The sequence below is a fragment of the Quercus robur genome, chromosome 2 (genome assembly GCF_932294415.1).
Source record: "Quercus robur chromosome 2, dhQueRobu3.1, whole genome shotgun sequence".
NCBI lineage: Eukaryota > Viridiplantae > Streptophyta > Magnoliopsida > Fagales > Fagaceae > Quercus > Quercus robur.
In genome coordinates this window covers 31,485,376-31,557,464 of record NC_065535.1, presented here as the reverse complement: position 1 = coordinate 31,557,464, position 72,089 = coordinate 31,485,376, and the positions used below count along the sequence as shown (strand labels likewise).

At 35.3% G+C, this 72,089-nt stretch overlaps 5 protein-coding genes and 1 long non-coding RNA gene across 7 annotated transcripts; 4 read left to right on the top strand and 2 right to left on the bottom strand.

Annotated features, from left to right (window-relative positions):
- The first annotated feature begins 13,073 nt into the window (after positions 1–13,073).
- Positions 13,074–14,143, top strand: LOC126713336 (uncharacterized). The gene is made up of 2 exons (XM_050413072.1): positions 13,074–13,573; positions 13,959–14,143. The coding sequence occupies exons 1-2, from the start codon at positions 13,139–13,141 to the stop codon at positions 13,962–13,964; spliced, it is 441 nt and encodes a 146-aa protein (XP_050269029.1). The 5' UTR covers positions 13,074–13,138; the 3' UTR covers positions 13,965–14,143.
- Positions 14,144–17,405: 3,262 nt separating this feature from the next.
- Positions 17,406–18,656, top strand: LOC126713335 (uncharacterized). Its single transcript, XM_050413071.1, has 2 exons — positions 17,406–18,108; positions 18,466–18,656. Exon 1 carries the CDS (start codon positions 17,476–17,478, stop codon positions 18,082–18,084), a length of 609 nt encoding a protein of 202 aa, XP_050269028.1. The 5' UTR covers positions 17,406–17,475; the 3' UTR covers positions 18,085–18,108; positions 18,466–18,656.
- Positions 18,657–40,328: 21,672 nt separating this feature from the next.
- LOC126713334 (uncharacterized) lies at positions 40,329–42,078 on the bottom strand. Its single transcript, XR_007651322.1, has 3 exons — positions 41,905–42,078; positions 41,231–41,282; positions 40,329–40,772 (listed from the first exon to the last, which is right to left on the bottom strand). It is a non-coding gene; the product is annotated as an uncharacterized LOC126713334 (long non-coding RNA).
- A 2,161-nt stretch (positions 42,079–44,239) lies between these two features.
- On the top strand, positions 44,240–44,840 carry LOC126697526 (L10-interacting MYB domain-containing protein-like). The gene is made up of 2 exons (XM_050394558.1): positions 44,240–44,575; positions 44,658–44,840. Exons 1-2 carry the CDS (start codon positions 44,240–44,242, stop codon positions 44,838–44,840), a joined length of 519 nt encoding a protein of 172 aa, XP_050250515.1.
- A 14,748-nt stretch (positions 44,841–59,588) lies between these two features.
- LOC126713333 (uncharacterized) lies at positions 59,589–60,824 on the top strand. Its single transcript, XM_050413070.1, has 2 exons — positions 59,589–60,280; positions 60,607–60,824. Exon 1 carries the CDS (start codon positions 59,656–59,658, stop codon positions 60,262–60,264), a length of 609 nt encoding a protein of 202 aa, XP_050269027.1. The 5' UTR covers positions 59,589–59,655; the 3' UTR covers positions 60,265–60,280; positions 60,607–60,824.
- Positions 60,825–67,074: 6,250 nt separating this feature from the next.
- On the bottom strand, positions 67,075–70,514 carry LOC126713332 (uncharacterized). 2 transcript variants are annotated; one of them, XM_050413068.1, is made up of 6 exons: positions 70,338–70,513; positions 69,706–69,767; positions 69,317–69,452; positions 68,639–68,711; positions 67,785–67,850; positions 67,075–67,430 (listed from the first exon to the last, which is right to left on the bottom strand). In XM_050413068.1, exons 1-6 carry the CDS (start codon positions 70,454–70,456, stop codon positions 67,215–67,217), a joined length of 672 nt encoding a protein of 223 aa, XP_050269025.1. In that variant the 5' UTR covers positions 70,457–70,513; the 3' UTR covers positions 67,075–67,214. The 2 variants fall into 2 exon arrangements, with proteins under 2 accessions (XP_050269025.1, XP_050269026.1); XM_050413069.1 differs by lacking the exon at positions 67,785–67,850 and having other exon boundaries at positions 70,338–70,514.
- Positions 70,515–72,089: the final 1,575 nt, after the last annotated feature.

Here is a 72,089-nt window from a genome sequence, read left to right as displayed (position 1 = left end):
TTGTTGGGCCTGTGATACATTATTCCTGCCGCTTGGGTCTAATGGTTTTTTGCTATCTATTTTGTTAATTCCTTGTTGCCCTTATTATTGGGCTTTCTTTCTGTCTGCCTGGGCTCTCACAAATGGCCCTCAACAGGAAGTTATATATATATATATATATATATAATGGCCCTCAACAGGAAGTTATATATATATATATATATATATTTATATATATATATATATATATATTTATATATATATATATAATTAATCATTTTATTTTTTTAATCGCCCTATGACAAATTCCTAACTCCACCACTACTGACCCCCTCTAGAAAAAAATTCTGGAACCACCACTGATAGGACCTAGCTAAGGTCTAATCGAACGCATCAACTAGCTAGCAAGTTAATGTAATTTAGCTACAACTCAAAGGCTTATAACTCTGCTAGTAATTCTAAGACCACAACCTATTTCATATATTTTGCAACAATTATTTTATGTAGCATAATATAATTGATTGTATGTCACTTTTTCATGAACCATAACTTTTTTTTTTTCCATCACTTACACTTAACTACATAGGAGAATTGCGGCAAAAATATATAGAATAAATTGTAATTCTAAATGTTTGCCTACACTTCATCAGTTTAAGGTTGCCTAATCTGCTAAGCTGCATAGAAGTTATGCATATCATTTATTATATATGACATAATGACAAAGAAGTTATTGTTGACTTCAAATTTAAGTGTATAGATGCTAGATAATCTTGGATTGTGTTTGAGAAGAGTGATTCCAAGGAGAGTATCTTATTAGCATTTTAGCTATATATTGTGCTTTTGATGCCATTCTTGCTATGGTTGAATAATAAGTATCTATAGTATTTGTTATTTTTATCATGTTAGGCAGTTAGACTCCGCAATAATTTTTTATTAAAAATGTATATATCTACTTAATTTTAATCGTTCATTTATTATTATTATTATTATTATTATTATTATTATTATTATTATTATTATTATTATTATAAGATAAAGTAATAACCTATATTAACAGTTAAGATTAGGTAAGTATGGTACATACCAAAAGAGATAAGAATAATGATGTTGCTATTACACAATTTACTACATAAATCTTATAAATTTATGTGTCGATTTTTAAAATACAAAATAAAAAAATTATTAAGAAATGTATTTATTATGTTGCTAATGTGTCACCAACTACAATTGTCACATTTGTTTATATATATATATATATATATATCTATTGTAATTTATAATTGGTAGTAGCTTTAAAATTATTAAATTGATACTAGTTTTAGCATTTTAGAATAGAGAAGGTATATGGTGTACCTGGCATATATGTCGGGTACAGCATATAATTTTCGTTTAGAATAGATGTTCAATGTGACCTAATTACAAATACGTACAATTACTTGAAACACATGGTGTGAGTTTACTTGTATTTTGTCTCTTATGCTTTGTTTGTTCCTATGAAAAATGTCATTTGGAAAATAAGGCGCTGTTTGGATGAAAAAAAAAAAAAAAAAGGATCACTCATCATTTATCACTCAAATATCATCACTCATCACTCAATATCTCATCACTTATCACTGAAAATACCCAACTTCCTAAGGTGGCATGTTTGACACTTGTTTCCAACTTCTGATAACTCAAAAAATTTTACTTTTTATAGGACCCACGGATTGACTTGGTGCAGCTTTTACTTATTATTATTATTATTATTATTATTATTATTATTATTATTATTATTATTATTATTATTTTCCTTCTTCAACCCCCAATACCCAAACTCACCGAACCTAGGAGCTTCTTATTTCTTTCTTTTTTTTTCTTTTTCTTTTCCCTTCAACCCCCAATACCCACAACAACCACTCACCGAACCTAGGAGCTTCTCATTTCTTTTTTCTTTTCTTTTTTTCCTTCAGCCCCCAATACCCACAACGACCAATTTGGTTCTGAGCATAAAGCACAAACCCAGAAAATTCATTAGCATCCTTGACAGACCCATCTCCGATTTGAAACAAATACTATTTGGTGCTCACTTTAGACAACTACTATTTTTTCCATTGATCAGAAGAAAGCTTTGTGATTGAGAATGACTAAAACCAATGACTGAAACAAATACCAGAAACAACTTTGGTTGCGGTGACCGAGGACTTGGTGAATTCAATGGAAGATGATGTTTAAGCTAAAGAAGCAATAGATGTGAAGAAAAAAAAAAAATCCAAATGTGAACCTACAACAGGTGGAAAGAAAGGAGGAGGAGCAAATGCGATAAAAGAAAGAAAGAGAAGTGAAAAGCTTTTGGTGTTTGATGTGACAACACAAAGCATTGGGTCCCACAAATTCCATTTAATTACCAAATTGTCATGTAACTCGTAACTCAAGTATCTGAAAACACCTCAAACTTATTTCTAGTTTCCATAACTCATTACTCACTTTGGTGAGAATTGAGTGATGAAAACAAAATCTGAAAACACATCCAAACAAGTTATTGCTCCGTGGGACCCACCATTTTTGAGTGATAGGTGATGGAAACACCAAAATCCAAACAACTCCTAAATCATTTATCAAAAAATACTTTTTGAAAAATCTAATCATTTTTTTGAGTTTGGTTGCAACCCGGAAAAAAAACCAAAAACATATTATGTTGTTTGGTTCGCATAAAAATCTATTAATATTTCTTATAATTTCAAATAACTATATGAACAAAAAAACTTTCATTCAAAAAAAAAAAAAAACCCTAAATGAAAAATTAATTTCTATTTTTTTGGACCAAATGGGAAAAGAGGCCTCAAATTCCGAATATGTATATATATATATATATATATATATATAAGGGGGGTGGGATTTAATTAAAAGTGATTGATTTGAGTTAAAATAAAAATGTCTCAATGATCTATCTATGCCAATCAAGGATAGTCAATTATCAGTGTATGAAGAGAGGAAGGGACGAAAAGAAAAAAAAGATACTATATCATTATAGGTTTTATTTATTTATTTATTTATTTTAATAATTGAGAATTAATGTTGTATTCTGGAAAAACTGTTGTGGAAAACATTATTTTTTAGAAAAACATTATTTTTTAGAAAGACATTATTTTTCTGTTTTTTGAAAAACAAACACACACAAGGATGAGAGAATAAAATTCTAACACAAAGGCACAATACAAATTTCTAGCTTTTTTTATTTTTTTTATATATATGTATATATACCAGTAATTTTGAAGACATAGGTGTATATATATATATATATATATATAATAAAAAAAGAAAAAAAAAATCTGTTAATTATTGATCCGAATTCCTAGGTTTAAATATATACAGATCGAAGATAACGTGATGGATCTTATTCCATCCTTTAATGAAAAGATAAGATGTTAGAAAGGTCTCGATGTTCCTATTTTATTTATTTTTTCTTATTAAATTGATCCACCAACTATATATCCAATTGAAAAACACACTTTTAATTTATACCAGTACCCTAAAAATCAAACAAAAGTTTTCACAAACCCAAGCATCTGAGTGCTCTCTCTTGCGTTGGCATGTAGGGGCAGTAGCAGTCTTGCGCTCTCCCCTGTTGCAAGAGTTTTAGTGGTCTCCTGAGTACGGTGAGACCAATTTAGGTAACCCCTCTCGACTGTTTTCTGAGGGTGGGTGTTTTGACTGAAGGATGGCTGACGAGTTGGAAGCACTGTGGAGTAAGTTAACTTTTACAGAAGAAGAGGGAGAGGATATAGAATTGGGAAGTGAGAGCACAAGGGCAGCGAGAGAGATTGGGAAAAATTGTTTGGTGATGAAGATCCTCACGCAGAGGATTATTGTTTTGGATGCACTGCGCAAACATCTGAAAATGTTATGGAAACCAAATAGGGGTATATGGATATCTGAGATTGATGAGGAGCTGTACTTGGTAGAGTTTGGAGATGGCAGGGACAAAAAACGAATTCTGGAGATGTGTCCCTGGAGTTATGAAAAACAACTAGTACTTCTACAGGAGTTTGAGGGTGAAAGAGTCCCAAAGGATATTACCATAAAATGGACTCCGTTTTGGGTACAGATATATAACCTTCCTTTGATGAGCATGACCCGAGAATCTGGTGTGGAGATAGGTGGAAAAATTGGAAGGGTGCTCGATGTGGATGTGCCGGAGAAGGGAGTGCAATGGGGTAAGTATTTGAGGGTAAGAGTCCGGTTTGATGCCACAAAAAAGTTGGTTAGGGGGAAGAGGGTAACCATTGAAGGAGGAGAATCTAGATGGGTATTTTTCAAGTACGAATGGTTACCTAATTTCTGCTACCAGTGTGGGCGACTGGATCATGGCGTGAAAGAATGCAAAGAAATTGCAGGGACGGAAAACAGAGCAGGTGGAGAGGAGCTGCAATATGGAGCGTGGCTTAGAGGGGAGCCAGGAAGAAAGGGCGGAAGGGATCAAGGAAACATGGGAGAAGAGAATGTCAGGGAGGGTAGACCGTATAATGGAGCTCCGATAGGGAAGAAGCACGGCGGAGACACGGTTCGAAAACAGGGAGTAGAGGAAATGGGTGATAATCACGTGACTGGTCTGAACCATTGTTAGGGGGATGCCCCTAGCGTGAATTCAGGGAAGTTACAGGCGACGGGTCAGAGCGAAAGGAGCTTGCACGATGGAGGTATGGTCAACCTGACAACAGAAAAGGTGAAGTGTAACCTTACTCCAAAAGGGAAGGATGGCGTGCGTCCCTTACTGTCTGAAGCAGACCGAGTGGGTGAGATGTCATGGGAAACATCGAAGAAAGAGGATGGGGATAAGAAGACTGAAGAAGAAGAATCAGTAATGCAGGATACACGTAAGGGGGTGAGTAACGAGCTGGGCTTAGAGTCAAGGGCAGAGGAGGAATGGGCCAATAATAACTCAAGCCCACTTGCCATGACTTATAACCGGGAGAGGGGCTGGGTTACAGAGACTTTGGGCCCAACGAGTGGCCACTGGAAGCGTCTGGCCAGGAAAGTGAACACTCCAAGCCCAAAAAAATTATCTGGCCCAAGCAAAACCAAGCGTAAAGGTCAGGTCCCTTTACAAGAGTTAGACCCGAATGTTTTAAGTTCAAAACGCAGAAAGGGGAAAGTTCAGGAAATTGAGATTACAAACGAGCATGAGGTTATGGATGGCGGAGAGGCGGTGGCTGCGGCGCAGCACCGCCGAGCCACATGAGTGTGTTAGCTTGGAATTGCCGGGGGTTGGGGACTCCTCCGGCAATCCGTACACTCACTGAAGAAGTGAGGAAAGCGAACCTCGTGGTGGTGTTTCTGGCGGAAACAAAGGCGAACACCAATAGGATGAAGGGCTTTCAACAGAAGTTAGGCTTTACGCAGGGGATCATAGTTCTGAGTGACGGTTTAAGTGGTGGGTTGGCGATGCTCTGGAGAGAAGGGACTGATGTTCGGTTTAAGAGTTGTTCACACTCACACATTGACGTCGTAGTTCACGGGGAGAGTAAGAATGGCCCGTGGAGAATTTCCGGTTTCTACGGGCATCCGGATACAAGTAAGAGGCAGAGTTCGTGGCAATTGATTGAAGCCCTCTTTGCTCAATGCTGTATGCCGTGGGTGGTGTGTGGAGATTTTAACGAAATTCTGCATCCAAATGAGAAGTTAGGCTGGAGGGAAAGGGATGCAAATCAGATGGGGGACTTTCGCGAGGTTCTTAGCAGGTGCGGTCTGGTTGATTTAGGATTTGTGGGGCAGAAGTTTACATGGTGCAACGGGCGACATGGGGAGCAACGTACGCTTCTTCGGCTTGATAGAATGGTGGCCAATGAAGCTTGGCTCCAGCTCTTTCCCGAAGCCACAGTGTTTCACATTTCGATGTCGGCCTCGGACCATTGTTTGTTGGCCTTATCCCTGAATAAGAATCAGCATCAGAAGAAAAGGAAAAAGAGATTCATGTTTGAAGCAATGTGGGTGAGAGAGGCAGAGTGCAAAGAAGTTGTGGATATGGCTTGGAATTTGAATACAGGGGAGGCTGCTATGTCCGTCCAAGATAGGCTCAAAAGGTGCCAAAGTAATCTTATAGGGTGGAATCAAAATAAATTTGGGAATGTGATCAAGAAGTTAAAACAGAAACAAGAGCGCCTCCAGCAGCTTGAATCCCTTAACTTGCTTCATGATACAGCAGAGGAGATTAGTGTAGTCCGTAGAGAATTAAATGAGCTTCATATCAAGGAAGAAATCATGTGGAACCAGCGATCTCGGGTACTCTGGCTACAGAACGGAGACAGGAACACAAAGTTTTTCCACGCCTCCGCCAGCCAGAGACAGCGGAGAAATAGGATTGGAGGATTGTTGGATGAGGATGGCTGTTGGCAAGAGGAACAGGGAGCAACGGAGAAGATCATCCTGAATTATTTCTCTTCGATTTTTAGTTCCGACCACCCTGCTTGTTTCGAAGCAAGTTTGGAGGCTGTGGGCGAAAGGGTGACACCTGAGATGAATGATGCACTGTTGGGAAATTTTAAAGCGGACGAGGTCTGGCATGCGCTCCAACAAATGCACCCCACGAAATCCCCCGGACCTGATGGTATGTCTCCCATCTTTTACCAAAAATATTGGAATATTGTTGGTGTTTGTGTTTCAAATTGTGTGCTGCAAGCTTTGAATACAGGGGTAATGCCTAAGGACCTTAATAACACATATATTTGTCTGATCCCGAAAATCAAAAATCCACAAAAAATTACGGATTATCGACCAATCAGCCTATGTAATGTGATTTATAAGTTGATTTCGAAGGTCTTAGCGAATAGATTGAAAAAGATTCTTGATATGGTAATTACCGATGCTCAGAGTGCCTTTGTGCCGGGGCGTCTTATTTCGGATAATGTAGTGGTGGCGTTTGAAACTATGCACACAATTGGTAAAAGAAAGAAAGGGAAAGAAGGCTTAATGGCCATTAAATTGGACATGAGCAAAGCCTACGACCGGGTAGAGTAGGGCTATCTTGAGGCCATTATGAGGAAATTGGGATTTTGCGAGAGATGGATATCCCTTATCATGATGTGTGTTACTACGGTGTCCTATGAGATTCTTATCAATGGTGAACCAAGAGGGAAAATCACACCCTCTAGGGGACTTCGCCAAGGCGATCCCATCTCCCCTTACTTGTTCCTTTTGTGTGCGGAAGGGTTGTCAGCGTTGATTAGAAAGAAGGAGACTATGGGGCTGCTTAGGGGTGTGGGGGTAAGTAAACAAGCTCCGTCGGTCTCGCATCTCTTCTTTGCGGACGATAGTATAATATTTTGTAGAGCTACATTGGAGGAATGCAAGCAGGTGGCTGAGGTTCTGGATACCTATGAGAAGGTGTCGGGGCAGAAAATTAACAAGGATAAAACGTCCTTGTTTTTCAGTAAGAACACGAGGGGGGATATCCAAGATGGGGTGAAGAATATGTTTGGTGCGCAGATTGTTCAACAACATGAGAAATATTTGGGGTTGCCTCCGATGGTGGGTCGGGGTAAGAAGAAGGCTTTCAACCGCATCAAAGACCAAGTAAGCAGAAAAATAGCGGGCTGGAAGGGGAAGTTACTGTCCAATGCCGGTAGAGAAGTTCTGATAAAGGCCGTTGCACAATCCACCCCTACTTACACCATGAACTGCTTCAAACTCCCGGATTCTTTATGCTCGGAGATTAATTCTTTGGTTAGGGGTTTCTGGTGGGGGAAGAAGGATAGTGCTCGGAAGATTGCTTGGGTTTCGTGGGAAAACTTGTGCAAACCAAAGAAGGATGGGGGCATGGGCTTTCGTGACTTGAGAGCGTTTAATCTTGCGCTTCTGGCCAAACATGGTTGGAGGATTCAGCAGCGACCTGATTCTCTAATCCACAGAGTTCTCAAAGCGAAATATTTCGCTAGAACCTCCTTTTTGGATGCTCAGGTGGGGAAAAATCCCTCCTACATTTGGAGAAGCTTGATGGCAGCCAAACTGGTGATTAGGGATGGTATTAGATGGAGTGTGGGTGATGGAAAGAGCATCAAAATCTGGGAGGATGCATGGCTTACTTCTTCGGGATCAGGCAGAATCATTTCCCCAAGGCCTACAAGAGATGTTGGGGAATGCGTGGCCAACTTGATTGATCATGATGAAGCAGAATGGAAAAGTGAGGTGGTTAGAAGCATCTTCCTTCCTATAGAAGCAGAGGCCATCCTAAGCATTCCCTTAAGCTCCATGTTTCCGGTTGACTCCCAAGTGTGGGCTTTCACCCCCAATGGCACCTTTTCAGTCAAGAGTGCTTACAAAGTGGCTGTCCGGTACCTTGAGGCCTCTAAGGGTAGTGGTGGCAGACCTGGTTGCTCGAATACATCCCATATGGAGATGATTTGGAAGTTGGTTTGGAGTTTAAAGTGCCCAAACAAAGTTAAGCACTTCTTTTGGCGGGCTTGCAAAAATGTCCTACCTACAAAACATTGCCTTAAGCACCGAAAGGTTATCTTGGAGGACAATTGTGATTTTTGTGGGGAATGTGAGTCGTCGGGGCATATCCTATGGGGATGTAGAGTAGCGAAAGAAGCTTGGAGTGAGTCTAAGTTCAGGTTTGGCATCCTAGACCGCCCCCCAATGGATTTTATTGATGTGGTTTGGCTGCTTGTTACTTCTGCTGGGGAACTGGATTGGGAGAAGTTTGCTGTCACGGCTTGGCTACTGTGGAATAATAGGAATTCTGTAAGGTTTGGGGGCACTTGTAAGAGTGGAAAAACCATTGAAAGGGAAGCAAGGATGTTTGTGAAAGAATACCGGGTAGCATGGCTGACTGAGGGACAAAGGACCCATCCAGCCACTCGGGTTCATCATTGGACCCCTCCCCCACAAGGTATGTATAAGGCAAATGTGGATGCTGCTGTGTTTAAGGAGCAGAGGTGCTGTGGAATTGGTGTGGTCATCAGGAATGATAAAGGCCAGATGATGGGTGCTCTGTGTAAGAAGATAAATCTGCCTTGGGGTGCCTTAGAAGCTGAAGCAAAAGCTGCCGAAATCGGTATTCTTTTCGCGTGGGACTTGGGTTTGAAGGAGGTAGTGGTGGAGGGGGACTCTCTACTAGTGATGGAAGCTCTTAAAGGGAATATTGTTCCTGCCTTAGCTATCCAAAAGATTGTGGAAGGCTCTAGGTGGTGCCTAAGTCATTTTAAGGCGTGGAGGGCTGAGCACGTGAAGAGAAACATCAACGGGGCTGCACACTCTCTTGCTAGGAGTGCTTTGTTTGTGGATGATTGTAATGTTTGGGTGGAGGATACTCCCCCTGTTATTGAACTCCAAATTCAAAATGATGTAATTGCAATGGACTTTAGTCCTTATCAATGAATTAAGTGATATGTTGGCTATCAAAAAAAAAAAAAAAAAAAACAAAAGTTTTCACTTTTCAGTTATATATATAAAAATAGTCAAGCCTTTTTAACTAGCTAGGTGACAAGTATATTTTGTCAAATATTCACGACTGTAAAAGCAGGATTTTATGATCGCAGGGTATAGTACCTCAAGGTTGTAGCCTTGTACACAACCACTTTCCTGACCAAAGATGCGTATGATCTTTCGAACATTATAGATGTGTCTACCACACATCATTTTGTCTTTACATGCTTGGACAGGACATAAAGTTTTGCCTATATGCCAGGCTTATTTTTGTCTTGTTTTAGACCCTTCTTAATGCAATTTTAACTTGCATACATTTATAATCATATAGTTTTGGTCATTACTGTGTCGTATTTGGATTAATATAGTACTTATGGTACTTCCGTGAAGAGATTGGTCTCGAAATTTATAATTTTATAGCATTTTCAAATTTTCCTCTTGTTTTTACGTGTATGATAAATAAATTCTTCCAAAGAAAGTGAGCCTAAGAAGAAGATTATACCAATAACCATGTAGCTAGAGGCCTTGAAATGAAGTTCATTGCCACATATGACGCCATATTTATGGCCATAGAACTCTAAACCTCCCTAGCTCGCTTCATTGACCAGAAGTTTACAACTAGTTTTTCGGGTATGCCTTTAATAACCAAGCAATGCCAAAGAGATAAAAAAAAATTACAGACTTTTTTCACAACTAACTTATAACTAACTTATGGTAGTATTTTTTCAAAAAAGTATCTTAAGGTGGTATGTTATTATTGCAATATTTCAGGACAAAATGGGTTTCTGCCCTTTTCCATAAAACTAATTAGCCTTTTGCCCTTCTTCCCAAACTAAATAGGGAAATGCCCCTCTTTTGAAACTCGACTTTTTCAAAATCGAGTTAAACCCTATAGTGACGTTTTTAAGGACCTATAGTGACGTTTTTAAGGACCTATAGTGGCGTTTCGTAACTTGATATCCATAAAATCGAGTTATAGGCAATTTTATTGCCCATAACTCGATTTTGTGAATATCAAGTTATAAAACGTCACTATAGGTTCTTCAAACGTCACTATAGGTCCTTAAAAACGTCACTATAGGGCTTTAGATTTTTTTTTTTTTTAACTCGATTTTGAGAAAGTCGAGTTTCAAAAGAAGGGCATTTCCCTATTTAGTTTGGGAAGAAGGGCAAAAGGCAAATTAGTTTTGTGGAAAAGGGCAAAAGCCCATTTTGTCCCAATATTTCATATTAAAGTAATGTTACAATCACAAATTATTTTACAATATTTTTACAAACTATTATTGTGGCCACTGGTTCTCATTTGGGCTTACTAATATCATCACTTTTTTATTTACCAATAATTAATTACTTACCATATCAGCAATTTGTAAAAAAATTTGTATCTCTAGCATTTTCCTTCATATTAATCCATCATTGATACACTTTTATTGTACACTTTAACAAAATGCATTAAACTTCAATAGTTGTGAAAAAAGTATTATTATAGGCACCGAAAAATACACAAAATATTTTACACATGTTACTTTTGTAGCGCTGAACACTTGTGAGAATGTGTGAGGGCTTGTTAGAGTGTGTGAAATACTCAAGAGAAAGTCTAGAGATATAAAAAATTTGACACATGCTGATATGGTAGATTCTTTATTTATTTTTTTTTTTGAGAATGTAATAGATTGTTAATAACATGTAAAAATGTGATGTCAATGGTGGTCCGAAATGAGAACTATTGAAAACTTACCAACTCACCAATTGAGACAAAATTCATCAAATTTTTTGTGTATATAGTATTACTCAATTATTTATGCATAATTTTAGTGCCTATAGCATTAATGTTGTGAAAAATAAATTGTGAAAATTTTCGTGACTAGACTTAATATATCAAGTCTCATAAAAGAAGATTATCATTGCTTAATTAGCACTATTACTTTTGGGACGGTCGACACACCTCAACCATAAGTCTCCTTCCTTTAGTTTTTATGACGTAAAACTTTCAATCTATGGTGGCAAATTATTTAACCATCACATTATTTGTAGCTTGCAAGTTGCATCAAACTGTTGTCCATTACTCTCTCCTCGTGGTTATTTTTCCTTGTCTTATAGCTAGTTGTCTAGAGTGGTAACGAATCTTTGTCCATTACTCTCTCTAGAATTGTTAGGGTAATCCCATCGAGTAGTTTCTAAAATTCTATACACCTTTCTTTTCTTTTCTTTTTAATAGGTAGATAATGAGGGAGGAAGGAGTGGAGTTCGAACCAAAAATATGATACCATAATTCTTAGGGTAATTCTATCTTAGAGTTCCTAAGATTCTGTCCATCTATTTTGAAATAAATAAATTGAATTTTGCCACATCATTAATAATTTAAATAATAATAAATAAATAAAAAGGGGACAGGCCATGTTCCCATTTTTACTTACTATAAAAGAATTTTAAAACTATTTTATACACGTAGTTTGGCCCTTTGGATATAGCAAAATTGAATTCATTCATTTCAAAATAGTTTTAGATAAAATTTTAGAAACTCCATAATAAAATTATTATTATCCTACACTTTAAAGGATACTAATCTGTTTTGAAAGAAGGCAGCCAACTGCAGCAATTAGAGATCTTACATCAACCTTTTTTCGTTTTGATTTCATGGGTTGGGCTTGAAGTTACATTGACCTTTCCATTTTTTGTGGGGGTTGGCTTGGAACTTCATTAACCTGTTTTGTAGGTCATGTCCCAATCTCATAACAGACTAACACTACTGCTGTGTTGTCTAAACAGTGCGTGGACAGTATATTAACAGTATTTTTTGTCTTTTGCACAATGATTTTACTGTTTACGTGCAGGGAAAAAAAAAAAAAAAAAAAGCATGAAAACGCAGCCTGGTTTCAACAACTTTCAACCCAAAACAAACGCTCACAATATGTGGGTTTGTTTTTGTGTATGTGTGGAAATGGACTCGATATTAGCCCGGCCATGATTAATTAGAAACATATATCCAAATGAGCTCATTAACAAAGTCATTTTCTTTTTGGTTGGATTCAGCTTAGAACGAGTCCATGCGGCAATGATTAATTATAGCGGAGTCCATGCCTCCATGGTACGTATTTTTCTTTTCTTTTCTTTCTTTATAAACTCATAGGTTATACACTTGTTTAATAGATCTATTTTTATAGGAAGAGAAAATGCCATCCAATCTAGTGGTCATTGACAAGTGACTATTCCTTTTTTTTTTTTTTTTTTTTTTTTTAAGAAGAAAAAAAAGTTGTCTTAAATTCGAGAAACCTCTTGGTTCTGCTTTATTTTTTACTCAAAAATAAAGTCGAACCTAGAGGTTTCTCGAATCAAAATTCCATTCTTCGGTTAGATTCTCTATAGGTGATTTTAAAAAGACTGTGTAATGTGACAGTTTTGTATCTAGCATTTTATTTTATTTTTTTCCCTGAGTGGAGGACTAAACTTATGGTGGAGAGCTCCTTGGACATAGACATTAACCATTAAAAATAAATTTGGAACTTATTCGGTGGGTGAATCAGAAAAAAAGCGGACCACCTTTTCAAGTTTGTACTGACAGAATAAGTGCCTATTCTTTTAAGCCCATCATGCAAAAGTGGATTCAAAGAGTGACATAACATTAGAAATTGATGGATCCCACTAAATCCCATGCCTATATAAGACCCCCAACTCATGGCATTTCAAGACCAAGCAACCCACAAGAGTCCTAAAGAAAAATTACACAAAGTAAAGAACCTTTTAAGCCTCAATTGCCATGGCCTCAATGCAGTGCTACAAACCCAGCAACGAAATTTGTCAGCAAAAATGCCATGAAAACTCATTGGGCCAAAAGGTGCCTGAGATAGCAAGCCATACTGAGATTCAGGCCCAGTACAAATCCCAGTCCATAACCCCAGACCACACAATGTCCAAAACCCAGACACAGTGCTACAGCCAAACCCAGACCAAGCAAGTGGACCAGGGCCTAGCCAAAGCCCAGAGTACTCAATGCATGAGCCAGACCCATGCAACTAATGGCATGACATGTGAAGGAAACACCAAGAAGAGAGGTGAGCCCAAGAAGAAAGAGAGGAGGAACCTTTTACAGAAGATCAAAGATGGCCTCTCTGGTCATAGCAGCGACAGCAGCAGCAGCAGCAGCAGCGAGAGTGACAGCGACAATGATAACCGCAAATGTGAAAAAAGGAAGGCAAGTAGTGTCACTAATTATGACAATAACATTTTATGTGATACAAACCACATTTATTGACACAAGACTTTTATAATAGATATTATAGAATTTAAACTTAAAACGGCAATTTTATGATGATTACTCTTATAAAATTAGTTATAACATTAATATGGGTCTAGCCATCTAGGACAGTAGGACCAAAGCTCTCTCAATTTCTTTCTTTTTAATGGATATGTTTCGTTGCAAATAATATTTATAATAAGCGGCATATGGTTTGAATTAATTTACTTCTCTTTTTTGTGTAAAAATTATTAGTTTACTTTTTTTTTTTTTTTTTTAATTTCTCAATATATCTCTAAGATTACACAATTCTTTACTAATTTCTGTATTTGGTTTTTTGCAGAATTAAAGGATCAATCGCTGAACATCAACTGAAATGATAATTAAGGAGAAAGATCCCTTGTAACTCGCACAATAAGAAATAAATAAGAATGAGAAAATAAAGAGCCCAATTGAGTAGCCTACGAGTATGGTGTCTCATGTAAAAATAATGTAATATCTATCCTTTATCAATAAATAAAATAAAAAAAAAAAAAAAAAACTGTTATGTATTAAAGAATCGTGGAATTTTTATCAAAAAAGAATAGTAGATTCCACTTACTTAATTTGCTTGAATTCACTAAAAAAAAATGGCTTCTGGTGGAAACCTTTATGAGCACCAATACAGTATGTTTTTGTGAGGTAAAAGAAAACCCTCACAAATATTTGATGAAAATGCAAAATTGTGTAAAAAAAAAAAGGTCACGAATGGCATATCGCATTGTCAAGATTGTAGATTTTGTTGGAAGAAAATAGTCTCATCATAATTTTCTGTAAGGGTAATATGGACGCCCTAACTAAAAGTATATTATTTTAAAGTAAGATATAATGATACTTTGGTTAAATTTCTTTAAAGCACCAAAAAGCCTATATTTTATATCACTACACGGATTGAGATTTCCTGTCAAGAATTTATATATTTCCAGATTGGACTCATAGTCCATACCTTCTTCAATTTATAAGATGAACTCACAATTCACAGGAGATGGTATCTTATGCGCTTGGTGCATACGCTATTTTTCCTGACTCTCATATATTCTACAGCATGTAATGAGCTCATAATCCACGTTATTTATTGACTTCATGGATTGGGCATAAAATTCTATTTTCTTTACATCACAAATTAGATCGTGACTTACTTAATTTTCCCCACTTCACGCAATAGGCTCAAAGCCTAAAGCCCACTACTTCACAGATTGAGATCAAAAGCCTAACCTTGGTACTTCACGAAAAGGGTTTAATGCCTAAATCTTGCTAGTTCGCGAAATGGGTTCAAGGTCTAAGTCTCGCTAGTTCAGAAATCAGGGCTCATGACCTTATTTTTCTCATATCTCATGGAATGGGCTTCCCGAGTAATAACCCTAGCTTTCATAAAATGGGCTAGTTAAATCATTTGGGCTATTCAAGTTGTGAAGCCCATGCACATCCAAAGCATGGACCTATTTGAGCAAGGCCCAACCATTCAAGCCCAAACCCAACTGTTTAAGAGACAAAAAGAAGAAATAGAGAAGCTACATTCGTTGGTTACACAGGACAAAACAAAATCCCAACAAATGGAGAGTGAGACACATTTACAAGGTCAAATATACCTTTTCTACACTTACCCACATGCTGGGCATCAACTTTCACTAATACTTGCTAGATCAACGTCTCTTTTTCTCTTACAAAGACCAAATTAAATCTTTGATACAAGGAAAAATCTTTAAAATCCATGATTGAATCTAGCAAAGCTTAAGAAATATGCTATATATTTATCCTCACCCACAACAAATAACTCGACTTATCACTTCAAGCTCTAATTCATGGTTCAAGCCCATGAATTTTCATGGAGGAAGGGAGTTAATGAGTTATGATTTGGAGGGCCAAGTAGTTTCTTAAGTAGCTCCAGCAGTCTGCAGGATAGACCTTCACTTGGCATGTTAAAATGGTCATCAAAAGTCAGTGCACAGTAGATCTCTTATTGGCCTTCTATCAAAGGAACCAAAGACAAAAACCCCCATCATCTTCAAAGAAGAAACAGTTTCTGCCTTAATCTTCTCCAAAGAAATTTATCTACTTGAAGGACGTTTGTCATCGTATTCAACTCGGATTCGAGAGATTGTGTTGTGGGGCCGAATAGGCGTTTATCGACTTGAAGAACCAAATCGCAAGCTCAGTTCTAGGTACGTAGTTTGCTCCTTGCTCGATCTTGAGAGTCAGAGAGAGATGTTATTAGAGAAAATATTTTTGAAAGGAAATATTTAGCTATAGTACCTTACCCAATGAGGCGAGGTACTGTAGTTTATCATTTTTTTTTTTTTTTTTTTTAACTATAGTATTTTTGGTGTGAATTTATCTAAAAAGGGAAATATGGAAAGCTTGATGCAAATGCAAAGGACCTAAAAAGCTCACACTAGGTATTCACATTTTTTGGTTCCCTTAAAATCAAATATTTTTAAGTTGGTAAAGACTCCTCCCTTGTTTTTATTTGAAATCTTTTAGATATGATGCAAAATGAATATTGTTCTACTTTTTCTTAGAGATTTCTCTATGAACCATATGAACAAGAGTTTGAAGAAGGAGACGAGAATGAGTCCTCTACCCACAATAGATGAGGAGAATTTATTTAATCAAAAAGTTTGGAGTCCTATAATATGATGCCTTTAGGGTTTTCTACTAAATTGTATTGAAAATAGATTAGGATTTTTCTATTGGGCTAGGTCAACTTAAATTTATGTTTTGGTCGCCAGCCAAAAACAAAAGTTATTTTTAAAAATTTATGTCCAAAAGGCAGCCAAAAACATAAGAGGCTAACATTTGCCACATTTTTGCCTACAACATATACACTTTACATGATACTATTCATATAAACTAATAATTGCCCCATAATCCTCCACCCCAATAAAGAAAAGAAATTCCAGTCTAGCTCGATCCATTGCCTTTAGTGTCCCAAGAAAAATGTTGTTTGTTTGAATAAGTTTTTGAAATTTCTATCACATGCGTACTTGACTTTAATGAGAGAGATAGAGAGAAGATTGCAACTGGAAAATAGAATTTCCATTTTTGTCAGTTTATTGTGCTCCGTTGGTCATTGTGGGGGGTTGGGGGATCGGATTCTTAGAAGAGACCAATTAGTATGGGTTGGGTCACACAGTCTATCCTTTCTTCTTTTCATCTTCAATGGGCGGTGAACAAATTCCTTTGAGTGAAGGAAAATTTTAAAATAAATTGGATTTTATAATATAAGAATTATAAACTAACATAATAGTTCTCTAAAAAAAAACCATATTAACAATATAATAAATAAAATTTTAAAAAATATTTTTGTTATACATTTAAAAGTTCACGCATGATGCAGTAGTTTATAAAAATCGCTAATTAAAGTTGTGTTTTGAAAACACAATTTTAGTTATAATTGTAAGGTTGTGTTTGTGTCCTGTGAACACAATATGTAATTACCACTGCTCTATCAAAATTTATGTAATAAAATTGGTTATAAACTTAGTATCACTCAACTGAAATTAATGCATGAAGTCTGGACATCTTACTTCCTGTATATGGAAATGGGGAATCTAATCCTTGGGCATCTTCAAATTATAAAAATGATTGGTGATTGCATTTCTGTCCTGGATCTTTTCGGCCTCTTGTAAAAGCATCTTCAAAAGCTGCATGCATGATGCATGATATAAAAATTTAAAGGAATCCCCACTTTTACAGATTAATTAATTCGAGAACCGATTTCTCTAACCCTATATATAAGAGCTCTTGCACTGCCTTGTAGTACCAAGCAACCACTTAAGAAACCAAGAGAGCTAGAGTGATATCCACTTGCCTCAGTTGCCATGGCCTCAATGCAGTGCTACAAGCCCACATACGAAACTTGCCAGCAAAAATGCCATGAAAGCTCTCATGGCGGGCACAAGGTGCCTGATATGGGTAGCTGGGGAATGAAAGCAAATCACCATGGAGGCTATGGCTATGGGATGGCCAACAACGAGACTTACATGCATGACCAAACCCATGCCTACTACCCAGACCACAACATGGCTAAAACTCAGGCTCAGTATTATGGTCAAACCCACAGCCACTACCCAGAACACACCATGTCCAAAACTCATGAGGCTTATAAGTACCATAGCCAAACCAATGGCCTTGGTCGCCCCTCTGACCACCACGCAATGGCCCATGCTAATTACGGCCATGGCCAAGCCTATGGTCATCATGCATCTCATGGCATGAGCATGGCTTGCCAAATGAAATCTGAGAAGAAAATGAAAGAAAAGCATGCATCTCAAGGCATGAGTATGGCTTGCCAAATGAAGAGTGAGAAGAAAATGAAAGAAAAGGGGTCTGAGTATAAGAAGGAGAAGATGTCATACAAGAAGAAGTCCAAGTCAAGCAGGAGGAGCTGCAACGATTCTGATGGCAGCAGCGGAAGTGACAGCGATTGAAGATAATGACTGCATAAAAGCAACGTAAGAGTCAAATTACTATATGGGCTAATAAGTTCTTTCAATCACAATTTATGTTGCTTTTTTTTCTTTTTTCTTTTTTGTTCTCAAAATAAAATATGTTGCTTTTTTTTCTTTTCTTTTTTTCTCATATTAGTTACTGAAGTTTAAAATAGAATAATATATATATATATATATATATATATATATATAGTTGGTAGAATATAAAATGAAACATGAAGAGACGAGAATTTAACATTTTCAAAGATCCAAAAAATTGAAAAGTTAATAAGCAATTAAAAGAATCTCTCCATGAAAATACAACTCTTTGCTTTCATTATCAGCATTTTTAACATAACTCTTCTTTTTAATTGCATGCAGGACTAAAGAAGCAGCTATGTGTGATCAGATCAAATGAAGGTGCTTTGGCAATTATATAATAAATAAATTAAGAAGACTAATATGAGTAGATGCATGCCCAATGAAGTGGCATCATGAATATCTATATCTTGTGTCCTATGTAAGACTATGGACTATCTATGTTGTGGTCTTTAATAAAAGTCCGTTTAACATCTGGGGATCTTTTTTTATGCAATACCAGAAATATCTACCCACATGGTTTAGTTTAAGACTGAAAGAACAGCATTCCAAATGCACAACCTTAAAGAGAAGTAATTTTAGAAGTTATTGCAGAAAACAGATTGCTGAGGATTTGAGTATTGGCACATGAACCGAAATGCCATCCAAAACTAATGATTGAATCTATTCATATGTGAACAGACGATATCAATACAATTAATCATATAATACCTCCAAGAAAAAGGTTTGCCGCAGACGGTGTAGAACACATGCAAAACGTTACCTTACTTTAAGAAAAGGTGAAGAAAGTGATCAGTTGATATTGATATACATATGGTGGAATCCAAATCCCTTTAATTTAAGTATTTGGGTTAGGCTGTCACAGTATTATTGATGTGCTCTTAGTTGTGTTTAGCACTAACAAGCTATGGCCTTAAATGACACAACCAAATTAAAACTGGAGAATATTTGTAAGAAAGGTGTTACCTTGCTCTAATTAATCTAAACACAACTAATGCAATTGCCCTAACAATCAATTACACTCAAATTTGTTAGGACATATGTGATTTAATATTAGGAACATATGTCAAATTCAAATTAGCTAATCATTTGACAAAACGCACTTTACTTGTAATTGGGTAGATCTAGAATGTATTTAATGCTTCAAGGAGTAAGATTTCAAGTTCAAGCGTTAAAACCATGCAAATCTATCCAAGAAACAAGGGAAAAAATGCTGGATTTTAAAACTCGACAGCTAGCTCAACAGCTAGTATCTATTGAGGTTTAAAAAGCTACTGAAACTCGATGCTCGACAACTAGCTCGACAGATAAGTTATCTATCGAAGTTTATAAAATTCAGTTTTTTAAAGCTGATTTTAATTCAATCAGTGAATACATGTTTAGGCTTTCTTTTCTCACAACCCTAAATATATATAAGGATTATTTTAAAGGCCGTCAAAACGCACTTTATTTGTAATTGAGTAGATCTAGAATGTATTTAATACTTCAAGGAGTAAGGTTTCAAGTTCAAGCGTTAAAACCATGCAAATCTATCCAAGAAACAAGTGAAGAAGTGCTGGATTTTAAAACTCGACAACTAGCTCAACAGCTAGTATCTATTGAGATTTAAAAAGCTACTGAAACCCGATGCTCGACAACTAGCTCAACAGATAAGCTATCTATCAAGGTTTATAAAATTTAGTTTTTCAAAACTGATTTTAATTCAATCAGTGAGTACATGTTTGTGCTTTCTTTTCTCACAATCTTAAACATATATAGGGATTTTTTTAAAGACCGTCAAAAGTTGCGCGAGTGTAAAGCAAAGTTGTGTTCATCCAAATTGTGACCGGAGACAGAATTTGTCCTAGTTTATCTTTCTCTTGAAAAAGCTGCTGTGTTTGTATACCGTAGAGTTTTGTAACCAAGGAGTTTCGTGACCAAGAAGTTTCGTGATCTTTATCGTGTTGGTGAATTGAAAAACTTTGCAGCCAATATCTTTCTCAAATTGGTGAGTAAGCCGCGTACTAAGATCCATGCATCAAATTGGTTAGTCTGTACTGGGAGCCATGCATTACAAGGAGAGATTGCTACTACAGAACAAATCCAATTGGGTATTGGGGTAAAAATTCAACTATAAGTTGGTATAAGGTACTCAGATTCCTTTACTTATAATCGCTTGTTGTGATAATAGTGAATTCTCGGAAGTGGTGACCTTAAAATCACCCAATGGAGTTTTTGTCGTGTAAGTTTTCCCCATTTATAAACAAATCACCGTGTCAATTTAATTTCGCTGCATTTAATTATTTGGTAATTTGTTTGTGCTACCACGCTATTGCATGCTAATTGAATTGATTAATTAACTTGGCTAATTAATTTGTTAATTCATCATAAGGGATCAATACATTCTTAGCCTATCAAAATCATAAAATTTAATCACATAAAGCATTTTTTTTTTCCATTCTTCATGAGACAAGATTATATAACTTTCCTTTTCATCACCAATTTCTGTCATGTTATCTATATTTCTTAGACCATGCGTCTTATTTTATAGTATGCTCTACTTGACTGAAATCTAGCTTTCTTTTTTATCACGCATCTGTATCACCTTCAGCCAAGTTTCTTAGACCAGGTTTTTTAGACCAAGCATCTTACTGATAACCTCTACAAGAATGATCTACATTATACCTTTGGAAACGCCAAGCTTGGATCACCAAGCATCCGCATGGCATTCCACCTTTGCTATGGAAAATATGCGCGCTCCATTCAATCCACGTTTGGTCGCACTTTCTTGTTCTCAGACTTCCACCTTAACTGAGAGGAATTTATTTTTGGTTGGGAAAAAATAGTTAAAGGGGAGCAACTAAGATAGCTTCTTACCTGCAGGGAGTGATCATAGTAACATTCTAACTGCTCTTGGGCTAAGATTCCACACCATAGTCATTGATGAGCAACTAAGAGGAATGTTAAAGATATGGTGGTTTCAAGGACAAAACCCTTTATATTATCTTAGTGCTAATTGTAATCGGAATCCTCATCCTAATTATACACATGGTCCTAACTATATAATTATAACCAAATGTGTATCTATGCCATATCATTTAAAATTTTAAATAATATGGCACCATGTACACAATTACATATAAGAAAAAAAATCTTAAATTAATCCTCCATATTCTTTCTCTCGAACATTTTTCTCTTTATTCTTCTTAATATTTTTCTATTTTAACACAAAAGGCCACAATTTTGGTAGCTTAGTCTATCAACAAACATAGAGGATTTTTATATTTCGACCTTAGCAATTTGCATTTGTGCCTTAAAGCCCTAAACCACTACATTTTTACTATTTGGCTCTCAACATGTTATAATTTATTTATTGAAGATTGTGTGTGTGTGTGTGTAATCTTAGGTTAATCCTGGATGAAGCCTTTGCTAGGATTTAAATCAAAAAAATTCTATGATAACGTAATCTTGAATGAGTCTGCAATGTGTTATCAAAGTACAAGTTGTAATGTTCAAGATGAAGCTCAAAGAATAGAGGATTTCTAGGGACATACAACCCTTCAGTTGATGCTTGATGAATCGAACAAGTCTTTGATAGCCTTTCAAATGTAGCTTAATTGATCAAAAAACGATTCTCGATAGCAGCTGAATAGATCAAGAATTGAAGATATAAAAAAAAAAAAATCTGGTGTTAAATAGAATTCTCTCTCTCTCTCTATATATTGAAGTAATTGTAGAATAATCATGGAAAATACTTGGAATAGGATTCTTTCTGTAAAGTTGTGATTTACAAATTTGTATTGTGTTGGCTTTTATTCCGTGCCAAATTTAATTGTAATTTTATTTAATCTTTTGTACCCTGTATTTGTTGTGAGAATTTATTGTAAGGGTTGTGTGATAGTGAGAGAGAGTGTGAAGACTCAAACTATTGAAGAATGAAGTGTTTTCGTGGATAGCTCGCAACTTAGCATCCCGCGAAGTAAGTCATGTGCCCTACACATGCTGGAATACTTAGAGTCAGGCCAGATGGAGACAGCTATGTCTCGCGAGTATCTCGCGGGTAAGGCTTTCCCACGAGACACCCGTTAGACATTCTGTTCTGCCAGTCTGTCCAGTTTGATACATACTTTCATGCTTTTAGTTTTTGTTCAAAATGCATTTTTGTGTTTTTCATCAAAAACTGGTTCAAAGGCTGTTTCGCGAGAAGCTCACGACTTAGAGCTTCCCGCGTAAGGTGCTTGAGGGAAAACAAAAGTTATATTTTTCATACAGAAACTCTCGTTATTGCCTCGCGAGTATTTCGCGACTAACCTCTTCTCATGAAATGGTTTTTAGGCAAAAACTGAATTTTTCTCAAAATCACATAGAAGCTATCGCAACTGTCTCACTACTGTCTCACGACCTAAAGCTTCTCGCGAAAGGATTTAATCTTTAATGGCCCTTTTCGTGACTATCTCGCGACTGCTTTGCCACTGTCTAACCCGCGAAAAACGCGTGTTTTCAGTTTTTATGTAGCAGATGTGACAGTTTTTCAAACACTTTTCACTTCCCTCGCATAAGTCTCTCGAACCCCTTTCAACCCAAATCACCATTTCACTCAAACCCCATCAATTCCAAGCTTGTTTTTCTGCGATTTTAACTTTAAGGTATGTTTTCTAAAACATTTCTCCTTTTGCTTTTCACAGATTATGCAGAAAATTAGTTAGGGTTCTCAAAATTGGGGATTTTCGAAATTTGGGTTGGGATTCTAATTTCTGATAAATTTTTTTCTATCTATTGATTGGGCTTAGTCCCATTTGGTGCTTGTGCATCTGTGTTGGCCCCTAGTGGCAATTCTAACATGTATTGAGGCATATTTTTGCTATGTTCATGCATTTTTCATTATTGTTTTGCATTGTTGCATTCAAGGTGCTTGACAGAATGTCTTAGTGACATTTTTGTGTTTGTTTTGAACTCAAGTGAGCTCCTAAAGTTTAGTTCTTATCATGTTTACTCTTGTCTACCTTTTTGGTTTGTGCTCATGTGTGTTACACACTTTGTTTACTTCGTGCATCAATGCCATGCATTGCACACACTAGGCACTCTCTAGGGCCCCTCTAGGCACCCCTCATGCATCTCAAGATGCACACACATGCACAAGCACATGCACAGCCTATGCACACACAGCCACACTCACTCTATTCATGCATTCTGATCATACTTACATGCTCTAACATCTTTTGCATGTTGGTTATGCCTGTTTGCTCTATTTTAAGTGTGATATGCTCTGTTTTGAGATTTCTTCATTTTTGCTTGATCTAACACGAATATTAATCAATTTTTGCTCTGTTTTGTGGTGTTGTACTTGGTTCTTTTCTGTTTGTGTTCATTTGTATAGATGGCTCCTACTAAACATGCAGCCACCAAGAAATCATCCAAACGTGCACGCACTGATTCCAACAACTTTAGGTCAGCAGAAGCAGATATGAAATACAATGATTGCTACAAGGGTGCAACCATTATCATGGAAAGGGTAGTACAATTGGAATCACTTAAGGACACTTTCATCCCTGAGGTGTTCAAAGAAAGAACTTGGACCAAATTTTTGAACCTGGTTGGGGTTGTGTATTCAGAAATTATCGAGGAATTTTTCTCTAATGCTGTTGTTGACGGGGATCGTATTGAGTGTTGGGTGAGGCACAAAGAATTTGTGATTACAAGGGACATCATCCAAGATTTTTTAGAGGTTCGTCCTCCCTCACAGCCGATTACAGTGCAATATGAGGATAGATTGGGGTCTACTGATGAGATGATACGGACACTTGGTGGCACACCCAAAAAGTCATCCATGAACACAATACCATTCTCACCAGAAATGAGGGCTTTGACATATGTGATGATTCACAACTTGTATCCGATCACCAACCTCACTACATTGTCTACTCCAAGAACAAGATTTCTATATGATCTCTTTACCCATAAAGAGATAGATATTTGTGGGCATATCATCCATGTATTGAAAAAGAGCATTGAGAAGCAGAATTCAAGGACTGTAATGCCTTTTCCCTCATTGATTATGGTATTGATTGTTAAGGCAAAACTGAAACTTCTGAGTGGTCTGACAATAGTCCAGAGGGACTATCCTATTGGTGCACACACAGTAAATAAAAGCATAGCTCACATCAAGGGCTCTAAAACAGGTGTGCATACGATACCATGGGATCGAGTTGAGGACGAGGGTGGTGATACTGAGGAGGAGATTGATAGATTTACTTCTACTCCAGAGTCTTTAGCACAGCCATCCTCTTCTACACCAGCACGAGGACCAGACAGACTCAATCGCCTACTAGATAGAGTGGATCAGATGTTCACCATGCGAGACTCCCATGTGCAGCACACAGCGACCCAGTTTGCGTTCGTCTAGGGATAGATCACTGCACTGTCTTCTCAGATTGAGGATTTGTCCATGGCGCGGGGATCGGATTCAGAGTCAGATTAGTTCTAGCCCTTTGGCCATTCCGGTCAAAAAGGGGGAGAAAATTTTGAGAGGGAGTTGAGGAAGAGCTTGCACAGTTTTAGGGGGAGCATAGGTTCAAACTTAGAAACATTGGTTTATTGGTTATCGGTTTACTTGGGGTTATTTGTTTTGCTTCTTTAACTACTAGTTTATGTTTATACTTTTACTGCTTTTGTTTAAAACCTCAGCACATGTTGTTTTAGTTATTTTCAGTGCTTATTCAATATATTGTATTTGTGACTTTCTCAATGTTTGTGTAGCATTTTCTGTGTACTTCTAGATATTGCTAATATGTCTTGAGTACTTCACACTTGTGCCCTTAGTAGGATTGTTCCTAGATGCATATATACTTTGTGTATTTTGCATTGGTTGTGTGATTGGACATGCAAGTAATCATAAGTAATTGCTTTGTTGTACAAGTCCGGATGAACATTCACTTGTTATATGTTCATTGGAGTCATTCTTTAATGACTGCCTTATTTGATCAAGTGTTTGTTTGCATGATATCTATTGTTTACATACTTGATCACACTATGCTTGCTCTTGTTCATACCTTGTGTTCAACTTGTCATAACTTTAATGAAAGTTTTGTTTATGTGTGAGTGTTTCAGGTTATAGGTATAAACTGCAAGTGCTTCACAGTTTCTAGATTAGGTGTGAGTGAGTTTTGCCATTATTCTCAAACTCACGTTTATGTCTAGAGTCTGTTGTTAGGGGTTTTGTCACGGAATAGCCAAATGAGGAGATTGTAAAGTTGTGATTTACAAATTTCTATTGTGTTGGCTTTTATTCCGTGCTAAATTTGATTGTAATTTTATTCAATCTTTTGTACCCTGTATTTGTTGTGGGAATTTATTGTAAGGGTTGTGTGATAGTGAGAGAGAGTGTGAAGACTCAAGCTATTGAAGAATGAAGTGTTTTCGCGAGTAGCTCGCGACTTAGCATCCTGCGAAGTAACTCATGTGCGCTGCACATGCTGGAATGCGAAGAGTCAGGCTAGATGGAGACAACTGTGTCTCGCGAGTATCTCGCGGGTAAGGCCTTCCCACGAGACACCTGCGAGACATTCTGTTCTGCCAGCCTGTCCAGTCTAATACACACTTTCTGTGCCTACATTATTTATACCCACATTACCCACAAATGTAAGAGAGAGCTTCTAAGAGAAAACCCTAGCTAAAACACTTGAGAGTTAGAAATTGTTAATCCAACAATTCTCTACACCTTTGTTTATGGATTTTCCTCATCTTCTACCTCTACATTTCCATACCATTGAGAGGTCAATAGCCCTAACACTTACCACACCTTTTGAGAGTGTCCAATGAGGTTTTGGTGCTGTTGGGAAACATTGGAAGAAGCCAAGGATGGCAAATGCAACATGGAGCTTGTTGCAGGATCCGAAGAGCTAGACAAGACACTATTCCGAGAAGCCTTGTTAGAGTAGGAGCTTGGAGGGCTTAGGTACAGAGGGTAGATTAGGCTTGGAGGATCACTTGCTTACTCGTGTATCCCAACTGATTGTCTAGTGGATCGATTACCGCTTGGAGGGCGGCGGAGAGGTTTTTCGCCGAATTCTTCGGTTTCCTCTTCAATAACATGTCTCGGTGTTATCTGTGTTTGCATCTCTCTTCCCTACTCTTATTCATTTCATTTTACTGCTGTGTTGCTTTAAATATGGATTAGAGTAGCTCTCTTGCATGTTTGCTTGTGTTTACACTATTCCGCACTTAGTATTAAGTTAGTGTAAAAACAACCAAGTCGTAATTTGAATTGGGGGTCTAAACGAGCTCTAGTGTTTTCACACATGCATTTCGAGCTTTCACTCTCTATTTAAATAGAGAGGCCATTTCAAGGTTAAGAACTTAAAATTTTATTTCATATATACTAAAGAGTCTATTTCTCTTCTTCTTCATTTGAAATCTTTTTAATTGCTTAGTTAGTTTAAGCAAAATAACACACTTGCTAATGCGCACTAGATAGTGCCTCTTCTTTAGAAAATAGATATGTACTATTTTTGTCATAAACATGATTATTTTATAACTGAGGATAATTAACAATTAGATATTTTTAGTGTCGGAATCAATTTTCAATTACAACAAATAAACTATTGATTTAGTGAGGCTGCAATAGAGTTGTTTATTCTTAACTTAGTTTTGAATTTCGAAAGGTATATATATAAATCTTGGGTTGGGTTTAAGTTATACATGGTGTGTCCAATATTCTTTATTTGGATGCAAATTTTGACAAACTCACCGTTGGATTACATTATCTTCATATATTCTTCATGCTTACAAAATTTCAAGATGATTAAAAAATCAATAACCATGACATCAATCAATTTTTTAAATTCAAGTTTTTGTAGTTTAAAATAATGTATGAAAGATGAGTTTTTGAATCAAATGGTAAATAAAATCCAATTAACATGAAATTGGCATTAGATTAAGAACATATAGAATATCTAATCGAATGGTGGGATTTTCAAAATATAAATTCAATAACAAGTTATTAAATGATGTAACATTGCTTAGAATAACACCAAGTATAACTTGAATCTAACTCATAAATCTTTTAGAATCAATTATATTTGTTTGTTGACAAACAAACTCTATTTGTATGATTTGATAGTTCATGAAAAAATATTATTAAGAATCGGAGTTCACCGTTTTCAACCATGGAATGAGTATTTCAAATTACAAATATTATTAAAACTAAGCTTTGCAACCATGAATATTTTTTGCGTTAGCTTTCTATTAGATTCTTTACCTTTTAAATTGAATGGAGAAAGCATATTTTATGATTAAGATTAAATTTCTCAAAATTAAAATGATACGTGGTGCCACATCATTTTAATCTTAAATGATATGACACTATTATGTACCATTAAAATAATAAACAAAAACAAATTTTTTGGCCATGAATAAGACTTTCTCCCATTTGTAAAATAGATCATCTAAATTTCAAGTAAAATGGAGAGGGCAATGATTTTTGAGATGCATATCTGTTTTAATAATCCTCTTACAACAGAAATATTTGAATAATTAATGTGAAAAACCAATGAGGGAAACTAGACAATAATATGGAAATTGGTAAACTTTGGTCAAAGAGCATGAACTTTAAACATTGAATTTCTACTTTGGGTACCCCATAGCTTGAAAAATAAATTTAGTAACTTGTATTTCATTTCATTTATTTTACTAATCGCAGAGAAGATAGTTCACGCTCATGGCAAGATGGCAAACCTTAGGCTGATCTAATCCACCCTATTGACAAACTTAGCTAAAAGTGCATGACTATTATACTAGGATAAACGGTCACCACAGAAAGCAGAACCTAAAGCCTAATGCATTTAATTAGTTTATATTCCTCCACTCCAATAAAGAAAACAAATTCGCATCTCCACTGCCTTCAATGCTCCCAAAAAAAATCTGGTTTGTTTGAATTGAAAAGGAAGAGCTTGAAACTTCTATTCCGACACATGCTTATTAAGCTCGAGAGAGGAGAGCTCAACATGGACATCAGAAGAAAGAAATAGCATTTTTCAATTTATCGGATTCTCGTAAGAGACCAAGTAGTATGGGTTGGGTCATAGCCTCTAGCCTACCGTACGTCTAAAGCGTTTTCAATGCGCCTTGAACAAATTCCTTTTAATGGAAATAATTAATGTAAATTCGGATGAGAAATTATTGGTTCCTCTGGGAGGACCACTGATGTGGTCCTCCCGGCTCCTGCCAGCCAATAAGAAAGTGCTATGTGGCCATTTTTCTGATTCAGTTCCACATCAGCACTTACCCATTACCATAACTCTTGTTAACAAAACCAAACCAAGGTTAAAACTCAGCTCCACTTACCCACAGCCGGAAACCCAAAATCAAAGACTTGTTCTGCCTCAGGCTCTCACTTCTTCTTCCTTCCTCGTCTGATATTCGGTCTCAACTCACTCTTTATTTTTCTTTCTTTTTTCTCTCTGTGGAAATTTTTTATTGTTGTTGTTTATTGTGATTTTTGGGATTCTGATCCACCATTGCCAGAAACCATGGGTTCTCTGGTGAGTCCTTCGTGACTCCACTCTCTCCATACATGATCCGAGTCACCGTCATTGCCTCCAGATTTCTCTCCTCTACCATGGCTTTCTCGAAAGATACTTCCCATTTACAATCTCTAGGTCTTTTTAACTCTTGCTCTCCATTTGGTTACTGAGAAAATATTACAGTAAAGCAAGTGAAAAAGCAGAATCGAGTTTTTTTTTTTTTTGAAAAGAATTTAAGTGGTTTTGGATCGGAATAACTCGCCTCAACCGAGTTAAGCAAAATCTGAGATTAGGAGCTGTATTTTCTTCGCTTTTTTTCCTTACACTTTCTCGGTAACCAAACAGAGGAAATAGCATAATTGTAACTGATAATGTATGCGTATTGAAGTTGAAGCATGTGTAGAGATTGATGTGTACTGATTAAAGTTTCTCTCTTCTATTTTCTCTACATTTTTTTTCTTGTTTCCTAAATGATTTGGCGTCTTCAAGTTTGTTTTAGTGAGGATTCTGAATAAGGAAATTTACTTTTAGTTCATTCGGAGAAGCATCTCTCTCTGCTACGGTGGATTCTCTATAAAAAAAAAAACTTTATTTGTGAATGGATTTGAATTTCAATTATTTTTGTAATATAATAGTACAAAAGAAAAGAAAGAAAAACTTGCTTGTGAATTTGGAATGTGCTAAAAAAATGTGCCGTTAAATACAGAGACGGATCTCTACCAATTTGTTGTTGCCTTTGGTTTTTTTTTGCAGTAGTATCGGCATATTAGAGGAGCAAGACTGTATTTTGATTTTGATTTTGACTTTGATTTTGGATTTCCAGCTGTGGATAAGTGGAGCTGAGTTTTATCCTTGGTTTGGTTTTGTTAACAAAAGTTAAGGTAATGAGTAAGTGCTGATGTGGAGCTGAATCAAAAAAAATGGCCACGTGACATTTTCTTATTGGCTGGCAGGAGCCAGGAGGACCACATCAGTGGTCCTCCCAGAGGAACCAATAATTTCTCAATTCGGACATGTTAGTACATGTACTTACATATATTGAAACAATAAGTTTGAAGATACAAAAATTTTGATATTTTCTTCTTTGTTGTGGATGTGATTTATTATGATGAGTGAACGGGAAAATAATTAATGTAATTTGCTGCAGTTTAGATTATTTATTTTTTTATGTTTTTATGACTCACGGTGCACTTGCATGATACTTCTTTTTATCTCAAACCCATAAAGAGAAATGATATTTTAGTGTACTTAACGCCACTTTTATCTTGTTGCAAATATAATTTTCCAACTTTACAAGTTGTGAGAAAAAAAAAATTGTATTCTTGATATTTCTCATATAAATTGGGAATTTTATTCCATTTTCATGTGTAATTTCAAGTAAAAAATTAAGTGTATTTCTTTTTATGGATCCTATGGTCATATCACAAAAGCATATTCAAAACTTGGATAATATATAGAAATCTGAAAGAATCCCACTTTTTTTAATTAATTAATTTTAAGAAAGAAATAATAGATGCTGTCTTGTAAAGTCCATCCCAATAGCAGTATTAAATTAATAAATAAGTAAATAAGTAAATAAATGAAAAATAACTCCAATTTCTCTTTGTCTATAACTCTATGTGTAAGAGCTCTTGCATTGCCATCCAGTACCAAGCAACCACAAGAGAAACCAAGAGAGCTAGAGTGATATCCACTTGCCTCAGTTGCCATGGCCTCAATGCAGTGCTACAAGCCCACATACGAAACTTGCCAGCAAAAATGCCTTGAAAGCTCTCAAAGGCACAAGGTGGCTGATATGGGTAGTAGCTGGGGAATGAAAGAAAATCACCAGGGACACCATGGAGGCTATGGCTATGGGATGGCCAACAGCGAGACTTACATGCATGGCCAAAAACATGCCTACTACCCAGACCACAACATGGCTAAAACACAGGCTCAGTATCATGGTCAAACCCACAGTCACTACCCAGAACAGACCATGTCCAAAACTCATGAGGCTTATAAATACCATAGACAAACCAATGGTCATGGTCACCCCTCCGACCACCACGCAGTGGCCCATGCTAATTACGGCCGTCAAGCCTATGGGCATCAAGCATCTCATGGCATGAGCATGACCTGCCAAATGAAGAGTGAGAAGAAAATGAAAGAAAAGGGGTCTGAGTATAAGAAGGAGAAGATGTTCTACAAGAAGAAGTCCAAGGCAAGCAGGAGGAGTTGCAACAACATCGATGGCAGCAGCGGAAGTGACAGCGACTGAACATGACTACATTAAGGCAAGGCAAGAACCATAATCTAACTAGAGTAATAACTAATGCACACACTACTGCATACAAAGTATACAGCCACTTTTTCTGCACTAAACTTATGACTTAAGTCAGGATTTCCATTTCAAAATTGTGACTTCAAGTACTTTCGGCAGAAAAAGAAAAAAAAAATTGTGAAATGCAAAAAATTACTTGCATGAACTTTTTGTGTAATATTGGTGTGAAATAAACACCCTTTATATATCTAATTATATGTAACAAGTTTTATTAATCGTAACTTGTCATATGTCGCCTTTAAAAAAAAAAAAACTTCAGATTTAAAATAAATAAATAAATCAAGACACATGATATATTGTTAGTCAGTGAGCTATAAAATAAAACTTCTAAGAGTACGATAGAAATATATATATATATATATATATATACATATACGTGTGTGTGCACGTGCGTGTAACACATGATTTAATTAACATGTTGAAGGATCCCACAAAAATGAAAAGCTAAACAACTAAAAGGAATATTTCTTGAAAGTACAACTCTTCGCTTTTATCATTAGTATTTTTAACCTATATTTCCTGTTTAATTGCATGCAGGACTAAAGGAGAAGCTATGTGCGATCAGATCAAATGAAGGTGCCTGGCAATATATATAATAAAAAAGGAAAACTAATTGTTTATAATAAGAGTAGATGCCCAATGAAGTGGCTTCATGTGTGTCCTATGTAAGAATATCTATGTTGTGGTGTTTAATAAAAAGTCTGTTTAAAATCCCACGGATTATTGTTTATGCAATGCAAGAAATATCTACCCACATGGCTGAGTTTGAGATTGAAAGAACAGCATTCCAAGTGCGCAACCGTAAGGAGAAGTAATTTTAGAATTTGTTGCAGAAAACAGATTGCTGAGGATTTGAGTCCTGGCAAATGAACTGAAAGGCCATACAAAACTAATGATAGAATCAATTCATATTTCAAAGGAGGGTCTCGATACAATTAATTCTACACATTACCTATAAAAAGGTTTGGCACAAATAATACCGTGTAGAAAACATGCATTTCAAATAAATCAATTTGACAATTCATATTAAATATTTCATATTAAAAGGTGCATCTATATCACATCATTTAAAATTTTAAATGATATAGTATCATCTACACTTCTTTTTATACAAGATAGGAATTTTATTTTAACCTAATCTATGTGTATATGTGTGTGAAACTTCCTCTTGAAAACTTGAACCTCAGTCCTTGCCTCCCCCACTCCACAAGCACTTACCCTATTAAATATAAGATATATAATCAAGTATTAATCTTCTATGCCTCACTCTCACATTTTTCTCTTAATTTTCTTCATAATATTTTTTCTATTTCAACACAGATCTAGATGATGACAATTAATTTAGGCAGCCTAGTCTACAGACAAACATAGAGGATTTTTATAGGATCCTCATAGCCTAGTCTACAGACCTTAGCTATTTACACATAAGGCTTAAAGCCCTGAACGACCACATTTTTGTTTTTAGGCTGATCCCACATGAAGCCTTAAATGGATCCTCATCACTTCAATCAAAAGAGTTAATTTTTTTTATTAAGATTTTACATATCTTAGAATAATCTTAACCATGAAATAAATTCTCTCCATTTCACAATTGAGCATCATTAACAATATTTTTTATGCTACGATCAATTCTCAATTACAATTACTAAACTATTGATTTGGTATTACAATGGAGTTGCTCATAACTTAGTTCTAGATTTTGAAAGGCACATGAATCTTTTAGAATTGATGATATATGTTTGTTGACAAACAAACTTTATTAGTAAGATTTCATACATCATGAAAAAATATTATTAAAAATGGAACTTCCCATTTTCAATCATGGAACGAGTTTTCTAAATCATAAATTTTATCAAAATTAGGGTTCACAGCATGAATATCAGGTGACCAAGTATGCTATTGTATTTGTGCAAATTTCCCAACAACACAAATAAGAAGTAAAATGCAAATAAGAATTACAACATTCAATCTCATTTTGCAAGAATTTTTTGTTCAAAACTAGGTTTCACAACCATTAATATATTTCCAATGTTAGTTCTTTATTGGGTCCTCTACATTTTAAGTTAAATGGAGAAAGTCCTTTTTATGATCAAAATTAAATTTTACAAATTTAAAGTTGTCTGTGATGCCACATCATTTAAAATTTTAAATGATATAACACTATATATACCCTTAAATTCAAATAACAAAATTTTGACCGTGAATAAGATCATCTCCATTCATTTTTGAGGTACATCCCTCTTTGAAACTTTCTTACAACAGAAATATTGTAATAATGTGAAAAATCAATCAGCGAAACCAGAAAAATAATATGGAAATTGGTAAACTTTGGTCAAAGACCATTAACTTTAAACATTGAATTTCTACTTTGGACACCATAGACTGAAAAATTAATCGAGTAAGTTGTTTTTCATTACATTTATTTTACTAGTTGCAGAGAAGATAGTTCATATATGCTCATGGCATGGGGGCAAACCTTAGGCTGGTCTAATCCGCCCTATTGACAAACTTAGTTGAAGTGCATGACTATTATACTAGCTAGCTAGGATAAACGGTCACCACAGAGATCAGAACCTAAAGCCCATGCCTTTATATTCCTCCACTCCAATAAAGAAAACAAATTCCAATCCCCACTGCCTTCAATGCCCCCAAAAAATCTTGTTTGTTTGAATTGAAAAATGAAGAGCTTGAAATTTCTATACTGACACATACTTAAGCTAGAGAGAGGAGTGCGCCACATGGACACTGGAAAAAATAAATTGCATTTTTCAATTTATTAGACTTCAACAAACATTTTGGTGCGGTGTTGGGGAATTGGATTCTCATAAGAGACCAAGTAGTGTGGGTTGGGTCACAGCCTCTCGCCTACCGTAAGTCTAAAGCGTTTTCAATGCGTCTTGAACAAATTCCTTTTAATGGAAATAATTAATGTAATTTGGGACATGTACATTACAAACATAGAAACGATAAGTTTAGGCCTACAAAAATTTTAATAAATTTCTTTACAATTGTTGACGTAACTTATGATGGATATAGTAAAAATGATGTCACTAGTAAGTTCACATGAGAAAGATATTGTTTTAACTACCTCGTTAATAGGTACCAAGAGCATTCAATAAGAAAGTCCGAGTTTGACTGGGTATTCTTTGGCTGTCTCATGTTTGACTGAGTGCTCCTTAGTTCAAGTCCGGCCCTAGTACTTTAAAACAACTCTCTATGCCAGCGTTTTACCCCACTACAAGCTCACCCATCACGAACAGTAATTAGTTTTTGGTCGAAAGTTTTGAAAAAACACCATGAAAAACCAAAAAAAAAAAAAAAAGTATTTAATGCAATTTGATATAGTTTTACTCTCACTTTTCTATAACATTTTTTTACGACACGTTTGTGCATGCACTTTCAACTTTTTTCTCACAATCTCATAAAAATAAAGATATTTTAGTATATTTAATGCAATCTATATATACCCAATTTCGATCATAATTTGACTTTGCAAGTTTATGAAAAAATTTGTGTCCTTTGACATTGCTCATATAGAAATGGGGATTTTATTCCATTTCCATGTGCAATTATTTCAAGTTAAATATTGTCTGTATTTCTGTCATGGATCCTATGACCATATCATAAAAGCATATGCAAAACTTGGATAATATAGAAGTCTGAAAGAATCCCACTTTTATTATTTAATTAATTTAAGAAATAAAATAGTAGAAGATGTCTTATAAAGGTAAGCCACTAGTCCATTCCCATAGCAGTATTACAAAAAAAAATAAAGGCAAATGACTCCACTTTCTCTTTGCCTATAACTCTATATGTATGAGCTCTTGCAGGGCCTTGCAGTGCCAAGCAATCAACCACAAGAGAAGGCAAGAGGGCTAGAGCTAGTGATATACACTTGCCTCAGTTGCCATGGCCTCAATGCAGTGCTTCAAGCCCAAATACGAAACCCGTCAGCAAAAATGCCACGAAAGCTCGCATGAGCACAAGGTGGCTGATATGAATAGCTGCGGAATGAAAGGAAATCACCATGGAGGCTTAGGCTATGGGATAGCCAACAGCGAGACTTACAAGCATGGCCAAACCCTTGCCTACTACCCAGACCACAACATGGCTAAGACCCAGGCTCAGTATCATGGTCAAACCCAGAGTCACCACCCAGACCACACCATGTCCAAAACTCACGAGACTTACAAATACCAAAGCAAAACCAATGGTCATGGTCACCCATCTGACCATGGCCAAGCCAATGGTCACCATGCATCTCATGGTATCAGCTTGGCTTGCCAAATGAAGACTGAGAAGAAAGTGAAAGAAACTCATGCATCTCGTGGCGTCAGTATGTCTTGCCAAATGAAGACTGAGAAGAAAATAAAAGAAAAGGCGTCTGAGTATAAGAAGGAGAAGATTTTCTACAAGAAGAAGTCCAAGGCAAGCAAAAAGAGCTGCAGTGACAACGATGGCAGCAGTGGAAGTGACAGCGACTAAAGATCACTGCACAAAGCAAGGCAAGAGCCATAAATTAACCGTACAGAATAAGTGCCATCACACGCGACGAACCATATATTGCCTTAATTGTTTTTCTTATAAAGTAACTAAAATAAATATATGGTATATTAAAATTTGTAGAGTATAAAATGAAACACCAAAATGGGACAGAAAATTTGTTATCATCAGCACTAAATAGGATCTTCCTTATAAGTACAAATCTTAGCTTTTTCTCATCAGCATTTCTAATCTAACTTTTCTGTTCAATTGAATGCAGGACTAAAGAAGCAGCAAGTGTGATCAGATCAAGTGAAGGTGCCTGCCAATATATATAATAAATAAAGAAGACTAATAAGAGTAGATGTCCAATGAAGTGGCTTTATGAATATCTTGTGTCCTATGTAAGAACATCTATATATGTTCTGGTGTTTAATAAAAAGTCTGTTTTAACATCCCAGCGGATTATTTTTTATGCAATGCCAGAAATTTACATCTATTCACATGGTTTTAGTTTGAGACTGAAAGGACAGCATTCCAAATGTACAATCTTAGAGAGAAGTAATTTTAGAAGTTGATGCAGAGAAAACAGATTGTTGAGGATTTGAGTCTTAACACATGAACGGAAAGGCCATCCAAAACTAATGATTGAATCAACTCATATGTGAATGAAATTTCTCAATCAATTAATCATATAATATTAACTCCAAAAACATATAAGATTTTTATTCCTGATTCTCAATCGATTGTGCCACTACCTTGGTTTTCATGCCCTACATGTAAAAATCTAAAAGGTCATATCATAGCGCAACTCAGTATGTTTAGAGAGCTATTGTAGTGCACTTCAAAGAGAGAAAATTTAAACCTAGTTTTCTCCAATCTGTGAGTTCATCAGACGATTATCTACACCGATTGTGTTGTTTAATTTATGATCAACATTCTAAAGTCATAGAGCCAATTCCAGTTGTTTCAATGGAGTTAAAACCTTCAGGGTGATTGTTAGAGTCAATTAGAGGGTCTAACTGTGATCACAGACGTGGTTCGTGAGAGTATTCATAATAAAAGAGTCTAGAGGTGCTGGAGCAAATTGTGAGGTCTAAATAATCTATCAAGCAGAGTATTGGTTCAAAAATTTGAATTAGCTTGTAAACTTTTATTCAATTAATTATAAAATTCCTTTTGACACTACAACAAAATGTATTTTTAGTGACGAATTTTAATGAGGAAAATTTTTTCGTCACTAAAAAATACCATTTAATGACGAAATTTATATTTCATCACTATTTATAAAAAAAATTAGTAACATTTAGCGACGAAAAATAGATTTCGTCGCTATTTGTTAGGTTGAACTAAAGGCACCAAACTAAATTCATTTATAGCGACGAATTATTTCGTTGCTAAAAGTTTAAGTTTTTTGCGACAAAAACTTTCATTGCTAAAGGTGCTGCTAAGAATACTATTAGTGACGAAACCCATTTCGTTGCTGAATGTCACAAATAGTGACGAAAATAAGTCGTCACTAAAAACAAAATCATAAAAATCGATATCATTATCAGCGATGAAGCTAATTTTCGTCGCTAAAGGTAGCCAATAGTGACGAAAAATAAGTCTTCACAATAAGTTTTACACTAAAAATCAGATTCAGCCACATTTTGTTTTGTTTCACTTCCCTCACTCACCCAATTCTCACTCTCTCACAAAAAAGTGCCAAACCATCTCGCCGTCGCCTCATCTCACTGTCGCTCTCGCCCTCGTCTTGCCATCAGCGACACCAATCTGTCTTGCCATTCCCACCGCGTCACCACCCACCCACCTCGCCATCGCCTCATCCATCGTCTCCACCCTTCGCACACCGGCAACCTGAAAGTTCAAATATGTGTATAAACACCCTTGAACGTTTAGACCCCCAAATTACAACTTAATCAATTCAAGCATTATGTCAAACAACTAGTGTGCGGAAACTTAACATAAGCTATAATATGGAATTGGAAAAACTATCTAAGCCAAATTAAAAACACAACCCACAGCAATTAATAAAAGGCAAAGATAAGAGGGAAGGAAGATGCAAACACAAAGACAACACGCGATGTGTTATCGAAGAGGAAATCGAAGCCCTCGGCGTAAAACCTCTCCGCCGCCCTCCAAGCGGTAAACAATCCACTAGAAAATATAGTTGGGATACATGGACAGCAATAGACCCTCCAAGCCTAATCTACCCAGTGCACCTAAGCCCTCCAAGCTTCTTACTTCAACGAGGTTGCATCGAACCTTTTTCTTTTCTAGCTTCCCGGATTCCGCTACTAGACCGTAGCATCAACCAATGAAGATTGGTTCCTTCTTAACTGTTTCCCAGAAATCCAAACAGCCCTCTCACAGTGATGATTATGGTGAGAACAAGGTTTGGTAAAATGCCTCTCAAGGATTTGACAATGGAGAGAAAGAGAGCTGAGGAATTTGAAGAGACTCTAATGTATAGATTGTGGGTGAATCAATCTTATTTTTCTTTAGGGTTTCTCTCTTAAAATTCTCTCTGGAAGCTCTCTTACATTTGTGGGTAAAAGGGATATTTATACTGGAGTGGGAGAGGAATGTGAAACGTCAGGTTTTACAAAACAGGGGTGGCTCGCGGCTTGACCTCGCGACTTGACCAAGTCGCGAGATCCAGTTGCGAGATAACCGTATGGCCAGTTATCCTGTTTTGTCCTGTAGTGCTCCAGCTAGCATGACTGTTCACTTTTCGGCATGCTTGGCACGTGTGCTGCATCTGGCGGCTTGCAGCCGCGAGTCACCCGCGAGGCTAAGCCGCGAGTCTCTGTTTTCTTGCACACTCTTGAGCAAACTTCACTCTATCTCACTCACTACCCTTAAAACAAACCCACCTAAATACAGGGCTACTAAATGCTGAAATACAAGCAAATTTGGCACGGAATAAAGCCAATTAGATGGTTGAATAAATTCAACCTTACACAACCCTTCGCCTTCCTCGCACCAGCGACCCTTCGCATTCCTTGCACCAACGACCCTTCGCATTCCTTCGCACCAACGACCCTTCGCCTTCCCTCGCATCGGCGACCCTTCGCCTTCCTCGCACCGATTCTCCTCTAAGTTGTCGATCCCAGCCGCCATAACCAAAATACAAGCTTTGATCTAAGCAACAACGAGCTCCGATCTAAGCTCTCTATTTTGTCCTTGGAGAACAACAAGTTCATGGGTAAGGAACAAATAAAAATATTTTATGAATTTTAATTTTTTCTGAATTACTATTATACAATTTTAATTTTTTTTTAATCAATATTTGAAAATTAGGTCTTTGTTATTGTTTTTTTAATTTCAGATTCATAATTTTAATTTTTTTTTTTTTAAACACAGCATTGAAAAAAAAATTCTAATTTTTTTTGTATTTAAAGAATTTTTGTTCCTGGATTTTGAAAAGTATTTATGAATATTTATTAATTTGTTAATATTTATTAATTATTTGCTGGCACAATCGATATCATGCTTTTCACGTTTGAATACATTAATATTCATTCATTCATACATGCATACATAATTAATACAATTTTTAAAATAAGACTAGCTTTTGTGATCAGAATCGGATGGTAGGGAATCGGGAATAAATTAGGTTAGCATTTCTTGCTTCCTTTGAGTTTGACTCATAATTGGTTTAGATGGATTTGAGTGGTTAGTGGTTGCCATTAAGTTTTAATTAAACATCTTGATATTTTTGAGGTATGATTGGGTCTGGTTACTAGCAATGTGGGGACTTGATACCACGAAGTGGGGTTTCAATCTTTTCAATATTGAATTCTAAGTTATACCACTATTTAGAAATGGGAAAAAGAATAAAGAATATGTATTTTAAATTTGGGTCTACTTAACTAGTTGTCTTTATCATCAAAATTCCATTGGTGCTTTGCTTTGCGTTTTTGAGCAAAGATTTGGTCTACATAACTGGTTTTCTACTTAACTGGTTGTCTTTCTTTTATCTCCAGCTCTCTTTCTCTTTTGTGGCTCAAGAAATTGTGAGCTAGGAACAAGGTGAAGAACACAAATTAACTTTGGATTTTTTCTGAAAGTTGTAAACTTAGCTTGAGCAAAGTAAGTAAATTCTAGTTAAAAACTTATAAAACTCTATATATACTTGTGATATTGGAAATTGGTTTTGTGGTGGGTTGTTTTGTTGGAGCAAGCGGGTGGCTTGCATGGTGTTATAAGGTGGTTTAAATACATATTGGGAGTGTTTTTCATTTCTTGCAAATGTAAATGAGTATTGTTGATTAGATGTGATGTGTCATGCCCCAAACCCCAAAGGGTCCAAAGCATGAGAAATGTGTCTCAAAGTACCTGTAGATTTTTTTTTCTTCCTTTTTGAAAATTCAATCCACAACAATCATATCAAGTACCAACATCAAGAATTATCATAATAATTCCATTGAATATACTCTCAAAGTAAGTCAAAGCTCTAAGCAATAATTACAAGGACCACTGGCTACAAAAGAATAGAGGTCTGAATAAATAATTACATATCAACAGCTTGTCCCATTAGTGGGAATAAAGTCACAACCACTATAATATACAAAAGAATGAGTCAAGTCTATTCTAAGATGTACAACTTCTAATATCTCCATTACAAAAGTTCATCCTCCATCAATAGTTAGTCTAACTACTATTAGCCACCAAAAAGCTATCTCAAAAAATTGTTGCCTACTCTGAAAAGTTTATAAAATAATGGGATGAGACAGAGCCCAGTAAATAGCATATTTAATGGGGGTAGGGGAAATGCAAGTTTCATCTTCAAAAATAATAATATGAAAAAAATGATTTAATAATGAAACACAAACTTTCTCAAAGTAAATACCTTGAAACTATATACTATAATTTGTGAGCATCAACAATATAATTTCCAAAACCATAATATCTAACATAAGATAAATTATCACAAATCTACCACACTAACACATAGACCGGTCAGGGGATTCAACCATTCACAACTGGCATGATATTGTCCTTTCTGGTATGCAGACTCTTGGCCCCATAGATAGCAGCCTCACCCATACCCTCAAGGTTTTTCTCTCCTCCCATGAGTAGTAGAGAGAGCACGTGAAATAGGACCTCTCTTGCATGTGGTCTCTTGGCCCCATGGACAGTAGCCTCACCCACACACAATCAAGGAACCTCTTCCCCCCATAGGCAGCAAGGAAGAACACGTCATCCAAAGTAAAAGGGTACTGACCTAGATTTGATTCCATTGTCACAAAGACTACGAAAACTAAATCAGGTGATCACTGGAAAATCACACATGGCATGGTGTTAAAACAATTCACAAGTTACATTACTTTGAACACATAGTTCATATCTAGGTAGTTTCAGAAAAATCTTAAATAATCTGACTTCTACAAAATTTGTAAAGTTTTCAATTTCATTCTTGTCAAGAGATTTCTATCAAATTCCCATATAATACAAGACAAGATAAGCATCTTTAAATTTTCTGATATACCATAAAATTCATGATTTCCTTATTAAAGATTAAACAAAAGATGCTCATTTTTCCATCTCAACAATTTATGCATTTCCCCAAATGCTATATGTACTTTTCATATATAATAATATATAATAGGGTCACAACACAATGCTTTTAAGAAAACATATATCCATATATAATTTTTCAAAATGTGTTTGACCCCAAAAACAACATTGATAAAACATGGTTATTTTCCAAAAATCCCATTAAAAAGCTACTTACCTCGCAACCGCAAAATCCTAATTCTCTAAGCTCCAAGGAGATTAGCTAGAACCTAAACAATATCAAATAAACCTATCACAATAAGCATAGAGCTTGAAATTGCATCTAGCCTCAATTTAGGAATTGCCAAATAATCACTTAATTAGGCAAACCTAGTATTTAACCTCATCAATAATAATATAACTTCCAAAGTTTCTCAACAAATAGATTCACAAGGCATAAACTCCAATTTATAAAGTTAACCCATTTAATATCATCTCCAACATTATGACTAACTTCCATAAAATTTAAACTACATCATTAAGAGACCCATGAAAGCAAAATCAATATATCCTCCAAGACAAGAAATTTAGAACTTCAACTAACTCCAAATAAACCCAATGGCAATGGAAAAATTAAATTTACTAACCATCACATGTTATAACTTAAAACCCCTAAATTTTCCACCATACATAAATCTTAAGTAGTCATCAATAGCACAAATTATATACCCACTCATCAAATAATTCCACCAATACAAAACCCATACATAAAAATACATAAATATCACTTTCAATGCTCATAAATCACATGGGTATCATTATTAAAGCTTAAATAAAAATAACCTCAAGCAAAAGTGCAAAACCCACCAAAAAGATGAGAAATAACCCACCAAAAAGATGAGAAATTTTTACCACAAAAAAAGGATGTGAAGGTGTTTATGGGTTCCCAAGAATTTCCGGTGATCTTGCCGGAAAATGATGGTGGAAATGGTGGTGGTGGTGGTGTGGAAGTGCCGGTGGAGAGGATGAGAGTAGAGAGGAGCGTATGAGAGAAAACAAAAACAAAAAAAACAAAAAAAAAACAAAAAAAAAAAAGGAAAAGAAGGAAAGACTGAGAATGAGCCAGCCAAAGAGAAGATAAGATGGAGTGATTGTGCGGTGGGTAGTGGGGTTAGGTGGGGCTTTGGCACGTGGGAACACAAAAAATATCTGATCTTGACTCTTTTTTTTTTTTTTTTTTTTTTTTTTTTTTTTTTTTTATTGCTAACTAGGACGTTACATGATGAATAGTATTTTATTTTATTTCAATACTTGTAAAACTCTATACTTGTGATGTTGGAAATTGGTTTTATGGTGGGTTGTTATGTTAGAGCAAGCGGGTGGCTTGTATGATGTTATAAGGTGGTTTAAATACATATTAGGAGTGTTTTTCATTTCTTGCAAATATGAATGAGTATTGTTGATTAGATGTGATGAATAATATTTTATTTGATTTAAATACTTGTAAGCATTATAGTTGTGATGTTTTTTATTGGTTTTGTGGTGGGTTATTGTGTTGGAGCAAGCGGGTAGTTGGCATGGTATTATAAGGTGGTTTAAATTCATATTGGAAGTATTTTTAATTTCTTACAAATGTGAATGAAACTTGTTGATTAGTAGCAATTGTGTTCCTTTATTTGATTTCAATACTTTTAAGCATTATAGTTATGATGTTTGTGATTTTTTTTGTGGTGGGTTGTTGTGTTGGAGCAAGCAGATGGCTTGCATGGTGTTATAAGGTGGTTTAAATTCATATTGGGAGTGTTTTTAATTTTTTGAAGGAGTACATAGTTTGTATGGTCAATGGTGTAAAGTTCCATAGAAGGAACCTAGACAATTGTCATGTAACCCAAAACAGTGGTGTATGTACCGAAGGAGACCATGAGTGAGAAATACATGACTTCAATGGTCATGTGTGCAAAATTTGGGAATTGGAGTATGTGTTTTGCCATAAAGTTGTTTTGTTCCAGTGTGAATGGTACAATACTAGTACCAATGGTCGAAGGAGAACAATAAGAACCGATGCACACTGCACAAGTATTGATGTTACAAGTCGGTGGTATGAAAATGACCCTTTTATACTTCCTAGTTAAGCGAGACAAGTTTTTTACCTTCAAGATACCAAATTGGGTGAACCTTGGAAAATTGTGCAATCCATCCAACATAGGGGAGTGTTTGATGTCTCGGAAGTCGAGGGTGGAGAATCCAATGATAATACAGAAAATAGTGACGCATTCCAGCAAGAAGCGATTGTTGATGTTGTCTCTATCAATGTTAAAGACAATATAATTAAGGTTATGCTTGGATTGGGCGTTTTCTCAAAAATTCTGCGTTTGCGTTTTTCCAAAACGTGGGACCTAGCTACAATAAAGCGCTGCTCCTCCACGCTGAAACGCGAAATGAAAATACTATGCGCACCGTTTCATTAAAACGCTGAAACGCTACACTGCCTATGCGTGTAAACTCCAACAATGAAAAATGCACCGTTTCAACAATGAAACTCCAGAGCATAAACAGAAAACGCATTGAACGAACCCATTATGTTCTGTTCACAACACTGTCCTGACCCAAGCAGAAGGACAAAACGCTGCGTTCTCTCCAATGGCTAATTTTTTGCATTCCATTTCTTCCTCTCAACTACCGGGCAAAGATGTCTTCAATTTTCATCAATGCCCCATCCTCATCGTCTTCAATGAAACGCACCTACCCACCATCTTGTAATAGACCATCAATAGAAGAGCTGAAACACGGTAATTGCAATCCCACACGGAACAAACGAAGCCATCCCTTAGTGATTCGCTCAAGCTCACCTTCTCTTCCTTTGGGACGTCGTTGCTGCCACTATAGGTCTCTGCATTCATGGGTACTGTTCTGTCTAACTTTTCATACTCTCTGATCTATTGCCGTCTAGTTATATTGTTTTCCATGAACACACTTCAATCTGTGGTTTTGTGTTCAACGTTTGTGTGTAATTTTAGTTCAACGTTTGTGTGTGGTTTTTGTGTTTTCCCTGAAATTAGTATGTGGGTTACTCTCTCATTCGTCTAATTTTGGGTGTTTCAAGGAGCTGCCTCTGTTGTAGTTGGACTATTATATATGTTAGTTTACTTTTTGCATTTTTCATGTGGGCATGGGTAACTTATTATGATATGCATATAAACTGTTTGTTGAAATGTCTCAATCGGTATAGAAGGAAGTTGTAGCAAAAATGGGTAAAGGGAAATCGAAGGCTGATGGTAATGAAGTTAGAACTGGGTGGAAAGATCCTACGGAATTAAAAGCTTATTGTGATTTGTCTGCTGCCCAAGTCCTAGACGGCAAGAAGCATAATGGATTTTTGAGAAAGAAAGGGGTTGATGCAGTGATTGAGCAGTTGGGTGAAATGGGAAAAGTGGTGACTCACACGCAGTTTAAAAACAAATGGGATCATCTGAGAAAGAGTTGGAAGGCTTGGAAGGAGTGTTTTGGTGAGACTGGGTTAGGTTATGATCCTGTAACTGGGGTTATTCACATGACTGATGAGTGGTGGACCCGAAAAATTCAGGTTAGTTCACTTTACATCATTGTGAAAAACTCAGTTGTCTACAACTAATATTGTGTTCTAACTACCGGTTGTCTACATGTAGGCATGTCCCAAGGTGGTAACCTTTAAAAACAAACCTTTGCCGAATCTTAAGTCTATGGAAATCATGTTTGAAGGCACGGTTGCAACGGGAAAAAATGTGTTCTACACGAGTGGTGAAATACCAAATGATTGCACCGAAGTGTCTGGGGACTCCATTGATAGCAAAGAATTTGTTGACCCCTAATGTGAACCCTTTGCGAACTCAGTTGACCCAATGGAGGTTGAAGGCCCAGCATCGTCCAGAGCAAGACCAGCAGTGAATAAGGGGAAAGGCTTGGCAAGCGGTGTCCAACTTTTCAGGGGAATTTGCAAGAAACCAAGAAAGAAGCGTTCAACCATGCAAGAGATGTCTGACTCTTTGAAGAGCATGTCAGATGTTATTGTTGAAAGTAGAAGCGTAAGTACGCATAATACACCATTTCGCACCACAGCAGCTAATGAGATGCAAGCAATTATGGACATGGTGTTGACTCTTCCTGGGGTGCAAGCGGGTGATCGTCTTCATATGTTTAGCACCTTCTTCTTCATGAATAACGTAGATGCTAGGAACATGTTTGCAGCTAATGTTGAGAGGAAGGAGGTCCAACTAAGGTGGCTAGAGAAGCAGTATGAAATGAACCCTCAGTTTCATGTTCTCTTAAGGAAAGGGGCTTGTCTACATCCCTAGTTGCTTATCTTTATGTACCTTTTGGTGTTGTAGCGATCAGATTATTTTTATGTACCTCTTGCACTTTTTTTTTTTTTTTTTTAAGACTTTTGTATTTGCACAAATTATATGCTTGCCATGGGTGTGTATGTAAAACAAGGTTATTAATTGTCATCTTCTGTATGCTTACTTGTTACTTGTGGTGTTTTTTGATGGCATCAAAATAGTTTAGTAGTTCAATATGGTTTATTTGGGAAAGTTGAAGGGGTCCTAAAAGCTAGATAAATTGTCTGGTCAGTAGTCATTCTACTTTGTAGTGGACTAGATTTCTTACAAAGAGAACAAGATGTCAAGATCGAATAACAACAGTGCACATACTAATTAAAATTTGTGATGTATGTCAATCACAGTCGTCCCAAGTTTGAAACAAGGAAGAGTAGTTGGATTCTGTGTATATTCATCAGTAGTTGGATTCTATGTATATGCACTGTGTATAGCTAAAAAACATGTTTGATAGATTCTTTATTTATATTTGAGTGGCCTTGTTTTTCAGGATTCTATCTTTAAAGAGCCTTTGATACCAAATGAGCTGGACCTTCTATCAATTTCTAGTTGCCCCATTCTGTCTCTATGTTTATTATGTTTTTGCTACCAAATTGGCTATTGGTCAACTTTGTTTCTTTCTTTATTTATTTCTCTGGTACTGTTCATGGGTATTGTTCACACAGCCCATGAACAATACTAGATGAGTTTTATACCTCTCCAATTTATCCTCTTTTTGCTTATTTTTTTGCTTATGAGTTTTTGCTTTTCTTTTTTTTTTCTTTTTTTTTTTGGGTGCAAAAGCACCCTAACAGCTTCTCTGGTACTGTTCACACAGCCTGTGAACAGTACCAAATGAGTTTTATACCTCTCCAATTTATCCTCTTTTTGCTTATGAGTTTTTGCTTTTTTTTTTTTCCTTTTTTTTTGGGTGCAAAAGCACCCTAACAGCTTCTCTGGTACTGTTCACGAGTACTGTTCACACAGCCCGTGAACAATACCAGATGAGTTTTATACCTCTCCAATTTATCCTCTTTTTGCTTATGAGTTTTTGCTTCTTTTTTTTTTTTTTTTTTTTTTTTTTTTTTTTTTTTTTTTAGTGCAAAAGCACCCTAACAGCTTCTCTGGTCCACGTTTTCTTCTGCACATAGAACAAGCTTCAAACACTCACTGCAGAATCCCTTCTTCCCGCGAGTTGGTGCAAACTCAGCAGCATTCATGCAACACTCACATATGGCATAAGGACAGCAAAAGCACTAAAATTTTGGAGATTTATGGCATATTGAGCAATAGTGCCAATCTGACATGTAAAGCTTATCATTTAATAATTTTGCAAAGCAAGCATGTGATTGAAAATGTGATGAGACAAAATTCCAGTATGATAAAAAAAACTATTAAGTAGGAATTCAGTGCAAAATAGGAAGTTTCAACATATATTGAAGTCCTATCAATAGGATCAGTTAAAACATGTTAAACATATATTGAAGTCCTATCAATAGGAAGTTTCAACATATATTGAAGTCCTGCCTTTGTTTTAATTGTTTGTGTGTGGTTTTTTGTTTTAGGAATTGCATGTACATCTTTCCAATGCAATAGTTTGTTGTAGAGGTGAACAAGAGTTGTCATTAGTTGGTTTTTTTTTTTTTTTTTTTTTTTTCTTTTATGGTATACAATGGTACGTGTGTTTTAAGTTCACATGTAGCCATTGATTAATGATAATGAGTTACAGTTGATTAATTATAGGGGTATGGTGATAATTTTTTTTGATCGCATGTAGCCATTGTCCTATTGCTAATATTTTCTTATTTTATTTGTTACCCAAATGAAGTAGACAAGATAACTGTGTAGTGTATGGAATCATGTCAAGTTGGTGCTTCTTTCTTCTAAACATGTGCACAAAAGGATCAGGCAACCCAATTTATCCTCTTATTTTTATTTTTTTTTTTCTTTTTATTTTTGGGTGCAAAAGCACCCTAACAGCTTCTATGGTACTGTTCACGGGTACTGTTCACACAGCCCATGAACAGTACCAGATGAGTTTTATGCCTTTCCAATTTATCCTCTTTTTGCTTATTTTTTTGCTTATGAGTTTTTGCTTTTTTTTTTTTTTTCTTCTTTTTCTTTTTGGGTGCAAAAGCACCCTAACAGCTTCTCTAGTACTATTCACGGGTACTGTTCAAATAGCCCGTGAACAGTACCAGATGAGTTTCGTGCCTTTGTTTTAATTGTTTGTGTGTGGTTTTTTTTTTTTAGGAATTGCATGTACATCTTTCCAATGCAGTAGTTTGTTGTGGAGGTGAACAAGGGTATGCTGATAAATTTTTTTGATCACATGTAGCCATTGATTTATTCTATTGCTAATATTTTCTTCTTTTATTTGTTACCTAAATGAAGTAGTTGTACCTGTGTAGTGTCAGTGTCCGTATGAAATCATGTCTAGGTGACTGCTGAATATGTGTGTATTGGCTTTCCACAGACATAAAAAGAAAGAAGTCTCAAGGTATTCAAAATGATGAATTTGCTAAACGACTCATTTGATTCTCAGCACCAGTAAGTTTCTATACTAATAACTTGTTTTTAGCGTACATATTATAGTATCACTCCAGATTTTGTACATGCAATTAAAGTTGGTAACATATGCAGGGACGCAGGCTTTGATATTAGCGACGACATTGTACTTGCAGCATATATAGCTGGGTGTGCAAGTGTTGTAGCTTATATAGAGACCTATATGACCAAAGTACCAATGCATACGAATATACAAACAGGGTATGAATGGGTACAATATACATTAAATGAAAATGAGAAGAAATGCCACAATGTGTTTAGAATGTCAAGCCATGTGTTTCGACAATTGTGTCATACATTGCGCGCTCGGTATGGATATGACGGTACCAAAAGAGTTTGCTTAGAAGAGTCAGTGGTAATGGCATTGGTGGTACTTGGTAATGTCATGGGTAACAGAATGATGCAGGATAGATTTCAACATTCCGGTGAGACAGTGCATCGACATGTGTCCACGGTAATTACCTTGTTAGCCACGGTTATGGCACCAGACATTATCAAGCCTGCTGATCCTACATTTCGTTCCGTGCCATCACATATTCAGGGGTCAGATCGATATTGGCCACATTTCAAGGTACTTTGTGAATTTGGTATCTTGACATGATTGTATACCTGTGATTTGTATGGTCATACCATGTATTTCATTTTCACATGGCATTTTTGTGGCAATTATTAGGGTTGCATTGGTGCGATTGATGGGGTTCACATCCCCATGGTCTTACCAGAAGAGAAGCAACACCCATATAGAGGAAGGAAAGGGGCCACAACAGTAAACTGCATGTGCGCATGTGATTTTGACATGAAATTCACATTCGCATGTGTGGGATGGGAAGGGTCAACGCATGACATCAGGATCTTTTTAAATTGACTGAATAATGAGAGAAACAACTTTCCAAAACCTCCACCTGGTTTGTAAATATGCAATTTAATTACAGTATTAAAGTATGTATTACGTAGTGAAAATGCTAATATAATAAACGTGTTCATTTGCAAGAAAATATTATCTTATTGATTCAGGGTACCCAATGAAGATAGGTTCCTTGCACCATATAAAGGAGAGCGGTACCACATCCCCGATTTTCAAAGAGGTTCACAGCTGCATCGTCCAAATGAGAGATTTAATTATCTCCATTCATCACTTCGTTCGATCATAGAACGAACTTTTGGAGTTTGGAAGAATAGATGGAAAATTTTGAGATATATGCCAGGCTTCAGTATACGCACTCAAAATAAAATCATTGTTTCTACAATGGTTCTTCACAATTTTATTAGAACACATGACCACAATGACGTTCCACATTCGCGTTCTGCACGGGGCACATATGGAGGTAGTAAGGGAGGTCATTACGATGAAGTGGTAGATGTGGTCTCTTACTTGGATTCAGATGAGATGAAAGAGGTTCGGGACTATATCACAGCATCAATATGTATAGACCATAACTGATGGTTCACAAACTTCAATGTAATACCATTTTGTATTATGGTTTTTTTGTTGTTGTCAAGCAAAATTGAATAGCTCACGGGTACTTGATTGTAAAGCCTTGGATTTATGAAGTTGTATGTATCGTTATATGTGAAACTCATCAGTATTGCAACAGTAGATTTCTTGGTTACAAGGGACTTCTGAATAGAGTCCAATCTAATTTGAATATTACAGTAAACTCAATGGATTTTAAGATTGCAACAGTAAACTACGAGGAATTTATACCAAAAAAAAAAAAAAAAAAAAAAAGCTCTCAATTTTTGTAAGACACCAAGAATCCAATCTATCAATGGGTGGCAAATTGTGTATATATATATAGACACACATATACAACAACAGAATTTACAATCATCTTTAAACTTAGCAATAACATTATCTCCATCAAACACCTCCACATTGTTTTAAAAAGTACAACTACATACATATCATAAACTGACTTGTAATAGTACAATTAACATAGAAAACAAATGTAATAATACAACTTGCAGTTATTACGTACATATACATCCCATTATGGTAGACACATCTACCTGATTTTTGACTTCCCCAAACCTAGTAGACAAAATAAGCAATACTAGAAACATGACCCCCAAGACTACTAAAGCTATTGTCAACTTCTTTGCTTTCTCTTCAGAGATCATGTGTGCAGCCTTGGCTCTTTCAAACTTTCATTTTGCAACTCGCTCCCTTTCCAATGCTGCAGCTGTCAAGGCGTGTGCTTGCTTCGATTCTTCATTGGCAACTTCCACTGCATGCTCCAATCGGTTGAATTTGGCAATAACTATAGGTGCTACTGTTGCACCACGCGTACAACAAATGCTAGTGTCTAACCACTTGAAGAACTTGCATGCACGGTCATCATCCTGCACAATACAATACAACACATAAATAGGAATACAACGAATTGGTTCTTTAATGCACAACACAAATATTTTGCCAATACTCGGATATGGTACTTACTAGTGACCAATAGAACCAACTATAAAACCTCCTACCAAATGTATGAAGTTTTAGGGACATCCTAATTCTGCAGTTCTCCACGTCACAAAAATGGCCATCAGAACTAGAGAAATAGTTACTTGTTTCCGACATTCGTAGCTCTTGACAGTAGATATTACGTTGGCTTGGTGGAGGATGACTTTGGGATTGAGAAACCTCACATATCTAGTAAAACTAAGATGTAAGGTCCACTTGCCCTCCTCTGTTCTGGTGCACTAATTTTCCTTCTAATACACCCCAAATAATAAATAAAACAATTAGACACTGAAATTCTTTAGAGTTACATAATCCATAACACTAGCATAGCCCAAACAATCAGACACAGTTATTCTTTAAAGTTACATTATCCATAAAACTAGCTGCAAAACAAAGGTTCATCAATTAAATTGTGGTTATGAATCTAAAAAATCACATTCCACAAAGATATGTTAAGTCCAGATCCTCTACTTTTAGACACCCTAACTGGTTGCCTAGGAGATATGAGAAATCGCATTCAATCTCCAACATATTAATTTCATTCATTCATTCTTTTTATTTTTTATTATTTTTTTAACATATGTAGATTGTAGACACTAGCTGCTCATAAGAATTCATGGAGCCACCCATTGATAGTAGTGGAATTGCACAACCATGAGTGAGAAGTAAAACATTCATGACACCTATCAAAATTTTTGGAGGCTTGTAGCATTACTTGAAGTCCACTAACAACTCATAAAAATGAAACACCAGAAGCTCCAATACAAAAATCAATGTGGAAGTTATATATTAGGTCTCACACTTCAGCAGTTTCTACAATGTAACATGAACACTAAGAAATCTTGTTACCACAAAAAAGGGTAAACTTTGACAGCAAAAATCGACCCTTTTGAGTCTCTAGTAAACTCTTTTTTTTTAGTTCTTTTTTTAAATTTGGTGAATATTGGCTCATTAATAAAAATAAATAAATAAATAAATAAAAAAGAAGAAGAAGAAGAAGAAGAAAGCTTTCTAAGTTAAAATTTATTTTAGAAAGGGGAAAAAGTGAATTCTTTCTTTCTCAAGCAGACAAGGCTAAGTAAGAAATCCAAGTATCTTAGGCCTTATGATTCAGTCTAGTTCCCATTTCCCAAAATAAAAACTAAATAGCCAACACATCATCAACCAAAACCAATGCTCTCTCACTCACAGGACCTCATATCTGAAAAAATGGTGACATATTGTCAACTGCCATGCCAACCTATATTTCACTACAATACCCATTTATCAAAAAACCAATGCATCATATTAAAGATCTCTACAATGATTGCAACTGAAGAAAACTAAAAAAAGAAGCTGTCTTTTTTTTGGGTATATTAATTTAAGAGGAAAAAAAAAAGTTTTTTTTTAGGATATAAACAAACATGTATCACACACTATATAAATAACTACAAATCCAGCAAAATCAAATTATATAACAATCTAAAAAGCCATACTTGAAAATCATCAAATTTCCATAAAAACACAGTATTAGCTGCAAGTGAGCTACGAAAAGAAGGATGAAACAAACATACCTTGTAAATAGTAGTATTTCATCATAGTCCAAACTTGGATATCATAAGCTAAATGCTGGAGTAAATATGAGGTTTTTGGATTCTGATTTAAGGCCCTAGCTACTCACTTTCGGCATGTGGTTTTTAGGCACACTCGCAGATAGGGAAACAAAGTCGCCCATAACTTAGCAAGAGCAGTTTGTAATTTTCTTCCTCTCTGTACTTGGATTGAGGAAATTCCTGTATTTTCTACTGTTGATTACTTAGCAGAAATTATTAATGAATAGCTTCTCCCCTCCCCTGTTTGGGGTCGGCTTCTCAAAAAAAAAAAAAAGATTTATTTTTTGGGTTATTTTAATTTATGATTTTATCAAGGATGCAACACTATAGTGTAAAAAGTATGGATCATAAATTCATCAAATAAATACCTAGACAACGTAGACAGTGAAAATAGCACTCTCTTAATCACACAGCCAATGATTTACAGATAAAAAAGGATGTGCTCAGTGTACAAAGCTTCCAGTTTTGCAGGGTTTGGGAGAAGTATAATTAAAACCACAAAGAATGGAAAACTGTGTCCTGTCCTAATTAATAACTTCATTAACATGTAACAAGATTAGTTAGACTAGTATAACTATGAAACAACCTCATTCCAGATAACACCCACCACTCATTCAAAAAGTTAAAAGCTAACCTGTATGGCCAATGATGCCTTCAAAACAATGAGTGATCATAAACATGAACCGACTTCAGCAAGAATCTGATTTAAAAGAAACCCATTAACCCATTAACAAGATCAAAACTTGGTAAAAAGAAATCAAATGAACCCATTAACAAGAACTGAAATTCCAGCAAATGAATAGAGAGGACTGAACTTGCACTCTATCAAATCAAATGAAGTAATTCTAGCAAATTAAAAGAAACCCATTAACAAGAAATGAAATTCGAACAAGACATCATAGAAAATAGTGAAAAAAAAATTGAGAACACTCAACTTAGGGAAGTGGGATTCGTTTCTGCACGGTTGCTTCTGGTTTTTGAGCTCAGGCTAATTCAGCTTTGGGTTTCAAGGAGCACTATCATGGGTGGGAGACAACTGAAATTGGGGAAAAGGGTGAAATGGGTTTATGAAAGACTGGGTTGTCTTTGCCGGCGTTGGACTGGGTGACGTTCATCGTCAATTTCGCTTCTGAGCTCTTCACCGCGTCGGACCTCGTCTTCTATTCTCTAGTGGGCGCGGAACTATCTTCTCTGGAGGGTAAGGAGTGAATAGCAGAGAGAGAGGAAAAAAAAAAAAAAAAAAAAAGGATTTTTTCAGCTGAGCTACAGTAAAACGCGCCCCTTATATATTTTCAGCTGTGCTATAGTATTCACGTTTTGCTATAATAATTTTCAGTTTTCAATTTTCAGCTGTATCCAAACGGACCCTAACTATTGTATGGATGATGTTGAAACTGAGGTTGTTATTGAAGGTGGAACTTTTTGAGATGATAATCAAAATGAAGAGCATAACGTACTTGATGTTGATCTTGATATGGATTATGATATGTAGAGTTCATAATAATTGTCTTAAATATTATGTGTTTGTCTTAAAGTTTTATGCTTGTCTAAGTAGCAATTGTTTTGTACTTATCTTGAACTTGATATGGATATTGATGTGGTCATTTGTTGTGTTGAGTTAGTAATAATTGTGTTTAAATTTTGCACTTGTGAATTGCTTAATATGGATAATGGTGTAGACTATGATATGTAAAGTTAGTAGTAATTGTTATTGAGATGTTTTGTACTTATCTTGAACTTGATATGGATATTAATGTGGCCATTTGTTGTGTTGAGTTAGTAGCAATTGTGTTCAAATTTTGCACTTGTGAATTGCTTGATATGGATAATGGTGTGGACTTTGATGTTAAGTTAGTAGCAATTGTACTTATCTTTCATGTCAATACATAGTTTCAAAAAATACCCAAAAAGGCCAAAATACACTCATAACATACCAAGGTATGAGATGACAATATTGGATAAAATGAGGCAAAACCAAGAGAGAATTGATGCTTTGAGATTGAAGCACATCTTAACTTCTTTAAAGGATTCTACTCAGTCCAATTGTGCAAAAGTTCTAGTGTTGTGATAGATGATGATTATGTACCACTTATTGGTGACGATGACAATAATGATGAGTCATCTAATTATGTAATCCATAAGGTACAATAGATAATACTAACTTTATTGTTCCATTACTTGTAATGACTTTGTTGTTCCATTATATGTATGTTTATTAGTTACAAATGGCACCAGGACGACTTACACACTCGTTTGGTGAGGCATCTATTCCAGTGGTCCAATCTACAATCCAATCTATGGAAACACCTTCTGAAGTAAATCCTCCCGTCCAAAGTTCTTCTAGTGCGAAGGCGCAGACTACCGGCACATTAACTAGCACGACTGGTAATTACATAGAACATACTTAATTACAACTGCACCATGTTTTTACTATTGAGATTATACTTCACTTAATTTAACTATAATGTACATGGAATGTATAATTTTCTAACATTAATAATGTTTAAATAGGATCTACTAGCAAAAATACCCGTAAAACAACACGTAGTATAGTAGTACGGGCACTTGTTGAAAAAAATGGTAAGTTGCCAGTATATATAGTTGCAGAGTATGATGCTCTTGTTGGGAAGAATTCATGCAAACTTATCAATTAAATTAGCTTACAAGTGCGAAGTAATTTGTCCAGTTACAACGTGAAAAATTGGAAAAATGTTGATGCAGCTACTAGAGATGTGGTTATTCAAAATATCGCGATAAATTTACATTGATAACGTCTAATTCGTCTTTGTTGTCACTAAGCATATTAAATTCATATAATAATATTTTTATAATATGTATACACTTCATTTTATAGGATCAGTTTGAGCTACAAGGAGATTCCAACTTGGTAACTAAAACATTAAATAAAAAATGTGGAAGATTATTGAGTTCCAACACCCACAAGTTGCATCAGGCTTATAAAAAGCTCGTACAATCTCATGGTGCTAACTATGCAAGAAGCCACCCGCCAAAGAATGCCAAACTTGAGCTCTGGACTAAACTCATTGATGGGAGATGGACCAATGAGGATTGGCTGGTAAATGGTGTATGAGTATATTATTATTATCGAATGTTTACTATATTATGTTGTAAACTGATTAGATTAATACTTAGATGAAGTAAATGTATACTGTTTTATTCATGATCTAATAAATATCTTGAATGTTGTTTATTAGAAAAAATCAAGAAAGAACATTGAAAATAGGAAGAAAACTTCAGGCAAACATAGATGCAGAACAAAGGCACTTGCTGTTAGGGTTGATGAGGAGGTGCATGTTTTTTCATTTTCTTAAACCTTAGTATATTACATGTTGTGATTAATTAAGTATATATATCTAACACTTGAATGTTAATTAATCAGACAAATAATAATGACAGTCAAGTTCCTGAATTGGCAAAAATCTTTAAAGATGTTCATTTCAATCCAAATACAGATATGTAGATACAACATGAGGATGAAGCGACATATGTATGTGTATCATTCCATCCATATCATTCCATCCCTATCATGTTTGTAAAGCTATAACTTATGTAGTATTAATGTTATGATTGTTTTTTTCTTTCTCTCTTTCAAATGATAGGAAAATATTCTCAAAGTGCAAGAGGATCATTGTCAAGATCCTAATGCAATTCCCCTTACACAAGAGATCTCAAACTTTGTTTTTAAGAAGAAGTCTGGCATTGTAATTAAAGGACTTGACATGAGACCTTCCTCTTCTCTAGTAACCACCGCCTCATCTAATTCCTCGGTAGAGTATATCCAACGGCTAGAAAATGAGATAATTGAGCTCAAAGAGACAAGAGCTAGGGACGAAGAGGCACAAGCTAAGCAAGAAAAGGTCCAAAAGAATATTCTTAACTTTTTGAGGAGCAAGGGTTATGATGACGCTTTTACCTATGAGGGTGGTTCAACTTCAAGTTAAAAAACTTTTTGGTTAGTACTTTATTTTAGCAATTGACCCACAGTATATGGTGTGACTACTCTTAATGCATTGTTAGAAATGTTTCTTATAACATAGTAATATTTTTACTTTACGATTTTAATGTAGTATTGTTTTTATATTTGTGCAGATTTCTTATTGATGGCTTTTAGGAGATTTACTTTTGGCATTACTTAAAGACATATGAGGACATCTTCCATTAATTCTAATTATATTATGCTACAGTTTTTGTATTGTTATAAAACATCTTAAGTTATTGTATATGTTGCAAACAATTATTGTATAGAAGGAGTTTGAATTGGATACTTGTTCTATTTTTTACTTGTGGAATGTATGGATCTTTTTTTATAAATGTGTTGTTGAAATAAATGTACTATTCAAATGTGAGGTTTTAATAATGTAATAACAGGTTATGAGTTAATATCAAAGCCATGAAAAAAATTAAAAACAAAAAATAAGTTTTAGTGACGAATTTTTTCGTCACAAATATAGTAACAAAAAATTGTTTTAGTGAAGAAATATTTTATCGCTAAATGTAGCAAAATTTTGTAAGAAATGGTTTTAGTAACGAAAATTTTCGTTGCTATATGTGCCTGGATTTTCTTAAAAATAGTTTTAATGACGAATTTTTTCATCACTATATGTACCCGAAAATAGTTTTAGTGACGAAATTATTCGTCACTAAATATGATTTAATAAACTAAAGTGTTTTTAGTGACGAAATATTTTCGTCACTGAATGGTGTTTTTAACGAGGAAAACATTTAGCAATGAAACATTTTCGTCGCTAAATTTTTTTTTTTTTTTTTAAATCAAATCGGACTTTTAGTGACAAAATTTTTCGTCACCAGGACTTTTAGTGACAGCGTTTCAGCAATGAAATGAGTTTCGTCGCTAAAAGTCCGATTTCGTCACTAAAGGTCCTTAGTGACGAAAAACTAGACTTTTAGTGACGAATTTTTTCGTCACTGAAAATACATTTTGTTGTAGTGTGGGATAAGAGTACCCAGTCCGTGAATTGTGTTCCATTTCATTGGTTTTCTCTTATTAATCAATTGTCTAATTAAGATTATATTTCTTATTTGTACCATAGTCCATTTCTCTTATTAATTGCGTTGAAAATTGAAATGTACAAATAATGGTCTGTTTGGATATTACTTATATTGTTGAAAATGAAAATTTATTACTGAAAGTACTATAAATAAAAATAAAAGTTAGTTAAAATAATATAGTATGGCTCATAAATAGTACCAAAAAGTATAGTAAGGCCCATAAATAGTAACAAAGATAAGTTGAATAGTAAAATAATTTTCATTTTTCATTTCAATCCAAATGCAGGCTAAGAAGAAAATAAAGAGAAAATGCGAAAGAGAAAGAACATAGAGGATTAATATATGTCATCCTTAATTAGCAATTTACATCTATATATGGCTTAAAGCCCTAAGCCAACTACATTTTTACTACTAAGCTACCTGTTTATTACACTTTATCTATTGAAGGGTATATATATATATATATATATATATATATATATGAAGTAATCTTAGGCTAATCGCGGACAAACCTTGGAATATTTAAATGAAAAAAGTCCATTTCTCTTCTTCATGGTTTAAAGTCTTTTTAATTAGTTAGTTAGTTTAAGCAAAATAATACACTTGCTAATGGGCACTAGATTCAATGTTAGTATCTCTTTCGATGTCAATATCTCTCCCTACGAAAATAAATAGGTACTTTTTTTGGACATATACAAGATCTTTATAAATAAGCATCATTGAAAATTAGATTTTTTTTTTAGCTACAATTAATTCTCAATTAAAATAAATAAACTATTTATTTAGTGAGGATGCAATAGAATTACTTATTCTTAACTTAGTTCTAGATCCTCAAAAAGTACATTAATCTTTTCGAATTGATTATATTTGTTTAATGTGGTAAACAAACCTTATTTGTAAGAATTCATGGATCATGAAAAAAAAAATTATATATTGTAATTGAACTTCACCATTTTCTACTATGGAACAAGAATTCAAATCACAAATAGTATTAAAACTAGGTTTTGCAACCATGAATATTTTCATTGTTAATTTTTTATTGAATCCTTTACATTTAAGTTAAATGGAGAAAGTATATTTCATGATTAAGATTAAATTTCACAAATCTAGAGTTGTATGTGATGTCATATTATTTATTAAAAAAAAAAAAAAAAGCAAAACAAAATTTTGACGGTGAATAAGATCCTCTCAATTTCAAGAAAATGAAGAGGATCTTGATTTTGTAGGTACAATCCTGTGAAAGAATTTCTTACAGACAGATATATTGGAGTGAATGTGAAAAATCAATCAGGAAACGAGACAATAATAAGGAAATTGGTCAACGACCATGAACTTTAAACATATTGAATTTTTACTTTGGACCATTGCTTGAAAAATTAATTTAGTAACTTGCTTTTTCTTGTATTTATTTTACGAATTCGAATTGCATTGAAGATAGTTCATGCTCATGGCATGGGGACAAACCTTACTACCTTAGCTAGGCTGGTCTAATCCACCATATTGACAAACTTAGCTAAAGTGTATGACTATAATACTAGGATAAAACGTTCACCACAGAAAGCAGAACCTTAAAGCCTAATGCATTTTAATTTGTTTATATTCTTCCACTCCAATAAAGAAAACAAATTCCCATATCCACTGCCTTCAATGTCCTAAAAAAATCTGGTTAAATTGAATTGAAAAGGAAGAGATCTTCAAATTTCTAGGCTATATACTCTTGAGAGAGGAGAGTGCAACATGGACATTTTAAATAATAAAAAAACAAAAATTGCATTTTTCAATTTATTGGACTTCAATGATCGTTGTGGTGTGGTAGTGTTGGGGGATTGGATTCTCTTAAGAGACCAAGTAGTATGGGTTGGGTCATAGCCTCTACCCTACCGTACGTCTAAAGCGTTTTCAATGCGCCTGGAACAGATTCCTTTGAATGGAAAGAAATAATGTCATTTGGGACATGTGCTAACATATATAGAAACATAAGTTTAAAAATATAAAAATTTTCATAGCTTTTGTTTTTTACAATATAACTTATTTTGATTAATGTATAGTAAAATCTGTCCAAAAAAAATTAATGTATATAGTAAAATTAATGTCTTGGAAGTGATATTTTAACAGTTGAAAAAAATAAAAATAAATAGTATGAAAAATTTTGTCTTTTTCCTTTTTAGATTAAAATTTGTTTATCCTTCCATAAATTTATTGTTTCTATATATGTAAGTACTTGTTGGATTTTCCTCCTATCCTTTGTACGTAGTGTCTTTTGTTTTTGTAAATGAATAGCATTAGCTAATTTACCAATCATAATGTACCAACTTAGGAAGAAAAAAAATGTTATTACAATCATAATTTACCAACTTAGCAAGTACTAAAAAAATTTGTGCTCTTAACCTTGCTCATATAAAAAATAGATTGTGTTTGTCATGGATGCGACGGCCATATCATAAAAGCAGATTCAAAACTTGGATAATATAGAAATCTGAAAGAATCTCACTTTTGTTAATTAATTAGTTTTATAAAAGAAAATAATTGAAACTTTCTTATAAAAAAACACAAAAATCCACTTTCGCTTTGTCTATATAAGAGCTCTTGCACTGCCTTGCAGTACCAAGCAATTATCACAAGAGAAACACAGAGCTAGAGTGATATCCAATTTGCTTCAGTTGCCATGGCCTCAATGCAGTGCTTCAAGCCCAAATACGAAAGTTGTCAGCAAAAATGCCACGAAAGCTCGAATGGGCACAAGGTGGCTGATACGAGTAGCTGCGGAATGAAAGGAAATCACCATGGAGGCTATGGCTATGGAATGGCCAATAGTGAGAGTTACAAGCATGGCCAAACCCATGCCTACAACCCAGACCACAACATGGCTAAAACACAGGCTCAGTATTATGGTCAAATCCAGAGCCACCACCCAGACCACACCAAGTCCAAAACTCATGAGACTTATAAGTACCATAGCCAAACCAATGGTCTTGGTCACCCCTCTGACCACCACACCATGGCCCATGCTAATTATGGCCATGGCCAAGCCAATGGTCACCATGCATCTCAAGGCATCAGCATGGCTTGCCAGATGAAGACTGAGAAGAAAATGAAAGAAAATCATGCATCTCATGGCACCAGTATGGCTTGCCAAATGAAAAGTGAGAAGAAAATGAAAGAAATTAAGGGGTCTGAGTATAAGAAGGAGAAGATTTCATACAAGAAGAAGTCCAAGTCAAGCAAGAAGAGCTGCAGTGACAATGATAGCAGCAGCGGAAGTGACAGCGACTAAACATGAGTCATGATAGGTAATGATTATCATACACTTGTTGTTGCACACTTAATTTCTATCAGAATTTTTTTTACTTGTTCTTATTGCTAAATTAGTTCTGCTTTACAAATATTGATTTTGGTTCTATGTTAATAGTTAGATGATTAAATTTATTATTTTCTAATAAATTAAATTTTAGGATTATTAGTGATAATTTATCATCGTATCGGACTTTTCTTTTCAAAAAATAAGCACAAAAATGAAAAGTTACAGGCCACTAAAGAAGCATTCTCCCGAAAGTACAAGTCTTGGCTTTAATCTTCAGTTTTTTGTAACCTAACATTTCTGTTTAATTGCTTGCAGGGCTGGAGGAGCACTTATCTGAGATCAGACCAAATGAAGGTGCATGCATGCCTAGCCATATATATAATAAATAAAGAAGAGAGTAATAAGAATCGAAGCCCACTGAACGGGGCTTCATGAATATTATGTACTCTTATGTAAGAATTATCTATTATGGTGTTTAATAATAAGTATGGTGTTTAATAATAAGCATTCTCCTGCAGATATATTTTTATCTACACCATTGGTTTAGTTTAAGACTAACACGAAATCCATTCCAAATGCACAGTCTTAAAGAGAAGTAATTTTAGAATTTGCAGGAACCAAAAAAAGATTGCAGAGAGGATTTGTGGACTGTCACATTAATTAACTGAAAGGCCGGCCAAAAGCAATGATTGGTAAATGATGTGTGACAATCTGGTTAACTCAATTCATATATATAATGGAGGGCCTCGATACGATTAATCAAATAATATATATATACCTCAAAAAGGTTTGCAGACCGTGTACAACACATGCAAATTTTGGTCCAGTCGAATCGACTACTATGCTCAATAAAATAACATTTGCCATATCCTTTTGCAAGCATACTAGAATGGGAAGCACAATGCAGGCTACCGGATCTTTAGCACTAAGAAACCGTGACCTTAACTTAAGGATATATATGCCGGGAAATATTTAAAGGTGTATTATGTCGCTTGCTCCAATTGACCTAGACGTACACAAAGCCACAACAACTTTGGAACTTAAAGAACTTCAAATTCATTTTTGGTTAGACCCCTTGGTTTGTAGGAGTTTCTTTGCAGTCCGGAGTGTGGTCATTGTATGGGTTTGTGGCTAGTTGTCATAAATTCCAAAGCGCATAATTTTGTAAGAATTGATGACTATCTATGAGCTGTCAACATTTTTTTTTTTTTGTAAAGATTTAATTTTTTAGTTTTAGGGAAAATGAAATAAAATTATTTTATAAGAATATCATGTAAAATTAATTTGTAAGTTAAATAGTGCATGTGTTATTTGAAAGTATTTTATATTTTTATAAGTTTTATATAATGAAACATATAATGTATTTTGCATTCAACAACAATACATAGTGATATATATAGATATATATATATATATATATACACACACACATATGAAAAACGTAATATAATAAAAGGATTTAAATTACATAATTATAATTATGTTTATATAAATGGAGAAGAAGAAGAAAAAAAATTGTGCATTCTCATTCCATGGAATACATGTAACATGTTACATTAAATTTGAATTATTATATGAGTTAAGAATTATTACTGTGCGTACCCAAACTCCGCTTGATGGGCCAGGCTTAGAATGGGCTCACAATTTACTTGTATTAGTGGGCTTAGTGTTTCCTAGTAAGGGTTGTTTCTAGCCGAGTGACCTAATGGCACCCCTTGTCCCCCATGAATTCTCTCTTTTCCCTTCCTGAGTGACACCCCCACTCTGTGTTACTCTTTCCCCTGGCTATCCTAGCTCACTCTTTCTCTCTCTTTCTACTTCCTCTCCAGTTTTTTTCCAACCCCCTTTCCTTACACAATTCTTCTATTTGTAGCTTGAAATTTGTGGGGGTTCATGATTACATTATGATCTCACTCATGTGGGTGGGGTCCGATGTGATCATTCTTGACATAAAATCTATCTCGTTGGAAATGGTGGTAGTGGCTTTGGAACTTATTTCCGCCTCTAAATGATTGTCAGGTAGCGATACTCCCCAAGGCAATACTGAGCCATAGGGGAGGTACGTTGTTCCAAGCATACGAAATCCCAAGCAAACAATGAATGGCAGGATATGAGCTTATCAATCACACACTCAGGATAGATATGGACTTACTATAAGGTTTGGGCCCAACTCCGATTCTTGAGAATGTTCTGGCCGAGGCCCATTGGGCCCGAGGCCATACCCCATACAATAACATTTTTTTTTCCAAATATAAGTATAATGTCTATATTAAAAACTTAAATTTTGGATTCTCAAAAAAAAAAAAAAAAATTAAATTTTAAGGTCTTTTGAATATTTATCATTTCTATTGCTTTTTTAGAGTTCATATCTCTAATTTCTAGTGTCTATTTTGTTTGTATTTTTTAACCTAAAATTAAATATTTTATCCCAAATAAAATAAAATCTCATATTTTTCAACTCAAAAATTAAGGGGGAAAAAATGAATTTTTTAGCCCAAAACTGAAAAGACAACCTACAAAAATAATTAATTTAAAGCTCAGTTAGTCCAAATGGACCGAAATGAACTAAAGTGGGCCTAGTTGAACCTTGATGGACCGAAGTGGATCAAAATGCTAGATGTAGCTCAAAAAGAGCATAACAACAATAATTATTAAGTTTCAACTTTTAGATACTATATAAATTTATAAGAAGTATATGTGGTAAAATGTTTACTAATCACAGTATCACTAAAAAATAATTAGGAATATGTTTATTATATTGTTAATGTAAAACTAACCAATCAAGTCACTTTGTAAATTTATTAGTTAGTAAACGATATCACTTTAAACATTCATTTTACTATTAAAAATTTAAATGAAAACATTCAAAAGATGCATTATTTAAAAAATCTTATTGTTTGATTAATATTAATTAAAAAAATGCATAAATGACTTCATATACTAATAAATTTGGACAAAATAATTAAATTAAATCATTTTTAGTTATTTATTAATAGATCTTTCAATTAAAATTGACAAAAGTGGATTGAATGGACTGAAATTTTATGTTAATGTGCTCGTAGCAACAATAAATTTTAATTTTACGCTTCAACTTTTAGATATCATATATATATTGGCATAAACATATATAATTGCAATATTAGCAGCTTGTCTAGCACCATAAAAAGATATCGTAACGCTAGTAGAGACCTAGTTATACAAACATCATTGAATATTAAAAGTTGCAGCAGCATCACATCTTGCTGTGCTCCATTGATGTACTGTACCATAATTCAACTAAATTAGACTAGTTCTAATAATTTTGAGGTTCCTCATTGAATAGGAACTCTGGCAAAGAGATACAAAGCATTAAGCAATTAGAGAGTTGTCCATGGGCCGGGCTAGGACTTAATTGGCTTGTATGGGCTGAAAGTTTATGTTAACTAGCCTAAGCCGCTAAACCTGTCCAGGCCTCAGTAGTGCCTCAAATTAGCAGTCCAGGCCTGACATTAGTTGTGGGCAGGCCCAAGCCTATCCCTCTTTGCATTAAAGGTCGTTCTAGATTAATTCGATTCCTCTTTTCCTAATCCAGATTAATTCGATTCTTAAATGGTAGTCATGTTAGCTGTGTTGCATGAAGTAATACATTGTGTTTCTGACGTATGGAAGGAACCTCTCACAGCACATGAGCCCCACCTGCTGTATCTCACTGCATACACATACTACATAGTATACCCTCTTGTATTACATACTTACATAGCCCATTGGGAACCTTTACTGTGTACAATATGAATGGAATTCATTTATGATTATCTTTTTGTAAAGAATTTTATTATTCATATATGCTTAAAGAAAATAAAATTCAAATAGTGATTTTATCTGTCCATATTCCCCCACCCATTCTGTCCTATATTATCTTTTGGTAAAGGATTTTTGTTTTTATTCATATGGCATTTCTCTAAAAAAAAAATACATATATCATTTTCTTCCTTTATATCCCCCACCCAAATAAATAAAAGAAGTTTTGATCGCCACTGCCCAAATTGAAAATGGCTTGTTTGAATGGAGAGGAGAGATAGGGTCACCATTTTTAATGAACTCTTAATTTTATTCTTTTTTTCTTGATCTTTTCTTCTTCTTCTTTTCTATTCTTCTTTTTAACTTCATTGAGCATGTGGGGTTTGTAGAATATGGCTTGAATTAGGAGTTCGACTCCTTGTTGGATTTGGATAAGGAAGGAATTTTATTCCTTTTGGGTTACTATTGTTTGAAGTTATCAAACTCTATTAGAAGTCTTGTCTACTTCTTGGTTTGGAATTCCTTTTGAAATAGGAGTGATTCTCCTTTTGTGTGTGAAAAAGAAGTCTAGTCCTTCTTGGTTTTGGATATACTAGCCGACTCAAGTCTCCTATATAAGCATAGTGCTACTACGAAAAATTAGAGAGAGAGAGAGAGAGAGAGAGAGAGAGAGAGAGAGATGCGAGTGTGTGAGAAAAAGGTTTTCTCTTCGTTTGGTTATTTGATATTTGTGGGTTGCAATTTGGAATAGTGAGAGAGGTTTGTTACCGCTTGGTTTTGGTTCTGCGGTTTGGTGATTTGCTCTTTCTTGGTGCGTTGCAACTTTTGGATTTGTTTTGTGACTCTCTCTTTGGTTTGTGCGCAATTGATATTTGGTATTTGTATTTAATATTTGTGAACCTCTGGTTTTTTGGGTTTGTATTTGGTTCTTTGGTTTGTATTTGTAAGAGAGAGCTATTTTGGGTGTATTTGAGATTTGGGTTTGTGAGAGTGTCTCTACACCAATTTGTATTATTTCAAATTTGTTATAGTGAAATTTGTTCGTTATCGCCCGTGGATGTAGGCTATTGCCGAACCACATAGTTCTTGGTGTTTTGTGTCTATTTTCCTTTTAGATTAATTTTCTTCGTTCCTATTAATTAGTTTGGAGATCTTTCTCAAGCCTAAAATATTTTCACAATCAATCTTGATAATTTGAGCTTCTGCTATTTTTACATCAGGGTTTGGGTATCAGATTCTAGAAAAGATCCAAATGTTTAGTTTAGATGGGCGCTCTCTTGGTTACCGTCTATTGCATTTTCAATGCGCCAAGAACAAATTCTTTAGAATGAAAAACGGCAATAGTACAATTTCAGATTTTAAAAAAAAGGCATATATCTTCCACAGAATTCTATTGGCCCGTTTAGCTAAAAAGCAGATTCAAAAGTTTGATAACATAAAGATTGAAGGATTCCCACTTTCTCCAAAAGCCTATATAAGCAACTCATCCCACTGCCCTATCAGTAAGTACCAAGCAAACCACGAGAAAAACCCCAAAAGAACTCTTGCCTCAGTTGCCATGGCCTCAATGCAATGCTACAAACCAAGTAATGAATGCTGTCAACCAAAAAGCAAGGACAACTCGCTTGTCCACAAGGCTGCCGAGATGGCTAGCTGTGCACTGAAAGGAAATCAGCAGGGTCACTGTGCAACCCCTGGAGTTGCTAGCAACCAGCCTTACTCTCAAGGACAAGCCTATGCCTATTACCCAGACCAAAACTTAGCCAAAACCCAAACTTACAGCCAAACTCAGACTCACTACCCAGAGCACACCATGGCCAAAACTCAGAGTTACTGCCATGGCCAATCCAATGGACACTACTCTGAACAACATGCAATGGCCCCAGCTCATGGCCATGGCCAACACAAAGACAAAGGCCACCATGCATCTAATGGCATGGCTTGCCATGGGAAGAGTACTGAGAAAAAAATGAAAGAGAAGAAGTCTGAGCACAAGAAGGAGAAAAGTGTCACCAAGAAGAAGTCCAAGGAATGTCATAGGAGCTGCAATGACAGTGACAGCAGCAGCAGCGGAAGCGACAGCGACTGAACATGACTGCTTAAACCCAAGGCATGTGCTAATGCTATCATCAACCACTTAAAAGTTCTCATTAGATATGATTCCTTGGTAATTATTAACACACAACACAGCAAAAACCACAAAATTTTCAAGAAACCAAGCAAAAACGAAAATGAATACAACTAATTCCTGATAATACACGACTGTCATATTTTGTATTCTAACTTTTGTGTTTATTTGATTGCAGAAGCACTTATCTGAGATCACATCAAATGAAGGTGCCTAGCGGTTTAAATAACAGATAAATAAGACTAGTCTGAATAAGAGGCCATGTAAAATAACTTCAAACTGTGTGTACTACAGAAGAATATCTGTATTTTATCTATAATCTTATGTCTGTTTGCGGACAAAATAATGGTGCAATCCTTTTTCACTACTTTAACATCCTGCGAATTATGTTATCAATAATCCAAGGAAAATAATTCAGATGGTTTAATTTGAGATGGCAAACATAGAACCATAATGAATAGTAAATTTTCTCCCAAAATAAAATTGTAGTTTTGGAGTTTGCAGGAAAAAGGTCACTGCAGATATGGGGCCTAGCACATGAAATGAAAGGCCAGAACAGATAAAAACAAATGACTATCAGAAGATATGTGAATCTCTGACAATATAGTTGGACCAATTCACAAGTCAGAGATAATCTTGGTACAAGTATTCATTAAATACCTCCAAAAATTTTCCAAATATTAGATGGTATAGAAGACATGCAGATTTTTGGGCCAGGAATAGTTATGTAAATTCAATACCATGCTCGTGAAAAAACAGGAACAACATATACCTTTTTGATAGGTAGGAACAGCATATACCTGCAAGCATTACAATGCTTTTAAGTGATTACAAAAGCATGAAAAAAAGGTGATAAGGAAAGCATGCCCTTAAATAAATAGAAGATTAAAACTGAGTGGTACTTCATTAAATATAAATAATCAGCATTACATAAGGCATGAAGCCATTGATCAAAAGAAAATTGATGAAGCAAAATATAGACAAATTATACAACCCTTGATATTGCGTTCAAAAGATATTAACTTGCTCCAGTAGACTTGGATAAAAATGCTGCAATGGCCTGAACAGCAAGATCTTCAGCTGCATCTTGGGTTGACCCCTTGGTTTGAAGGTGCTTCTTTCCAATCTTGAAGGAGTGGTCACCACCATCAATTACATGCAAACCAATACTTGGTTTCAACTTCTTACGAACAGCTTCCAGCTTTTCCAGTGGACACAGAGTGTCTTTGCTACCCTACATGGAACATGATCATAGCCTTACATACTGCATAAGCATAAGAGAGAATAATATACAAGAAGCATGTTTAATAGTAAAAACTTTAATTCAATGAGACTTAGATAATACCATAATAAGTATTTAAATACAAAAAAACAAATAACCTGACAATGCTCTCTATGATAGTCTACAAACAGATATATGAAAAAGTACTCAGATCATTACAAAGCTATACAGTTACTCAAAATTATGCAATTACGGGGACTGGAATTTGTTGTCACAGGTATAAACATAATTGGTAGGTTAGCAGTAGATTAGCAACGAGTGTGATTTAATTTCAAAAGGCACCATAGTGCTTGTAGAAGACAACACCTGTACAAACATTATAGGAACCGTAACTTGCAACAGCGTTTCATCTCGCACAGCTCCATTCATCCCCTGTATAAAAAGGCAACTATGTTAAATTTAATTATTCTAAGTATTGACAATTTTGCCTTGTCGTTGATATCACAGATGTAAACTAATGCTCTCCATTGGATAAATGGGTTATTTTCAACCCAAGACATGCCTGATTTACCTCTAAGGAGGAATGTTTGTGTATGACAGCCTCAAAGGGACAACTCATCAACACCATACTAAATGGGAACTAGCAATATAGCATGGAAATGGTAATGTGCAAAGGGGAACACACCTATATCAAGAAAGTGAAATATTCACTTGCTAAAGAGTATGCTGAGTGCTAACATTTTCATAATTCCCCATTACATTTCAAATTTCCTAGAAAGGCATAGTAGAATGTCAAGATATAAGGTATAAAAAACACTAAAATTCCATCAATTGATCATATATTCATGATTCCTTCAAAAGATGTCCAGCCTAACCCATATATTTACACAATAAGTTAAAACCAATAATAATTCAAGCAGTGGTCCCCTTTGCAGAACGTAGTTCCCAGGAATGTTCAGCTTATTGTGATAATTTTTTAATATGTCACTCTTCCATCAACATAGACAGTAATAGCAGGATTGTTGAATAGCTCACTATTGACTCTTCATATGAACCATATTGTGAGAACCAATTGGGTCCAGTGAATACAGATTTTCTCTTCCTCTCAGCTGGTTTTCACTTGTCAGCTACATTGTTTTACTTAATGCACAATTATACTTTACTAATGCATGTAGATAACATATAAGAAATATCTACAAACTTATTAGAGAATGAAAAACCTTTAGCGGGTATCCCAAGCAAACAATTGCTGAAGCACCAATATCTTCTTCACAAGCCACCATGCAGCTGACTCTAAAAAAATATAAAATTGAAAACTCATAAAGAGAGCAAAAGTACAATACGCAGCAGAAAATATGATATGTAACACTATTTGACTTCACTGTCATACAAACTTTCAATTTCAAATTGCATTGCACAGAAGCACAAGTTACCATAATAGTACTATCATTGGCCTTTGTTTGTATACAATTTACTCCTCCAAAACAAACGAGATTCATTCCACAAACAAATCTGCAAATTGATCCATTGCCCCACCTAAAGAATTCAAACTTCTACTATAAAGCACATACCCCATATAAGATGTACCTAGGATAGGTTGCAAAGATCAATGCCAATATTTTAAGCTATGATGGAATAATATCTGATTGATCCACAATAGAGTTTCTGGTTTGATTGACTTGCAGAGGTATCAATAGCAGTACTTTCTGAAAGCATGCACATCAAAATGCATCAACATAAGTATCCTAAACTAATTGACTTGCACAGGTTAAATGATAATACTATGACCCTCTCCTATTTACAAAGTTTTAAAAAAAAAAAAAAAAGTTTGGAAGTAGAGAAACTTTTATCAGTGTATAAGCATTTGAGAATTGGCATTCAAGTAATTTTATTACTACCTTGATCCCATGGATTTCCCTGCCAAAATCAGCGGATGCCCAGGGTACTTAGCAACGGTCTTTTTAACAATATCTGAGTGAAACTCAACCAATTTTTCTGCCTTGGGGGGAGCCCTTCGTTTCCCACCAGAAATGTCTGCCAAGAGTCAACCCCATTATATTTAATTTAAAGGATACATTTTAGACACAACTGACTTCATGCATTACTTAAATTGCTTTTATTGAGAAACAGCCAGTAAGCTACAAGTGCCCTGAACATATTAAATACCAAAGAAAGACTCTACCCCAAAAACTATATGATTTTTTTGATATCCCAAAAGAACTTCAGGAACATAAAGACCAGAAAAAGGGAAAAGAAAAGTAACACAGTAATTGATCAAGAAACTCACAAGGGTAGTCAAAAGTAACTACTTCCACAGCATTCAGCGCCTTGCCCAACTTTTCTTTCCATCTGCATAAAAACAAGTAGCTTAAATTTCCAATTTTTTAAACACAACTATAGGAACTACTACTACTACAAATTCTGTGATATATACAAATACACACACACATGACAAGAATTGAAACTATGATGTCCCATCATGATAAATGTCTTTACCATCAGGCCAAGACATCAATGTGTTTCATTCCGGTGTAAACTGGATGCTTGTTATTTCACTGACAAGAAACTTTATCATTTGAGCTAACTATAATCTATACATATTATTCTTTCCTCCTTTCTTAACAAAAGCAATTAGTGATTTCTAAAACACAAATTAAAGCACAACGTCCAATAAAACACAAAATCAACTACTGGGGTTGTGCAATGAAATTAGAGTGTGAAAGACAAATGCCCCAAAAAATAATTAAACCATATCACAGTTCATAGACCCACCAAACTATACTTACTCTGAAACCCCATTAATGGGTTTTCAATACATAACATACTTCTCCTATTAAAGAGGTTTAAATTACCAGCTTTGACAAAGTAAGAATAAGATGAGAGAAAAAGGGGAAAAAAATTAGAGAATTGAAGAGTTACCTAATCATCCAATCAGAAGATGAAGGAGCACCAGCACCATGAGCGAAGACGACCACGGGGGATAACTTCCCGAGTGTTGAAGATGGTGATGGTGGTGATAAAGGAGGTGACGAAGCCATTTCTACATCTATTCAAAAGTCAAAACAACGATGAGAAACCCCCAAGTTTCAAAATCAACGAAACCCTAATATATACACACTGCTAATTTTCGCGCCAAATGTTGTGAACGACCAAACTTTTTTTTTTTTTTTTTTTTTTTTTTGCAAAAATTCAAAACTAACCCTCTAACTTTCAGACTTTTTTTCATTTCAATCCTCTAATTTTCAGTTTTATCATTTTAGTCCTCTAACTTTCAATTGTTATTAATTCGGTACTTCATTAGACCTCAGTTATCAACTGCCGTTAAGTGAGTTAAAATAACGTCGTTTTGGCTTTTTTTTTTTTTTTTTTTGTAATTAAAAAAAATTAAGAAAACTACTATTAAAAAAAAATTTGCAAAAATTCAAATCTAACTCTCTAACTTTCAGGCTTTTTTCATTTCAATCCTTTAATTTTCAATTTTGTCATTTCAGTTCTCTAACTTTCAATTGTTATCAATTCAGTACTTCATTAGACCTCAGTTACCTATTGCCGTTAAGTGAGTCAAAATAACATCATTTTGGCTCTCTTTTTTTTTTGTAATTAAAAAAAATTAAGAAAACTACTATTAAAAAAAATCATTTTTTTCTCATTTTCTCTCTCGTTGGACTCTTTCTCGCTTTCTCATTCTCTATCTCTCTTTCTCACAGTGCCATGGTGCAAGGCCTCACCGCCGCCACCAGCCTCCACCCACAACCTCCTTGCCACCACCGACATCCACCTCTCCATCTCTCTCTCTTCGTCACTTACTCCACCAAAATTTGAAACCCAAAGTCTCATACCCCCTTTCCACTAAAATCTAAAAGCAAAGAAAATAATCTTACACCCTTTCCCCCATAATCTCAAACCCAAACTTCATACCCAAAATCCCATGATCATCTCCTTCACAATCTAGGTAGTACTGACCACAGCCCTAAACTGCGAATTTTGGGGGAAGAAGGGAGAGTCTGTCTGGGTCGACAGCGACAAGAAGAGCGAGAAGAAAGAGAGAGAGAAAACAAACTGGGAAGAGCAGGCATGGCACAAGAGGTGACGGGTTTGGGCATTTTCTCGACCTCTACGAGGCACATGCAACAGTTTCCAGCGATGGAGAGGCGACTGTGGTAGCAGAATCGAGGGATATTGACGTCGGCGATTTCGCAGGCTTGAAGTGTTGGTGGGGTGCAACAGGTAGTGATAAGTGAGAAGACTTCAGGTGTTGTTTCTGAAGGTAAGAAAAAGTACAAGATGTTCCCAAGGAAGCAACGCAGGAGGTGGCTTTGGAAAATCAATGACCTTCTCGGTCACCTCCGTGTCCGTCACATGTATCCTCCGCAGTATCTCGGTCTTTCTCTCATACTCGGTCTATCTCGGAAAACCAATTCAGTCTCTCTCTCTCAATCCGACCCAGCCTCTCTCTCAAACGGACTCGATCTCTCTCTCTCAAACCACCGACCCCAAATTCTCTCTCTCTCAAACCGATTCTTCCTTTTCCCCAAATTCTCTACATTAAGGATTTTGGTCTCTCAATGTTTCTTTGTTTTGATTTTAGGAGAAGGGGGTTTTCCAAAAAAAAAAGATTTCAGGGGAAGGGGAACGATGAAATTTTTTTTTTTTTTTCCTTTTTCTTTTAAT

What these genes read in the sequence shown, in the direction of transcription:
- LOC126713336 (XM_050413072.1), top strand. Translation starts at nt 13,139, where the DNA reads ATGGCCTCAATGCAGTGCTACAAACCCAGCAACGAAATTTGTCAGCAA.
- LOC126713335 (XM_050413071.1), top strand. Translation starts at nt 17,476, where the DNA reads ATGGCCTCAATGCAGTGCTACAAGCCCACATACGAAACTTGCCAGCAA.
- LOC126697526 (XM_050394558.1), top strand. Translation starts at nt 44,240, where the DNA reads ATGGGTAAAGGGAAATCGAAGGCTGATGGTAATGAAGTTAGAACTGGG. An exon ending in GGTGGACCCGAAAAATTCAG is followed by an intron (nt 44,576 to 44,657) that starts GTTAGTTCACTT and finishes GTCTACATGTAG; the next exon opens with GCATGTCCCAAGGTGGTAAC.
- LOC126713333 (XM_050413070.1), top strand. Translation starts at nt 59,656, where the DNA reads ATGGCCTCAATGCAGTGCTTCAAGCCCAAATACGAAAGTTGTCAGCAA.
- LOC126713332 (XM_050413068.1), bottom strand. Translation starts at nt 70,456, where the DNA reads ATGGCTTCGTCACCTCCTTTATCACCACCATCACCATCTTCAACACTC. An exon ending in TCTTCTGATTGGATGATTAG is followed by an intron (nt 69,768 to 70,337) that starts GTAACTCTTCAA and finishes GTTTTTATGCAG; the next exon opens with ATGGAAAGAAAAGTTGGGCA. An exon ending in GCTTGGGATACCCGCTAAAG is followed by an intron (nt 67,851 to 68,638) that starts GTTTTTCATTCT and finishes CTTTTTATACAG; the next exon opens with GGGATGAATGGAGCTGTGCG.